A 72089-nucleotide genomic window follows, 5' to 3' on the forward strand; every position below is an offset into this window, starting at 1 on the left:
ATACAGTCACTGGATGTTGTCATCAGTGATGTCATCAGTGATGTCACTGACCATGTCATGAATGATGTAATATGTGACATCATCAGCAGTGGATTGCGGGTGCGCGATATATAGTTAGCGCAACTAACTATATATGGAATTTCAATGGTTTTATGCGAGTAAAATAAGGTTTTGTAAATGCAAATCCCTAACTATATATGGTCTATAACCTATGGTTTTTTTCTGTGAATTTCATTGGTTTTTTAAAAGCTAACATCTGTAGCTGTAAAATATATTCTTCTTTAAATCTTAAAATATATTTTAGATATTTATTAATAATTTTTTTTTAATATTTTTTTTCTTCGCTTCCAGTTCGCGAACCGGGAAGCTTTCCGTTAGCTCATCTTGATGCCGCGACCTAGTCCGCGAACCGGTAAACGTTACGTTAGCGCAACTGTGACGCGTCGCGGAAGCGCGACGTATCACGTTGTCGCGTAATGCGTCGAATGACGCGCCGCGTTAGCGCTCCCGGAAGTGCTCCGGACCGCGAACCGGAAGCGATCCGGGACGCGGCGCGCACCGCATAACGTAAGCGGAACAGGTCATGTGACTTGTTTATCAAACTTTTCATTGGTTCATTTCACTTTTGGTTTCCAAATGATGTATGACTAGGTCATGTGACCTAAAAATAACACTTTTCATTGGTTCAGAACTTTTGCTTTTCCCAAATCATGTAAACCCCTCCTTCTTTCCTCACTCTGACTTTCATCTTGGTGAGAGAAAGACCATTTTCCTGGAGTTCAGCAATGGCTTCTATACTTGCTGCAGCTGGTGCACCCCCACCACCACCTCCACCTCCTCATAAGAAGAGAGGACCACCAAGTCAATTCATCTCTAACAGAGAGGAGGAAGAGGAGGAACAAGAAGAAGAGGATAGAGATGAACAAGAATTTATACAGGAGTTGCCCCGTGTTTCTAAAAGGAAAACAAGTTTCATTTGGCAGTTTTTTTCCATCCCTCCAGGGGACAAGAAGGTCAATGCTAAATATGCCACCTGCCTCATCTGTAAATACAGATTGTCTAGAGGCACAGAGAAAAAATATAGTATGGGCAACTATACTATGCATCGCCATATGGCCAGGTGGCATCCCTTAAACTACAGCCGGGCCGAGTTAAGGGACCTACAAGATAATCCCCCGACAACTCCTGTGGCCAGATCTACGTCAACAATATCTTTGACAGGAAGAGAGGCACAGGAAACTGTGCCAAACATTCAGCCAAACTTTAAACATATCAAGTTTACCTGTATATATTGTGGGGCTATGCTCTCGTATGGGAACATGAGTGTGAACTTGATCAATATGGTGTACGAAAACCATAAGTGCCCTAACGCACCCAAGCAGTAATTTTTTTTTTGCTCCTGTTGAGCCCTTTTCTAAGCCTGTTTTTTTGTTGTTTCCCCTCCATAAAAAACACAAAAAAACATAAAACTGTTCTAAAAATACAAAAAAATCAAAAAATGTTCAGAAAAAAAAAATAAATAAATAAAACAACAAAAACAAAAAAAAAAAGTTCTTTTCAGAACTACCTCCCCTTTCAAATAAAATTGCTAGAATGTTTATCACTCTGTCAAGCTCTATTTCTTTTAGTTTGCTTTCCCGTTCGCTGCCCGGTTCGCGAACTTGAAGCGAACCAAAAAAATATTTTTTAAAAAAAAAGAAGAGTTAGTATAAGGGAAGTAAACAGAGAGTAATGTTAAAAGAAAGACAGCTATAGGGAGTAAACCAGAGATACTGTTTAATAGATCTATTTATTAATTCAGGATGACGATAAGGTGTGATCTGTCCTGAGGTTTGTTTAAGGTGAGACCTATTCAGGGTTACAGATCAATTTTACACTTGTTGAAGAATACAGAGCAGATAATGCATGTGAAGACCTACCAATGAAGTTAGTCATGTCCTCTTATTACATCATTCATGACATGGTCAGTGCCATCATCAGCAGTGCATTGCGGGTAAAAAGAGTAGAAAACATTTACCTTATAATTCTTCTTACCTTTTTAAAATATTTTTTCATACTTTCAATCTGTAAAAGAGAGAACAAACATTTCCAAAAATATTAAAACTTGTATTTAAAAATTAGAAAAGACAAGGGAAAAGGTTCAAGAACAAACAGTTTTTCAACAACTTTGACATTTACAGAAGCCTCTGCTTCTCTACGTCCCCTACACAATCCTAAACATATATATTTTAAACAAACTGTATCTTGATGTTGATGAACTGAGGCCTATTTTGGAACATGGTGCTTTTTTTGCACTGCTAATGTCTCACAATAGTGATGCAATAGCAGCGCAAAAAAGATGTAAAGCCATCATAAAATTGTGTCTAACATTTTAAATGATTGTTTCAGGATGCAAATAAAATGTGTGCTTTTAAGAGCTTTCTTTGAGGTGAGGCCTATTCATTTTTTTTAAAAAAAAAACAGTACCCAGAAGTACAGCACTGTAAGCATTAAAATTGACACTTACAGAAGACTCAGTTTCTCCATATCTACCTCACATTTCTAAATGTATATCATAAGTACAAAAAGCAGAACATTAATTATACATGTTAAATGGTTTATTTTTGCTGTTCTCAGAATGTATCAAATTTCACTTAAATCAGTGACTTGAAGGTATTCATCATGTAACAGCGGGGAAAAAAAACACAATCAAAATGATTGTGTTTAAAAAACCCATTCAACATAAGAAATCTGAATTCAAAACTCCTTAAAATTAACTTACTTTCAATGACGTCGAAGGATGTCCTATGAACAGCGTCCACTGTGTTGTGCTATAAATATTGTCAGCCCGCCACTTTCTGAAAGAAAACCTCCAACGATTCGAAAAATATGTTACATACAAGAAAAGACTTCTCACATTCTACCACATGTTTCCACTTGGCCAAATCATGTTGCAGCTATTCACAAGTCTTGTAATTCTTCCAATCAAATCCCGTCATTTTCTATTTTCGCAACTTTCAAAAAGAAAACATTTAAGATAATTTTCACAATCCTGGACTACTAATATCTTACCCTTCTTTGTCACTCATGTTCTCCTTTTCCTATGACACTGATACTGCTTACTATGAAGCCGACTTACTTGCATCAGGTTTATATAGTCGGATTTTACAAAATGACATTATAATTAAAAGTTTTGGACCAATAATCTAGACAGCATTGCAGACTTACATTCCCTCAACTTGATGAACCTTTTGCAATTCTTCACAGGAAATCCCGAGATTCTTTCTTTAAAATTTTGGTTTTAAAAACACCAGGTAAGAATTTTTAAGGTCAAACGGCAATTTTTTTTTCAAAGTTACAACGGAATCATTGCAGAATGACCAGCCGTTTCGAGACTTTAAATAAGCTGTATAATGTCCTGAAGTTGTTGAAGGACCATCGTGATAGATAATTGCTACAGTTACAAAAGTCCTTCCTGATATTGAAAGCTGAGAAGCCACAAATTTTTTTATTAAAGTTGACAATTTTGATCCATCAGGCCTACATCGTTGCATCATTAAAATGACATACTGTCCATATCTACGTATAAGTAATGTTGACATCATTTCAGATTTACATTGGCTACACTCCATGTTGTGATCCGCTGCATTTACTAGCTTATTAAAGGAGACTGATTTACTGTCTGGCAAAGTTAAATATATAAATCTTTCTGAGTCTACACTAGTAGTACTTGATACCCTACAATTCTCGCAGTCATGCTGCCATTGATAAGAAAGCCCAAACAGTTGATCTACATCTACACCCTCATCTTGCAATATATCAAGCATATACATTAAAAACTCCTGACAATCTTGCTGATTATTTTCAGAGAAGTCTGTTTGACCTGAACATTCATCTAACAGATAACGAACTTCAGACACACTTTCTACTTTTGTTCGATCAGTGCTACATTTCTCGAAAACAGAATTCAACAAACAGCATAAAATTTGTTCTGAATTCAACAGAATCTGTTCTTTTAAACTCTCTAGTGAAAAGAGAACATTAACCACTACATTTGCATAGCAGTTGACACCAGAACTGTTTTCAAATTGAAAACCGACAACATCTTCAACAGAATCCACTTTCTTTCTGCTAACAATTTTCGGTTCATTGACTTTTAGTCTTTTTGCAACAACCTCCCTACTATTACTGCTATTTCTACGTTTCCGGCCTACCACACGTTTCTCAAACAAAGGATATTGAGGCAAATGTGGCGCATACTCTCTTCTTAACCTATTGTATTCCTTAACACAATCTAGATCCGCACAAATGTTTGTGACATCACAGTCAATTAAGTACAATCCCGATAAAGTTCTAACTCGTGACAATGCCACATATGCCATACCCTCCTTGAACACAGAACTGCCAATATTCACCAATGCACAGTCTACACTTAAACCTTGCGATTTATGGATTGTCACCGCATATGCCAAGCAAACAGGAAACTGTTTACGGCGAACATATAAGTCTTTAACAAGCAAAAACCTAGCAGAACAACGACCAATTTGCTGTACTTCCTCAATGCCATCAAATTTAATTCTTAAAAATTCTATTCCATCTCTATTTCTGTATTTCTCAAAATCAACAACATTACCCATTGATCCATTTACCAGACCTCTTTCTACATGTAAATTCCTTCTCAAAATGATTCGGCAATTTAAACACACATTCAAAGTCTTTTCAAAACCCGCTGTTTTAGATATAGTCTTCTCTAATGAATCCAATTTTGATTTCAAATTGTCTGACAAAATAATTGTTGATCCCATATGCTCTAATTTGTCGATAGCTTCAAGTTTCACAATCTCTTGCTTTTCTAAATTCAACATTTTGTTGTTGAAGATGGCACATTCTGCAAGAGTTGGCATGAGACATATCCCGGATTTCTTCTCAGTAATTTTCTGAAAAATATTCTCAGGCACAATCTCTTGTTTGGGATATAAATTTGACAGTAATCGTGCATTTAAAGCTTCTTTCCCATGCTCGGTCACTTTTCCAATTCTAATATCTTGTAGAATATTCTTGTAATCTTCATCCTTTGCCTGACGCATATGTTGATGCAGTTCTGCATAATTGAAGTTTAACCATATATTGACGTTGCCAATGCTCCCTAGGCACTTCCTGGTATCTTCATGCGTGAGTATTTTGAACACAGGTTGACCTTTTACTGGTGTCAGCTGCAGAAGATCTCCGAAAACAATGATGTGTTTCCCACCAAAAATAACACATCATATTCAGTTTTAAGTACTTCTTGCATTCTCAAATGCACAAAGGCAAGCATGACATTGGAAACCATGCTTACTTCGTCAATGATAAGTAGTTTCATTTTCCTCAAGACTCTTGAAACTTCACAGCAAGCATCTCCAGATAACTTGTTGTATTGTAATTTGTTGTCATGCTCCACCGGCAGCATCAGTAGACGATGCAAAGTAATACCTTTAATGTTATGTGCTGCAAGTCTAGTAGGAGCGGTGACAACACAAGACAGCGATGACTCAGTCCTTTCCTGCAAATAACAAGAGATTGCTTTAATGAGGAAACTTTTTCCAGTTCCCGCTTCTCCACTCACGTACAGTCGGACAGGCTTCAACGATGTACATGAGCACTTGTTCTTCTCATGACTTAATCCGTGCTCAATTTCCTTGGTAACTTCATCATATATTTTCCTCTGCTCAACGTTGAGTTGTTTTTCCAAGTCTTCTAAGTTAACTGAATCCTCCTGAGCATGTGCCATGGCTCTTTCTACTTCATTCATAGCAGTGGCAGCTTCATTTTCGATAATAGGTCCTCCAAGTGGATCTTGACTCAATGAAACAGAACTCTGACTGTCCTGAGAACTGTCTCTGGCAATCTCGGCTGCAATCGTTGCTTCCTGCTCAATTTCCAAAGTTAGCATTTCTTGATATTTAGAAAAAGCAGGACATTCTATGGACTCCTTGGCTGCATTGAAAGAGTCTTCGTAACAGAGGAAATCTCCAAGCAGTTCCTCTTCTGCACGCCAAGGCTTGAAAAGTTGCAAAAGTGCTAAATAAAAAAACTCCTTTTTTTCTGGAGATTCACCACTCAATTTTCGATGGTTTACTAATTGGCATTTTCTTTGCTTGACCAGGCATCCCTCACTTCCAATTACAGCATACACTCCTTTCTCAATATCTTCTTTGATGTTCCTCTTGAATATATAATTTTGGAGAACCTCATATAAACAAACATTCTCAAGGTGACTGCTTCGATTTGGATAATATGTATCCAACATGTTGGTCTTCAAAATGTCGGTACTGTTTGGTTCCTTTTCTGCCAAATACTCAATTTCCCGGACAGGTTTTAGAACTCGATTTCGCGTTGCAGCAAGACCAAGACTCGCCCAAACGAGACTCCTGGATTTGGCATAGAGACTTGCTGAAGACAATCGATCAGAACATTCGTAAGCTCCGATTTCTCGATGCGACAACATCTTCAGACTGAAATTGTACAACTTCTTGCTGAGGCTCTTTTCATGGGAAATGTCCTCCCACATATCCTTCAGTTCGGTCTTTTCTTTTTTGGTGATGTAAGATGTCACATACCGAGCCACAGCCATACAGTTGTCAGCCACAAACTGTATATCCATGTTGGCATTCCACATGGACAAAATCACTGGGTTGTAGTCATTGATGTACTTGGACTCTTCATTCCTTTTCAAATTGTATGTATTCTTGGGTGATTTCCTCGTCACATTATGTCGCAGCGAAGACATCAAACTGTTCACTCTTCCTTTAGAAATCACCGGTCGTGGAAAGTTGAAACGACATTTGGTGTAGAACTTGTCCTTGTTTCTGAATTTACGACGACAGTACTTTCCACAACGATGGCTTTGGAAACGTAGAACTTGTTCTCTTAGACTTTTCTTCTCCGTTGCGTTTGGAACAGCACACGTAGAATACTGTTCGATGAAATTCATCACTAAGTCATCCGGATCTGTTCCAAATTTAGGTGCATCCATGATCCACAACAACATATGTATATGAGGGGCACCTCTTGCTTGGTACTCCTTTCTCCAGAAGAAATCCAACACCTCTCCAAGAGGTGGATTCTTTTTATTTGTGATGAAAGACATCATAGCTTCAAATCTATGATTGAAGTACCTGCATACATTCACTGGATCCAAAGAACACAGTTCTCCAGGTGTCTTGAATTCAATGTTTTCAATATTTCCATTTGCCTCTCGTAGAAATTCAAGTAAGTCTTCCCAGCCATACTCGGCACAGCTCAGAGTGAGGAACCATGTTGGAGTTCCTAAGTTCCTCAGCATACATTTTAAATCACCATGACGACGGTACCAGTACTCATTAGTACCACGCTGACACGCCATGAGATTAATTAAGTGAGAATCCAAAATACTGTCTTGGACATTGACTTTATGCATAAAGTCACTTGCCGAGATGTTTCGCATCTGTATACCACTTTTTAAGATGTGGTTCACTGCATATGACAGTCCAGACAGATCGCTTTCAAACAGGAGATGAAACAAATAGGGAATGCATTGCCGAAACCTAGGATCTTCTGCATACAATCGTAAAGTCCGGTATTCAGACGCAGGAATTTGATGAGGTCGCTCATCATATCTTCCTCCTTGACCTGTGGGAAATAGCTGTGGGAAACACCGAGCTTCCAAACTTTCCTCCCAAACACTAATGGGACTCCCTTTGGCTTGTTTCATTTGAAACAACTCAATAGCATTCCCCATGACTTCCTTGGAATGCAAAGGATGAACACTATAATGTTCATATATTTCTTCACTTTTAGAGGCCTCTACTTTCTCAATTTGGCCAGCACACAAATCGCTATCCTCTTCATCACTTACTTCCTCTTCTGCAACATATACATTCTTATAGTACTTATTATTTTTCTTCAAATACACTGTTGCCTTTTTGACTTTCCTAACATCCACTAAATCTTGCCATATTTTCTTATTCTTTGTCGGAACCCCATTAACCAAGATAACCAGAGGTTCCTCTTCCACTTTTTCTATTCCAATTGTGTTAATGTTTTTGTTCAAATCTAGAGGCAAATAAACAACTCTTCCCTTTAATCCTCTCTGTAAATCTGCTGGAGGCAACTTCCCTGTCTTTGGCTCCATTCTTACAATAGCCTGAAAGGGATGGATACTTTGAATCAAAATAGATTCATAAGTATTTAAATCCTTCAATTCAGAAGGAATCTCAACCAATTCCAGATTATTATGAACTGCCCTAGCAGGCATCTGGTTTTGGTTTAATTTATTACAACAATAAGTACACACACGTTGATCCGATCCCAAATCAAAATAATTTTCTACCATCAAGTATGTGGCAAAATCCTTCCATTCACTATTATTTTCCCTTTCACTTTTTGCATATAAATCCACTACCTTAGTCTGATTCTTATAATAAGTGCGTCGACAACATACACAAGTGAAATTAGGCCTCTCACTTGATTTCATCTGAAACGTGGCAATTTCCTTCTGAAAATAATCTGTACTGGAAACCTGTACATTATCTTCCACATTACCCTCTACTTCAGGGTCAATTTGAACATTCTCATCTTTACTACCAAAGTAACAAAACTCAATTTCTTCACAAATATTCTTCACATCTATTTCAGAACCATGCAAAAGAGCAGCACATAATTGTTTAAGCATAATTGCTGGACTCTTAGCATAATACAACATTCTCACTAATTTTCTCACTTTATTATGATGCACTGCTAGCATCCTGAAATGATGAAAAACACTCTGGCATACTCTCCTGGAAAGACAAGCCAGTGAATGACCACGCAAACCTGTCATTTGTCTCACTCTGCAAGGATCTAAATCTTGCAACAACTTCATTTTCTGCTTCAAACTTTTCTTATTAAATGTCCGTATAAAATCACAAAGCAAATTGATGGAAACCTGTCGCACACTGCAAATAGAACTACACTTCCAAATGTACACAGGACCCTTAGGACGTCTTCCTAAAACCTCATCACTTAGCGCATCTTCTGTCTCTGTTGTCACAAGTTGTTCTTTTTCAACTGGACAACCATCCTTCACTTCATAAGCTCGACCACTGGTGTCAACTGCAAACACCAAATCATTATCCTGAAAATAACTCTCCTCATTAAAAAATGCCTCACAACTTGAACTATGCATCCATTCTCCGGAAAAAACTTCACAAAAGTTAGTACGATTTACTACTCTCTTCCATCTACTTTTTGTTTTGAAATCAGAAATTACCTTGCTTAGTTTCCTAATTCTATTGATTACCAAAATAAACAACTTTCGCTTAATTTCAAAAGCATGATCAATAATTTTCTCTACATTTTTCTTCTTCTTATAAAATGCCGCTTTCTGTTGGCCTTTCTTTTTAATATTTTTCAATAAATTAACTAATATCCTATTACGGAACATTCGATTTCGAATGTCCCTAAACTGTTGTTTCCTTCTACTATCATGCACAGAGTTATCTCTTCCTCTACCAGTAACATTTGTGATTGGTCTCTCCTTTCCATTTAAATTACTTTTCTTTTTGTGGACTGAAACATTTTTTTGAGCAAAACTTTTTTTACTACAAATATTTCTTAAGAATGATTTCGTGCTCTTACCCGGACCTTTCTTGCTGTTTTGACAAGTATTTGGGGAAGAGGACTGCTGCAATAAAACATCATCCTGCTGTCTTTGACGTTTTCTAGCCTTTCTTATTCTACTTTTTGTAGGCATTTTCCAAACTATGAAAGAATCTGCAGTTGAATCTGTGGAAAAATATAATATAAAATGTTATTAACCACTATTACCAAACAGTAAATAAATAACAGTCATCTAAAACTTAATGCCGTACTAATTATTTAACATAGCAAATGTTTTCCACCAGCACTGCATCACAAAAATGACACTCAATGGTTCAAAACAGGCATACAACAATCATAAATCACTCCCTAATATTTTAAATGATTAATTCAGGATGACGATAAGATGTAGCCTATCTAAAGATTTGTTTAGGCCCAGATCTTTAGACTGGGGTGAATGTGTGTCATTGATCCACATTCAGTCCATCACCTGTTTTGTTTATTTGAGGTGAGGCCAACACATGGTTGCAGATAAGATTTTCACTGAAAAAAACCAAGGTAAAAAAACATGTGAAGGCCTACCAATGAAGTAAATCATTAAATGAAAACCAATACATTTCTGGAAATATGCACTACTAGTGCTTCATAAGATGTTTTGGGTCATATTTATAAGGCATTTGAGTGTCTATTATGCTATTTTACGTTCTTCATGGTGCAAATTTATTGTAAATACGCTCCCACCTGCGGTTGGCAAATTTAGATTTTGATTATGGGAGTTACATAGACATGTTAATAATTTCCCAAAAATGGTGTATGACCCCAAACAACCTTTGAAGCAAATGCTCTTAGCCATGTTATCCACCTCCCATTGGATAACATGGCTAAGAAGTGCTTGCAAATGGGAAAAAAAACGGCCGCAATGCATGAATATCGCAGAAAAGTCAGCGATATTCATGCATTTTCCAGCAAATGCTCTTAGCCATGTTATCCACTTCCTATTAAATAACATGGCTAAGAACTGCTCAGGGCCCCATGAGGAACGCTTTCCATTTAAAAAGGAAAAAATAACATCAAAGACACTAAAATGCCTTCTAAATATGACCCCAAACAACCTATGAAGCTCTAACAGTACATATCCTGAAATTTAATTGATTTCAAAATTCGTTTTTAAACACAGCATATAAATCAATTGTATACCTGCATTCATGAAGAAATGACTAAAAATGTCCTTGAGACACATGAAAGTGTTTTCTGGAATGCCCTAGCACCATTTTTGGGACACTATTAACATGGCTAGGTAACTCCCATAATCAAAATCTAAATTTGCCAAGCGCAAGTGGGAGCGTATTTACAAGACACTTGCCCCAAGAGGAACGCTTTCCATTTAAAAAGGTAAACATAACATCAAAGACACTAAAATGCCTTCTAAATATGACCACAAACAACCTATGAAGCTCTAAAAGTACATATCAAGAAATGTAATTGTTTATCACAAATGCGATTAAAAACGGCCGCAATGCATGAATATCGCTGAAAAGTCAACGATATTCATTCATTATCCAGCAAATGCTCTTAGCCATGTTATCCACCTCCCATTGGATAACATGGCTAAGAACTGCTCGCAAATGCGAAAAAAAACGGCCGCAATGCATGAATATCGCAGAAAAGTCAGCGATATTCATGCATTTTCCAGCAAATGCTCTTAGCCATGTTATCCACTTCCTATTAAATAACATGGCTAAGAACTGCTCAGGGCCCCATGAGGAACGCTTTCCATTTAAAAAGGGAAACATAACATCAAAGACACTAAAATGCCTTCTAAATATGACCCCAAACAACCTATGAAGCTCTAAAAGTACATATCAAGAAATGTAATTGATTTGAAAATTCGTTTTTAAACACAGCATATAAATCAAATGTATACCTGCATTCAAGAGGAAAGGACTGAAAATGTCCTAGAGACACAGAAAAACGTTTTCTTGAATGCCCTATCACCATTGTTTAGACATTATTAACATGGCTATGTAACTCCCATAATCAAAATCTAAATTTGCAAAGCACAAGTGGGAGCGTATTTACAAGACACTTGCCCCATGAGGAACACTTTACATTTTAAAAGGAAAACATAACATCTTAGACACTCAAATGCCTTATAAATATGGCTCAAAACAACCTATGAAGCTCTAGCAGTACATATCCAGAAATGTAATTGATTTCTTAAATCGTTTTTAAAAACAACATATCTGTTTCAGCTTACATAACAGACCATGGAATGGGCTCCATGTACCACAATAACTTGTGTTACTGCATGCCAGAATGCTACACCAAATATGCAATTACAATTTCTCTATGAAACTAATTCTATTAGTATATCACTAGAGACAAAACCACATTTTAAAAACACAGCTTTCTTCATCATTTTCTCCTTAAATCATACTATTCTCTATCTAAATTAAATAAATCTTTTCTCACCTTAGCAAATATTTTTTGAGTTTTGAAAACAGTCTCAGAAATACACCAAATTGTCTTCAGCAGAAGAAAAAGGATGCACTCCAAAGGCTGCAGCTATTGAAAGCACAGAAATACAGATATTCATTTCACATATCTCTCATATTAGCCAATCATACCTCTTCCCTCACTTTTTTCAAATCAAAACCCTTCCCCCCTCTGCCCTCTCTGCCTTGTTTCCATAGCAACCACCTCCTGGAAGACCTCTCATGTTTGCAAATTCACACAACAATGTTTCAATTGAACTCTGAACTCTCAGTGCACCTGCGTATCCAGTGCAATCTTTCATTAAATGTTTCTTCCTTGACCATTCAAATTACATGTTTCAAAGAACACATCCATGCACCCTAACTTTCTGTTTTCAGAAATGGAAATGCACCAATCACTGCTAATGAATCATTTGCATTGGAAATCCACAGTTTTTTTTCTTTAGAAACTCCTACTGTTTCAACTGCCCTTTCATTACCACACTTCATCTGACTGCAGAACAACCTTCTCCCACCATGTTTAAGGTCTGGATTGTTGGACATAGTTACATCCACTGGGCTCAAAGGTATGCTGAGAACAGAAATTTACCTAACCTCAATTTACAAGATGTGGAAATTAACTGGTTGGGCCAAAGAGGATTAAAATGTCACCAATTGATACCATTGGTGAAAACCTTTATGCATTTGCCAAAACCTGACCTGTTAATAGTGCACTGTGGAGGTAATGATTTGGGCACTTTGACAGGGGTAGGTCTGGAAATGCTTTTAAAGGACACCTTTGAGCAATTAATGGCACTTTTTCCTCAAACTGCCTTGGTATATTCCAATATATGCCAAAGACAGAAATGGAGGTGGTCCAACCAATTTTGTCCACAAATTGAGAAAGCGAGGAAGCATGTAAACAAATCTGTTTCAGCTTTCATGAGAGACCATGGAATGGGCTCTCTGTACAACAATAACTTGCGTTACTACATGCAAGATATCTACAGAGGAGATGGAGTTCACTTCTCAGATGAGGGCAACAGAATTTTCATTCTGAATTTAAGACTGTGCATTGGTACCTACTTATAAGTACCTAAATGTACCATAAACCCAAAAGCTCTTCTCAGAGCTACCTTTCATCTGATCACTCACAATTATTATTTTTTTCTAACTTTTTTCATTAATTTTCCACAAAATTCGCTCCCCGGGGCGCTACCCGGTTCGCGAACCGAAAGCTAACCTAGCGGAATGTTTTAAAAAAATGTTTTTTTCCGCACATATAAGCCTCCTCAGCCACCCTCAGAAAACCTAGAGGGTCAAGATAAGTCTTCCATGACCCCTTCTACCCATTCTAAACATTATTTGCCCTCCATCTTGTATCTTAATGCGACCGAAACACAAAATGGTGGACTCCCGTGACGCTTAAGGTTCGCGAACCGGGCCGCTTCCCGGAAAGCGGTCCTAAAAAAAAGGTGGGAAAGTAATTTACAGAAAAACGACTAGAGACACTCTCACCAAATATAGATTAGCTCATACTACATAACAATCCCTTTCATTTTCACAAATTTGATTGAAATTCCATTTAGCCATTAAGCCTGTAGACCTCTCTAAGTACCGTGAGGTAAATTACTTAACAAAACACATCTGAAGTGTTGGAATTGACAACCAATGAAAATGTTACTTTCATTTTCAATTTTTTTTTCCTGACATTTGATTGGTTATGTACCTGAATATATATAAAGGAAGAAAAGGAAACACAGCCATTTTGACTACTACTTCGTGAACTACATTTCAAGAGCCTTTTCACCTCCCTGTAAATTAAATTGATAATTTGTAAGTGGCACTTTAAATTAATTTGTAAAAACGTTTTTTGATAATTATTTACTGTCCCCCTGCTATAGTTAGAGATACAGATAGACTCCTCTGTTATATTTATTGATTGACTTACACTTCTCTGCTATAATTATGAATTTACTTACTTTAACTTCACTGTTAAAAAAACAGAACTACCTGTCTGAACTTAAACCCAACAGTGCCCTAACTCTTCTAATTTAATTATTTTTTTTATTCAATTTACAGCAAAAAAATGGAAGGGGAGCAAGAAAAAACTAATGTTTCCTTCGAGATTACATCCAAAGTCATTGTAACTGAAGAAAATGTGGATGAAGAATTTATGGATCAATCTTTTGACGAACAATTTATTCAAACCTTACAAGAGACAGAAACATCCATGTTTGACGAGATACCAGATGATATAATGCTGGAAGTTTTAATGAACTATGAAAATAATAAATAATTTTTTTTTAAATCAAAATAAATAAATAAATAAAAAAACGAACAAAAACAACAAATAAATAACATACAGTATTAGAAAAGTCTATCATTCTTTTATCCATAAAGTTCGCTGCCCAGAACGCTTTCCGGTTCGCGAACTTGGCGCTTACCACGCAAAAAAAAATTTTTTTTTTTTTTAGGACCCTCCTAGGCCCTTTTAAAACCTCCACATAAAACCTAGGGGGTCAACGAGGATCTACTATGCCCCCTTATGGTAATTTCCACCTTTGTTTTGGCCTCCTCTTGTCTCTCGATCCTACCGAGAGACAAGATGGCGGCCGCTCCGGACTGTTTAGAATGTTGACAGACACCAGAGGGCCAATCAGCTTCGCATCGCAAAGTTCCGATACGCGAAAAGTTCGCGAACCGGATCGCTGCCCGGAGCCGTGTTACAGATATATATCTTGATTTAAACGTTAATTTCTCAAAATCCACTGAAGCACATATATTGAGACCTAGCAAAGGCACATCAGGCTAACAGTCCCTACAATTTTGCCAAGTTTCGTGCAAATCCATTCAGCCGTTCGGGCTAAAAGTGAGTCCAACCGCCCTATGGAAATTAACATGGAAAAAACGCGTTTTGGGACCCCCCTTTTTTCTCGGCCCCCCCTCCACAAAACCCCCCCAAATTTTCAAGGGCTGCTCAGTAACAAAATGTGCCATTTTCCTGAAAATTTCAGCCAATTCCGTCCACAAACGCCAAAGTTATTAGGCATAGAATTTTCAGAAATCCCATAGGGAAAAAATCCTAACTATATATACCTACTGGCGACCGCCAGTAGGTAATATACATATACATATATTACCTACTGGCGGTCGCCAGTAGGTAGTTATAGTTAGGATTTTTTTCAATGTTAAATCTCAAAATTCTATTTTGAATAACTTTGGCACCGGTTGACGAATCTGCCTGAAAATTTCATGAAAATGGCCTCGTCGAGCTCCGGTCCTTCCCTGAAAGTTTGGGGGGGATACAATAAGCGGGGGCCGAGATAAAAGGGGGGTCCCAAAACGCATTTTTCCCATGTTAATTTCCATAGGGCGGTCGATTTCACTTTTAGCCCGAACGGCTGAATGGATTTACACCAAACTTGGCAAAATTGTAGGGACTGGTAGCCCGATGTGCCTTTGCTATGTCTCAAGATATGTGCTCCAGTGGATTTTGAGTAATTTAGGTTCCAAAAAATATATATATCTATAGCAGCGCACCGGTGCGCGCACCAGGGAGCGCTCCGGGCGCGTGACGCGAGGTGCGCATGGAAAGCTGATTGGCTCTCGGGTGTCTGTAAACATTCGAAACAGTCCAGAGCGGTCGCCATCTTGTGTCTCGGTAAAATCGAGACATAAGAGGTGGCTAAAACAAAGTGGGAACTGACCATAAGGCGTCAGGGATAGACCCCTTTGACCCCCTAGGTTTGATGTGGGGGCTATAAAAGGGCCCCGCGGGGCATTTAAATTATTTTTTTTTTTTTCGTTTTGCGCGGGGGAAGCGCACGGTGCGCGCACCGGGGAGCGGCCCTGGGAGCGCACTATGATGAAAAAAGGTGACAGAGTGTTTAAAAAATGAAGTTTTGATTTAGAAATTGGAGGTAGTTCTAAAAAGAACTTTTTTTTTTCTTCTTTTTGTTGTTTTATATTTTTTTTGTGTTTTTTGAACTTTTTGTACTTTTTTTGGCTTTTCAAAACAGTTTTATATATTTTTTTGTATTTTTTTGGGGGAGAAACAAAAAAACGGAATTGAAACTGGCTCAACTGGAGCAAAAAAACAAAAAACCCAAAAAATTACTTCTTTTTGGGGCACTTGTGATTATCACCTGCAAGGACGATGAGTTTCACACTTTTTTCCCCATAGGAGATAAGTTTGCCACAAGCAGTGCAAGTAATTTTAAAATCAGCAAATCTCGGCTGAATGCAAGGCATCACCTCTGATGTTTCTGGTTCCGAGGAAGTGGGTTGGTTTCTTTGGGAGGGGGTCCTTGATGAATGGGGGAGGTTACTGGCCAGTTCCCGGAACTCTGCACGAGAGTAGTTGTTTGGATGCTTTCTTGTCATGTGCCGAATCATGGTATAGTTACCAAAAGAATATTTCTTATTTGGGTTGCCCCGTGAAAGTTCATCATTGCAGATGAGGCAAGTGACTTTGGGCGCATTCACCTTTTTTTTCCCCTCTGGAATTGAAAAAAACTGCCAAATAAAGTGTGGTTTGGGTTTATAAGGTGTATTTTCTTCTGGCAGCCATCTTCTTCTCCCCTCCTCCTCTTCCTCTTCCTCTTCCTCCTCCTGTTCTTGACCACCAATATAATTTGGAGCTGGTCCTCTTGGTTGTTGTGGTGGTGGTGGTGGGGCAGATGCACCAGCTGATGCTACTAATGAAGCCATTTTATAGTACAAAATATTACTCAAAGAGCAAAAAAGTAGACAGAGCAACAAACAGGTCTTCCTCAGTCAAAGGACAAAGTCAGAATAAGGAAAAAAGGTGGGGTCTTTCATCATTTAGAAAAAAAAACTGTCCTGAACCAATGAGAAGTGTTATTTTCAGGTCACAAGACCAGGGGCTTCATCATTATGAAACCAAAACTGTTATGAACCAATGAAAAGTGTTATTTTCTGCTCACATGACCCGACGCGCTTACGCTACGCGCCCGGGGCGCGCCCGGGGGCGCGCCCCGGGTCGCGCAGCGTAAGCGCGTCGGAAGTTTACGTTGTGCGATCGTATTCGCTCGAGTACTTCCGGGTGCGCTTACGCCGTGCGTATCACGCGGTCGCGGCTACGCGATACGTCACGATTATGTTTTCGTTTGCGATATTGGCGCTCACGGGACGCTCCCCGGAGCGCGCCCCGGGGCGCTTTGTAAAAATACGCTTTTCGGGGCGCTCCCCGGGGCGCGCTCCGGGAGCGCTCCCCAAAATAATTTTTAAAAAAAAAATTGGGAAAATTGTAGGGACAGGTAGCTCTATTCTGAAGTGGTTTGTAAAAAACATTAACTTTAGAAAAATATGTATTGTGCTACATTGGGCTTAATATATGTTAGAGCCAAAATGTAGCCCAAATGTAGCCCAAAGTAGCCCAATGTAGCCCAAAGATGGCCACCAGAGATCAAAAATTGAAAATGTAGCCCAAAATTCAACTAGATGTAGCCCAACTGTAGCCCAATGAGAAAATGTACCAGAGTGTTAAAAAGAACAACTAGAGTGCTAACAGTCTTATTTATAAAGTGAAACTTATAGTTAGGAATTAGCATTAAAAAAACCTTTGAAATTCACTGAAAAAACCATAGGTTTCACACCAGTTATAGTTAGGAATTAGCATTTAAAAAACCTATTAAATTCACTGAAAAAACCATAGGTTTCACACCAGTTATAGTTAGCTGGAAATTTTACTGATATAAAACCATTGAAATTCCCACGTTATAGTTAGTCGGACTCACTATAACTTGCGCGTGCAATGCACTGCTGATGACATCACATATTACATCACTCATGACATGGTCAGTGACATCACTCATGACACCATCCTTGTGACATAGTGACAGACCTCCTTTCACTATAATGTAACCCTTGAGACACATATTCAAAAATAGAAACTGAAATTTTTAAAAAAATGGAGATACCTATATCAGTTACAACAAGCAATTCAGTAATTCCACTATCTATATACACATCCACTCTTTCACCAACAGTTCTATATAGTCACTCATACATATACTCACTCATCATATGAAGTGATACACCTATACATCCTGTTACACACCGACATTCATCCAAAAGTTACTCACACACATATTCACACGTGCAAATAAACTATTGAACATCCATTTATTTGAATATAGAGTTATACACACACTTCCACCTTACTTCTATTTAAAATTACACATATTTATTCTCTTAAACAATCACTTATAGAAACACATACTTATTTAAACAGGAACTCTTACAATCTCTTACTCTCACATATACTCACTTATATACATCAATATTCATATATACTAGATTAAAACATATGTAGGTACTGATAAAGACACTAGTGAGACAGTCATTCACTCACTAACAAACACATATAGACACTCATCCACCCATACAGTCCTGTACATATGCTGTCTTCAAAACACATACAAACAAAGAGTCAGTCACTCATGCATCTATGTGCTAAGTAATACCCCCACTAAACCATATAGACAGTCATACTGATACTAATAAAAATATCTAATAACCCATATACATACGCATGTAGCTACTTACCAACACATGTAGCCACTTATACACAAAGTGAAACACTAATATATATATTTAAATATTTAAACATAACTCACTAATATTTATTTTTCAGAAAGACACATATTCACTGGATGGTGTCATCAGTGATGTCATGAGTGATGTCACTGACCATGTCATGAGTGATGTAATATGTGATGTCATCAGCAGTGCATTGCACGCGCAAGTTATAGTGAGTCCGACTAACTATAACGTGGGAATTTCAATGGTTTTATATCAGTAAAATTTCCAGCTAACTATAACTGGTGTGAAACCTATGGTTTTTTCAGTGAATTTAATAGGTTTTTTAAATGCTAATTCCTAACTATAACTGGTGTGAAACCTATGGTTTTTTCAGTGAATATATATATATATATATATATATATATATATATATATATATATATATATATATATTACCTACTGGCGGTCGCCAGTAGGTATATATAGTTAGGATTTTTTCCCTATGGGATTTTTGAAAATTCTATGTCTAATAACTTTGGCGTTTGTGGACGGAATTGGCTGAAATCTTCAGGAAAATGGCACATTCTGTTTCTGAGCAGCCCCTGGAAATTTGGGGGGGGTTCGTCAAGGGGGGGCCGAGAAAAAAGGGGGGTCCCAAAACGCTTTTTTCCCATGTTAATTTCCATAGGGCGGTTGGCCTCACTTTTAGCCCGAACGGCTGAATGGATTTGCACGAAACTTGGCAAAATTGTAGGGTCTGTTAGCCCGATGTGCCTTTGCTAGGTCTCAATATATGTGCTCCAGTGGTTTTTGAGAAATTAACATTCAAAAAAAGATATATATCTGTAAGCGCGCTCCGGGCAGCGCTCCGGTTCGCGTACTTTTCGCGTATCGGAACTTGGCGAAGCGAAGCTGATTGGCTCTCCGGTGACTGTCAACATTCTAAACAGTCCGGAGCGGCCGCCATCTTGTCTCTCGGTAGGATCGAGAGACAAGAGGAGGCCAAAACAAAGGGGGAAATGAGCATAAGGAGGGATAGTAGATCCTCCCTGACCCCCTAGGTTTTATGTGGAGGTTTTTAAAGGGCCCCGCAGGGCAAAAAAAAAATAATTTTTTTTTTTTGCGTGGGGAGCATACGGTTCGCGAACCGGGAAGCGGCCCGGGGAGCGCACTATAAGGAAAAAAGAAGGATAGAGTTTTTAAATACTGTATGTTAATTGATTGTTGGTTTTGTTGATTATTTTTTTAAAATTTTTTTAAAAAATTTTTATTGTGATTGTGCTTCAAAATTTATTAAACTTTCTAACATTTCAGTGTCTGAAATGTCATTATTTTCTTGGAATATTGTTTGCAATCTGTGAGGTTGTAAAATGTCCTCATTTTCAAGGAGGTCATCTACTGCTTGGACACATTGCAGTAGTTCTTGGTCCCAAGTTTCATCTATAAATTCAATGTCAATTTGATCAATTGTATCAATCAATTCTTGGCTGCTCTCTTGCAGGTCCATTTCAAAAGAAACTTGGTTTCCGCCTTCCATTTTGCCTGAAATTTGGATAAAAAAAATATATATTAGTAGAGATAGGGCACTGTTGGGATTAATTTTAGATAGGCATTTTTTATCAGTGAATTTATCTTTGGGCAGTGTATAGTATCAGAGTGGAAGTAGGAATATAAAAAAGTGTATGTGATTTAACGTAAGTAAATTTATAATTATACAAGAGAAGCCTAAGTCCATCCATAACTATAACAGAGAAGTCTATCTAAATCTATAACTACTACAGAGGGATAGTATATAACTATCAGAACAAGTTTACCATATTTACTTATAGTGCACAATATACTTCAGTTTTAAAAATAACAACTTACCTTTACAAACAAGTTGAAGTGATTAGTGATATTCCAAATGATATATACAAGAAGTAGTAGTCAAAATGGCTGTGTTTCCTTCTCTTCCTTTATATATATTCAGGTATATAACCAATCAAATGTCAGGTAATAAAAGTAGAAAATGAAAGTAACATTTTCATTGGTTGTCAATTCCAACACTTCAGATGTGTTTTGTGAAGTAATTTACCTCACGGTATTTAGAGAGGTTTACAGGCTAAATGGCTAAATGGAATTTCAATCAAATTTGTGAAAATGAAAGGGATTGGTATGTAGTATGAGCTAATCTATATTTGGTGAGAGTGTCTCCAGTCATTTTTCTGTAAATTACTTTCCCACCTTTTTTTATGGTGCGCTTCCCGGGGAGCGACCCGGTACGCGAACCTTAAGCGTTACGGGAGTCCACCATTTTGTGTTTCGGTCGCATTAAGATACAAGATGGAGGGCAAATAATGTTCAGAATGGGTAGAAGGGGGCATGGTAGACTTATCTTGACCCCCTAGGTTTTCTGAGGGTGGCTGAGGAGGCTTATATGTGCGAAAAAAAACATTTCTTTTTTTAAATTCCGCGAGGTTAGCTTCCGGTACGCGTACCGGGTAGCGCCCCGGGGAGCGTACTTTGTTGAAAATTTGTGAAAAAAGTTAGAAAAAAATTATAATTGTGAGTGATCAGATGTAGGGTAGCTCTGAGAAGTGCTTTTGGGTTTATGGTACATTTAGGTACTTATAAGTAGGTACCAATGCACAGTCTTAAATTCAGAATGAAAATTCTGTTGCCCTCATCTGAGAAGTGAACTCCATCTCCTCTGTAGATATCTTGCATGTAGTAACGCAAGTTATTGTTGTACATGGAGCCCATTCCATGGTCTCTCATGTAAGCTGAAACAGATTTGTTTACATGCTTCCTCGACTTCTCAATTTGTGGACAAAATTGGTTGGACCACCTCCATTTCTGTCTTTGGCATATATTGGAATATACCAAGGCAGTTTGAGTAAAAAGTGCCATTAATTGCTCAAAGGTGTCCTTTAAAAGCATTTCCAGACCTACTCCAGTCAAAGTGCCCAAATCATTACCTCCACAGTGCACAATTAACAGGTCAGGTTTTGGCAAATGCATAAAGGTTTTCACCAATGGTATCAATTGGTGACATTTTAATCCTCTGTGGCCAAACCACTTAATTTCCACATCTTGTAAATTGAGGTTAGGTAAATTTCTGTTCTCAGCATACCTTTGAGCCCAGTAGATGTAACTATGTCCAACAATCCAGACAGTGAACATGGTGAGAGAAGTTTCTGGTGCAGTCAGATGAAGTGTGGTAATGAAATGGCAGATGAAACAGTAGGAGTTTGTAAAGAAAAAAAAACTGTGGAGTTTCAGTGCTAATGATTCATTAGCAGTGATTGGTGGATTTCCATTTCTGAAAACAGAAAGTTAGGGTGCATGGATGTGTTCTTTGAAAGATGTAATTTGAGTGGTCAAGGAAAAAACATTTAATGAAAGATTGCACTGGATACGCAGGTGCACTGAGAGTTCAGAGTTCAATTGAAACATTGTTGTGTGAACTTGCAAACATCAGAGGTCTTTCAGGAGATGGTTGCTATGCAAAAAAGGCAGAGAGGGCAGAGGGGGGAAGGGTTTTGATTTGAAAAAAGTGAGGGAAGAGTTTTGATTGGCTAACATGAGAGATATTTGTAATGAATATCAGCATTTCTTTGCTTTCTATAGCTGCAGCCTCTTGAGTACATACTCTTTGTTCTGCTGAAGACAATTTGGTGTATTTCTGAGACTGTTTTGAAACTCAAAAAGTATTTGCTAAGGTGAGCAAAGATTTATTTAATTTAGATAGAGAATAGTATGATTTAAGGAGAAAATTATGAAGAAAGCTGTGTTTTTAAAATGTTGCTTTGTCTCAAGTGATATACAAATAGATTTTGTTTCTTTGAGAAATTGTACTTGCACATTCTGTGTAGATATCTTGCATGCAGTAACGCAAGTTATTGTTGTACATGGTGCCCATTCCATGGTCTCTCATGTAAGCTGAAACAGATATGTTGTGTTTAAAAACGTTTTTTGAAATCAATTACATTTCTGGATATGTACTGCTAGAGCTTCATAGGTTGTTTGGGGCATATTTATAAGGCATTTGAGTGTCTATGATGTTATTTTTTCTGATTTAAATTGAAGAGCTTTCTCCATGGGCCAAATTTCTTGTAAATATGCTCCCACCTGTGCTTGGCAAATTTAGATTTCGATTCTTGGAGTTACATAGCCATGTTAAAAATGCCCCAAAAATGGTGCAAGGGCATTCAAAAAACGCTTTCATGTGTCTAAAGGACATTTTAAGTCATTTCCTCTTCAATGTAGGTATTCAATTGATTTATATGTTGTGTTTAAAAACGTTTTTTGAAATCAATTACATTTCTGGATATGTACTGCTAGAGCTTCATAGGTTGTTTGGGGCATATTTATAAGGCATTTGAGTGTCTATGATGTTATTTTTTCCAATTTAAATTGAAGAGCTTTCTCCGTGGGGCAAGTTTCTTGTAAATATTCTCCCACCTGTGCTTGGCAAATTTAGATTTCGATTCTTGGAGTTACATGGCCATGTAAAAAATGACCCAAAAATGGTGCAAGGGCAATCAAAAAACGCTTTTATGTGTCTTAAGGACATTTAAAGTCATTTCCTCTTCAATGTAGGTATACAGTTGATTTATATGTTGTGTTTAAAAACGTTTTTGGAAATCAATTACATTTCTGGATATGTACTGCTAGAGCTTCATAGGTTGTTTGGGGCATATTTATAAGACATTTGAGTGTCTATGATGTTATTTTTTCCGATTTAAATTGAAGAGCTTTCTCCGTGGGGCAAGTTTCTTGTAAATATGCTCCCACCTGTGCTTGGCAAATTTAGATTTCGATTCTTGGAGTTACGTAACCATGTAAAAAATGCCCCAAAAATGGTGCAAGGGCAATCAAAAAACGCTTTTATGTGTCTTAAGGACATTTAAAGTCATTTCCTCTTCAATGTAGGTATACAGTTGATTTATATGTTGTGTTTAAAAACGTTTTTGGAAATCAATTACATTTCTGGATATGTACTGCTAGAGCTTCATAGGTTGTTTGGGGCATATTTATAAGGCATTTGAGTGTCTATGATGTTATTTTTCCCATTTAAATTGAAGAGCTTTCTACGTGGGGCAAGTTTCTTGTAAATATGCTCCCACCTGTGCTTGGCAAATTTAGATTTTGATTCTTGGAGTTACATAGCCATGTTAAAAATGCCCCAAAAATGGTGCAAGGGCAATCAAAAAACGTTTACATGTGTCTAAAGGACATTTTAAGTCACTGAGGAAACACAGGTGATGTAATTGTGAATTGAGGAAAAGAAACTCCACATTTTTCAATTACATCACCTGTGTTTCCTAACTTTATAAATAACATTGTGCAGATGAAGTTTAGGTCTCTCCACGGACACAGAAGAGGTCTGGCCTTTGTTCAAGAGTGAGGTGGACATGTTTTACTTCATTGGTAGGCCTTCACATGTATTATCTCCTCTGTATTCTTCAACAAGCATAAATTTGATATGCAACCCTGAGTAGGCCTCACCTCAAACAAACCTCTGGATAGGCCACACCTTATCGTCATCCTGAATCAATCATTTAAAATGTTATGGACAGATTTATGATAGGTGTATGCCTGTTTTGTACCACTGTGCGTCACTTTTGTGACGCAGTGGTGGTGCAAAAGATTTGGTATGTGGTGACATATTTACAACTTGATGCATCTAGGCAGATGTGTCATGCTGTAAAATAACAAGCAGGGTGTTAAGTTTTTGATGACTGTTATTGATTCACTGTTTGGTAATAGTGGTTAATAACATTTTTTATTATATTTTACCACAGATTCAACTGAAGATCATTTCAAAATTTGAAAATGCCAACTAAGAATCGAATTAGAAAGGCTACAAAACGTCAAAGACAGCAGGTTCATCTATTACTGCAGCAGTCCTCTACAAAAAAAAATTGCCAAGTCACCAAGAAAGCTCCGGGTAAGACCACAAAATCATTCATAAGAAATATTTGTAGTAAAAAAAGTATTTCAACTGAAAATCTTTCAGTCCAGAAAAAGAGAAGCAATTTAAACGGAAAGGAAAGACCAATTAAAAATGTTACTGCTAGAGCAAGAGACAACTCTGTGCATGATAGTAGAAGGAAACAACAGTTTAGGGACATTCGAAAACGAATGATCCGCAACAGGATAATAGTCAATTTGTTAAAAAATATAAAGAAAGGCCAACAGAAAGTGGCATTTTATAAGAAAAAGAAAAATGTAGAGAAAATTATTGATCAGGCTTTTGAAATTAAGCGAAAGTTATTTATTTTGGTAATCAATAGAATTAGGAAACTAAACAAGGTAATATCTGATTTCAAATCAAATAGTAGATGGAAGAGAGTAGTTAATCGTAGTAATTTTTGTGAAGTTTTTTCCGGAGAATGGATGCATAGTTCAAGTTCTGAGGCATTTTTTAATGAGGAGAGTTATTTCCAGGATAATGATTTGGTGCTTGCAGTTGACACCAGTGGTCGAGCTTATGAAGTGAAAGATGGTTGACCAGTTGAAAAAGAAAAACTTGTGACAACAGACACAGAAGAGGTGTTAGGTAATCAGGTTTTAGGGAGACGTCCTAAGGGTCCTGTATACACCTGGAAGTGTAGTTCTATTTGCAGTGTGCGACAGGATTCCATTAATTTTCTTTGTGATTTTGTACGGACATTTAATAAGAAAAGCTTGAAGCAGAAAATGAAGTTGTTGCAAGAATTAGATCCTTGCAGAGTGAGAAAAGTGACAGGTTTGCATGGTCATTCACTGGCTTGTCTTTCCAGGAGAGTATGCCAGAGTGTTTTTCATCATTTCAGGATGCTAGCAGTGCATCATAATAAAGTGAGGAAATTAGTGAGAATGTTGTATTATGCTAAGAGTCCCGCAATTATGCTTAAACAATTATGCGCTGCTCTTTTGCATGGTTCTGAAATAGATGTGAAGAATATTTGTGAAGAAATTGAGTTTTGTTACTTTGGAAGTAAAGATGAGAATGTGCAAATTGACCCAGAAGTAGAGGGTAATGTTGAAGATAATGTACAGGTTTCCAGTACAGAAAATTTCCAGAAGGAAATTGCCACGTTTCATGTGAAATCAAGTGAGAGGCCTAATTTCACTTGTGTGTGTTGTCGACGCACTTATTATAAGAATCAGATTAAGTTAGTGGATTTATATGCAAAAAGTGAAAGGGAAAATAATAGTGCATGGAAGGATGTCGCAACATACTTGATGGTAGAAAATTGTTTTGATTTGGGATCGGATCAACGTGTGTGTACTTATTGTTGTAACAAATTAAACCATAACCAGATGCCTGCTAGGGCGGTTCATAATAATCTGGAATTGGTTGAGATTCCTTTTGAATTGAAGGATTTAAATACTTATGAATCTATTTTGATTCAAAGTATCCATCCCTTTCAGGCTATTGTAAGAATGGAGCCAAAGACAGGGAAGTTGCCTCCATCAGATTTACAGAGAGGATTAAAGGGAAGAGGTGTTTATTTGCCTCTAGATTTGAACAAAAACATTAACACAATTGGAGTAGAAAAAGTGGAAGAGGAACCTCTGGTTATCTTAGTTAATGGGGTTCCGACAAAGAATAAGAAAATATGGCAAGATTTAGTGGATGTTAGGAAAGTCAAAAAGGCAACATTGTATTTGAAAAAAAATAATAAGTACTATAAGAATGTATATGTTGCAGAAGAGGAAGTAAGTGATGAAGAGGATATCGATTTGTGTGCTGGCCAAATTGAGAAAGTAGAAGCCTCTAAAAGTGAAGAAATATATGAACATTATAGTGTTCATCCTTTGCATTCCAAGGAAGTCATTGGGAATGCTATTGAGTTGTTTCAAATGAAACAAGCCAAAGGGAGTCCCATTAGTGTTTGGGAGGAAAGTTTGGAAGCTCGGTGTTTCCCACAGCTATTTCCAACAGGTCAAGGAGGAAGATATGATGAGCGACCTCATCAAATTCCTGCTTCTGAATACCGGACTTTACGATTGTATGCAGAAGATGCTAGGTTTCGTCAATGCATTCCCTATTTGTTTCATCTCCTGTTTGAAAGCGATCTGTCTGGACTATCATATGCAGTGAACCACATCTTGAAAAGTGGTATACAGATGCGAAACATCTCAGCAAGGGACTTTATGCATAAAGTCAATGTACAAGACAGTATTTTGGATTCGCACCTAAGTAATCTCATGGCGTGTCAGCGTGGTACTAATGAGTACTGGTACTGTCGTCATGGTGATTTAAAATGTATGCTGAGGAACTTAGGAACTCCGACATGGTTCCTTACTCTCAGCTGTGCCGAGTATGGCTGGGAAGACTTACTTGAATTTCTACGAGAGGCAAATGGAAACATTGAAAACATTGAATTCAAGACACCCGGAGAACTGTGCTCTTTGGATCCAGTGAATGTATGCAGGTACTTCAATCATAGATTTGAAGCTATGATGTCTTCCATCATGAATAAGAAGAATCCATTTCTTCTGGAGAAAGGAGTACCAAGCAAGAGGTGCTCCTCATATACATATGCTGCTATGGATCAAGGATGCACCTAAATTTGGAACAGATTCGGATGACTTAGTGATGAGATTCATAAAACAATATTCTACGTGTGCTGTTCCAAACGCAACGGAGCAGAAAAGCCTAAGAGAACAAGTTCTACGTTTCCAAAGCCATCGTTGTGGAAAGTACTGCCGTCGTAAATTTAGAAACAAGGATAAGTTCTACACCAAATGTCGTTTCAACTTTCCACGACCGGTGATTTCTAAAGGAAGAGTGAACAGTTTGATGTCTTCTCTGCGACATAATGTGATGAGGAAATCACCCAAAAATACATACAGTTTGAAAAGGAACGAAGAGTCCAAGTACATCAACGACTACAACCCAGTGATTTTGTCCATGTGGAATGCTAACATGGATATACAGTTTGTGGCTGACAACTGTATGGCTGTGGCTCGGTATGTGACATCTTACATCACCAAAAAAGAAAAGACCGAATTGAAGGATATGTGGGAGGACATTTCCCATGAAAAGAGCCTCAGCAAGAAGTTGTACAGTTTCAGTCTGAAGATGTTGTCGCATCGAGAAATCGGAGCTTACGAATGTTCTGACCGGTTGTCTTCAGCAAGTCTTTATGCCAAATCCAGGAGTATCGTTTGGGCGAGTCTTGGTCTTGCTGCAACGCGTAATCGAGTTCTGAAACCTGTGCGGGAAATTGAGTATTTGGCGGAAAAGGAGCCAAACAGTACCGACATTTTGAAAACCAACATGTTGGATACATATTATCCAAATCGAAGCAGTCACCTGGAGAATGTTTGTTTGTATGAGGTTCTACAAAATTACATATTCAAGAGGAACATCAAAGAAGATATTGAGAAAGGAGTGTATGCTGTAATTGGAAGTGAGGGATGTCTGGTCAAGCAAAGAAAATGCCACTTGGTAAACCATCGAAAATTGAGTGGCGAATCTCCAGAAAAAAAGGAGTTTTTCTATTTAGCCCTTTTGCAACATTTCAAGCCTTGGCGTGCAGAAGAGGAACTGCTTGGAGATTTCCTCTGTTATGAAGACTCTTTCACTGCTGCCAAGGAGACCATAGAATGTCCTGCTTTTCCCAAATATCAAGAAATGTTGTCTTTGGAAATTGAGCAGGAAGCAACGATTGCAGCCGAGATTGCCAGAGACAGTTCTCAGGACAGTCAGAGTTCTGTTTCATTGAGTCAGGATCCACTAGGAGAACCTGTTATCGAAAATGACGCTGCCACTGCTATGAATGAAGTGGAAAGAGCCATGGCACATGCTCAGGAGGATATGGTTAACTTAGAAGTCTTGGAAAAACAACTCAACGTTGAGCAGAGGAAAATATATGACGAAGTTACCAAGCAAATTGATCATGGATTAAGTCATGAGAAGAAGGAGTGCTCATGTACGTCGTTGAAGCCTGTCCGACTGTACGTGAGTGGAGAAGCGGGAACTGGAAAAAGTTCCCTCATAAAAGCAATTTCATGTTATCTGCAGAAAAGGACTGAGTCATCGCTGTCTTGTGTTGTCACCGCTCCAACTGGACTGGCAGCACATAACATTAAAGGTATTACTTTGCATCGTCTACTGATGCTGCCAGTGGAGCATGACAACAAATTACAATACCACAAGTTATCTGGAGATGCTTGTTGTGAAGTTTCAAGAGTCTTAAGGAAAATGAAACTTCTTATCATTGACGAAGTAAGCATGGTATCCAATGTCATGCTTGCCTTTGTGCATTTGAGAATGCAAGAAGTTCTTAAAACTGAGTATGATGTGTTATTCGGTGGCAAACACATCATTGTTTTCGGAGATCTTCTGCAGCTTACACCAGTGAAAGGACAACCTGTGTTCAAAATGCTCACGCATGAAGATACCAGGAAGTGCCTAGGGAGCATTGGCAACGTCAATATATGGTTAAATTTCAATTATGCTGAACTGCATGAAAATATGCGTCAGGCGAAGGATGAAGATTACAAGAATATTCTACAAGATGTTAGAATTGGAAAAGTGACTGAGCGTGGGAAAGAAGCTTTACATGCACGTTTACTGTCAAATTTATATCCAGAACAAGACGTTGTGCCTGAGAATATTTTTCAGAAAATTACTGAGAAGAAATCCGGAATATGTTTGATGCCAACTCTTGCAGAATGTGCCATCTTCAACAACAAAATGTTGCATTTAGAAAAGCAAGAGATTGTGAAACTGGAAGCTATTGACAGAATAGAGCATATGGGAGCAACAATTGTTTGGTCTGAGAATTTGAAATCCAAATTGGATTCATTAGAGAAGTCTATATCTAAAACTGCGGGTTTTGAAAAGACTTTGAATGTGTGTTTAAATTGCTGAATCATTTTGAGAAGGAATTTACATGTTGAAAGAGGTCTGGTAAATGGATCAATGGGTAATGTTGTTGATTTTGAGAAATACAGAAGTAGAGATGGAATTGAATTTTTAAAAATTAAATTTGATGGCATTGAGGAAGTACAGCTAATTGGTCATTGCTCTGCTAGGTTTCTGCTTGTTAAAGACTTATATGTTCGCCGTAAGCAGTTTCCTGTTTGCTTGGCATATGCGGTGACAATCCATAAATCGCAAGGTTTAAGTATAGACAGTGCATTGGTGAATATTGGCAGTTCTGTATTCAAGGAGGGTATGGCATATGTGGCATTGTCACGAGTTAGAACTTTATCAGGATTGTACTTGATTGACTGTGATGTCACAAACATTTGTGCGGATCTAGATTGTGTTAAGGAATACAATAGGTTAAGAAGAGAGTATGCGCCACATTTGCCTCAATATCCTTTGTTTGAGAAACGTGTGGTAGGCCGGAAACGAAGAAATATCAGTAATAGTAGGGAGGTTGTAGGAAAAAGACTAAAAGTCGATGAACCGAAAATTGTAAGCAGAAAGAAAACGGATTCTGTTGAAGATGTTGTTGGTTTTCAATTTGAAAACAGTTCTGGTGTCAACTGCTATGCTAATGTAGTTGTTAATGTTGTCTTTTCACTAGAGACTTTAAAAGAACAGATTGTGATCAATTCGGAACAAATTTTATGTTGTTTGTTGAATTCTGTGTTAGAGAAATGTAGCACTGATAGAACAAAAGTAGAAAGTGTGTCTGAAGTTCGTTATCTGTTAGACGAATGTTCAGGTCAAACAGACTTCTCTGAAAATATTCAGCAGGATTGTCAGGAGTTTTTAATGTATATGCTTGATGTATTGCAAGATGAGGGTGTAGATGTAGATCACCTATTTGGGCTTTCTTATCAATGGCAGCATGACTGCGAGAACTGTAGGGTATCAAGTACTACTAGTGTAGACTCAGAAAGATTTATATATTTAACTTTGCCAGACAGTAAATCAGTCTCCTTTAATAAGCTAGTAAAAGCAGCTGATCACAACATGGAGTGTAGCCAATGTAAATCTGAAATGATGTCTACATTATTTATACGAAGATATGGCCAGTATGTCATTTTAATGTTCCAACGATGTAGGCCTGATGGAACAAAATTGACAACTTTAATAACAAATTTTGTTGCTTCGCAGTTGTCAATATCAGGAAGGACTTTTGTAACTGTAGCAATTATCTATCATGACGGTCCTTCAACAACATCAGGACATTACACAGCTTATTTAAAGTCTAGAAACGGCTGGACATTCTGCAACGATTCTGTTGTAACTTTAAAAAAAAAATTGCCGTATGACCTTAAAAATTCTTCCCTGGTGTTTTTAAAACCGAAATTTTAAGGAAAGAATCTTGGGATGTGCTCTGAGGAATTTCAAGAGGTTCATGGAGTAGAGGGAATGTAAGTCTGCAATGCTGTCTAGATTATTGGTCAAAACTTTTGATTTTAATGTCATTTTAAAAATCCTACTATATAAACCTGATGCAAGTAAGTCTGCTTCATAATAAGCAGTATCAGTGTCATTGGAAAAGTAGAACATGAGTGAGCAAGAAGGGTAAGATATTAGTAGTCCAGGATTGTGAAAGTAATCTTAAACGTTTCTTTCTGAAAGTTGCGAAAATAGAAAATGACGGGTTTTGCTTTCAAGAATTACAAGAGTTGTAAATCGCTGTAACATGATTTGGCCATGTGGAAACATGTGGTAGAATGTGAGAAGTCTTTTATCGTATGTAACAAATTTTTCAAAACGATGGAGGTTTTCTTTCAGAAAGTGGCGGGCTGAAAATATTATTAGCACAACAGAGTGTAAGCTGTTCATAGGACATCCATCGACGTCATGGAAAGTAAGTTAATTTTAAGGAGTTTTGAATTCTGTTTTCTTATGTTGTATGGGTTTTTTAAACACAATCATTTTGATTGTGTTTTTTTTTCCCCGCTGTTACATGATGAATACCTTCAAGACACTGATTTTAGTGAAATTTGATAGATTCTGAGAACAGCAAAAATAAACCATTTAACATGTATAATTAATTCTCTACTTTTTGTACTTATGATATACATTTAGAAATGTGAGGTAGACATGGAGAAACTGAGACTTCTGTAAGTGTCAAAGTTAATGCATACACTGCTGCACTTCTGGGTACTGTTTCATATGCTGGACTACATCTGCACTATGAGATACCTAAGCAAAGGCATCACAGGTGATGTGATTGTGAATTGAGCAAAAGAAACTCCACGTTTTTCAATTGCATCACCTGTGTTTCCTAAGTTTACGAATGACATTGTGCAGATGAAGTTTAGGTCTGTCCACGGACACAGAAGAGGTCTGGCCTTTGTTCAAGAGTGAAGTGGACATGTTTTACTTCATTGGTAGGCCTTCACATGTATTATCTCTTCTGTATTCTTCAACAAGCGTAAAATTGATATGCAACCCTGAGTAGGCCTCACCTTAAACAAACCTTTGGAGAGGCCACACCTTATCGTGATCCTGAATCAATCATTTAATCTATCACATTTAACTTCTATTAGTTCTACTGCTTCATTTCTTTAACCTTTACTTTCCTGCCTTTGCTACTTCCCTCATTCCTTTCTCTATTATTTAATTACTCTACTCCTTCCACTATTTTTATCAGTCCCTCTCTTCTCATACTTCTTCACTCTTGTTCACTCTCTCTGTCTCTATTAATGTCACTGTTTCTGACTGATCAAAATTTTATTTTTTTTCAAAAAAGAACAGTAAGTATAAGGGAAGGAAACAGACAGTTATGTTAAAAGAAAGACAGCTATAGGGAGTAAACTGAGGATACTGTTACCCGCAATCCACTGCTGATAATGTCACTGACCATGTCATGAATGATGTGATATGTGACATCATCAGCAGTGGATTGCGGGTAACAGTATCCTTAGTTTACTCCCTATAGCTGTCTTTCTTTTAACATAACTGTCTGTTTCCTTCCCTTATACTTACTCTTCTTTTTTTTTCAAAAAAAAATTTTGGTTCGCTCCCGGTTCGCGAACCGGGCAGCGAACGGGGAAGCGAACCAAAAGAAATAGAGCTTGCCAGAGTGCTAAACATTCTAGCAATTTTATTTGAAAGGGGAGGTAGTTCTGAAAATAACTTTTTTTTTATGTTTTTGTTGTTTTATATATTTTTTTTATTTTGCAGAACATTTTTTGGTTTTTTTGTATTTTTTGAACAGTTTTTTTTTTTTTTTTTTTTTGATGGAGGGGAAACAACAAAAAACAGGCATTGAAAAGGGCTCAACAGGAGCAAGAAAAAATTTACTGTCTGGGGCGGTTAGGGCAATTATGATTTTCATAAGCAACGTTAATTAACGATATGCTCATGTTACCACATGAAAGCAATGCACCGCAATACAAACAGGTACATTTGATATGTACAAAGTTCTCCTGAATGTTTGGCACGGTTTCCCGTGCCTCTGCTCCTGTCAACGATATTTGTGAAGTTGACCTGGCCACAGGAGTTGTTGTTGGATTATCCTGCAGGTCACGCATCTCTGCCCGGCTGTAGTTCAATGGATGCCACCTGCTCACGTGCCGATGCATGGTAAAGTTTCCGAAGCTATATTTTTTATCAGTGCCTCTTGATAACTTGTCTTTACAAATGAGGCAGCTGACATACTTTGCATTTACTTTCTTCTGCCCTCGAGGGAGTGAAAAAAACTGCCAAATGAAACTGGCTTTCCGATGGGAAACCCGGGGCACTTCTTGTAAGAACTCTGGTCCTTCTGTCTCCTCTTCCTCTAGTTCATCCTCTTCCTCCTCTGTGTTGGTGATGATCTGGGGAGGTGGTCCTCTCTTCCCATGAGGAGGTGAAGGTGGTGGTGGGGGTGCACCAGCTGAAGCAAGTACTGAAGCCATTGCTCAACTATGAAAAAGGGTCTTCTTCTCACCAAGATGAAAGTCAGAGTGAGGAAAGAAGGAGGGGTTTTCATCATTTGGGAAAAACTATAGTTCTAAACCAATGAAAAGTGTTAATTTTAGATCACATGACCTAGTCTTACATCATTAGGAAACCAAAAGTGAAACGAACCAATGAAAAGTTTTATTAACAAGTCACATGACCTGTTCCGCTTACGTTACGCGCTGCGCGCCGTGCCCCGGATCGCTTCCGGGTCGCTGCGTTTCGCGCCTCGGTTCGCGCTCCGGAGCACTTCCGGGTGCGCTAACGCGGCCCGTCATAAGACGCATTACGCGACAACGTGATACGTCGCGCTTCCGCGACGCGTCACGATGTTGATTTCTAACGCGGCAGTTGCGCAAACGGAACGTTTACCGGTTCGCGGACTGGGTCGCGGCATCAAGATGAGCTAACGGGAAGCTTCCCGGTTCGCGAACCGGGAGCGAAGAAAAAAAAATATTTAAAAAAAAACAAATTATTAATAAACATATAAAATATATTTTTGGATTTAAAGAAGAATACATTTTACAGCTACAGATATTAGCTTTTAAAAAACCAATGAAATTCACTGAAAAAACCATAGGTTATAGACCATATATAGTTAGGAATTAGCATTTACAAAACCTTGAAAATTCACTGAAAAAACCATAGGTTATAGACCATATATAGTTAGGAATTAGCATTTACAAAACCATATTTTACTCACACAAAACCATTGAAATTTCATATATAGTTAGTTGCCCTAACTATATATCGCGCACCCGCAATCCACTGCTGATGATGTCACATATTACATCATTCATGACATGGTCAGTGATATCACTGATGACATCACTGATGACATCTCAAATGACAGAACTGATGACATCACTGATGACATCTCAAATGACATCACTGATGACATCTCATTTGACATTACTCATCACATCACTGATGATATCATTCATGTGATAATACGATGAAACTCTTCAGATTCTAATATAACCTTAGATACAATCAGTGTAAACAGACATTCACAGACTGTCACTCATCCATGGAGTTACTCACACTCCTAGTCATTCATGCAAAAAATCAATCACACCTTCATTTTCTCAACTAGGAGAGCCCGTTCAGGTGGCAGGAGCTTTTCTATCCATACTGCACACGCCTGGAACTCGCTCCCACTCTCACTACGCTCTGAACCAAACCTGCTCAGGTTCAGGAAACATTTGAAAACTTATCTATTTCCAGAATAATTCTAAATCTGTTCTGCTTCACATAGGCAGCTTGCTCTGATTCTCTATAAGCGCTGGGATGCCTCTGGGTAACCGTGCGCGGTACAAAATTCGTTAATAATAATAATAATAATAATAATAACTATACAGTTATACACACTTTACTTATTCAAACATATACTAACACATATTTACTCTCTTATACAATCCCTGATACAAGTTCCCAATGATATATATATTATGCACAGTTATTTATATATGTCAACTCTCACATGTACTGTGTTTTACATATGTACTTACTTTGACATGTAGCACTGAGATATCCATTCACTCACCAATACAGTCATGCACACAGTCAACCGCCCATACAGCTGTTTCCACATGCACTTTTGAACCCATACATCTAGTGAATCAACTGCTCACATATCTATGCACAGAGTCATACACCTCCCAGCCACCCACACACACATCCAGTCTCCCATACAAATACTTGGGCAACCAACCAATAACCCATATAGTTACTCAAATAGCTCCTGATCAACACATGCAGCAGTTTACTGAACAACAGACATAATGATGTACAAATTAAGACAGTTTAGTCACTAAATCATGCCCTCAGTGAGACACATTTAAACACTCACTCATACAGTCAGTCATGCAACAACTAAATCCTTCATCCAGACACTTATACATCCACTCATTCTTCAATATGTAAGACATATTTTAACTTTACTGAAACATATAGTCACTGGGTGTTGTCATCAGTGATGTCATCAGTGATGTCATTTGAGATGTCATCAGTGATGTCATCAGTGATATCACTGACCATGTCATGAATGATGTAATATGTGACATCATCAGCAGTGGATTGCGGGTGCGCGATATATAGTTAGGGCAACTAACTATATATGAAATTTCAATGGTTTTGTGTGAGTAAAATATGGTTTTGTAAATGCTAATTCCTAACTATATATGGTCTATAACCTATGGTTTTTTCAGTGAATTTTCAAGGTTTTGTAAATGCTAATTCCTAACTATATATGGTCTATAACCTATGGTTTTTTTCAGTGATATATATATATATATATATATATATATATATATATATATATTCACTGAAAAAACCATAGGTTTCACACCAGTTATAGTTAGCTGGAAATTTTACTGATATAAAACCATTGAAATTCCCACATTATAGTTAGTCGGACTCACTATAACTTGCGCGTGCAATGCACTGCTGATGACATCACATATTACATCACTCATGACATGGTCAGTGACATCACTCATGACATCACTGATGACACCATCCTTGTGACAGAGTGACAGACCTCCTTTCAGTGTAATGTAACCCTTGAAACACATATTCAAAAATAGAAACTAACATTTTCAAAAAAATAGAGATACCCATACCAGTTTCAACAACCAATTCAGTAATACCACCATCTATATACACACCCACTCATTCACCAACAGTTCTATATAGTCACTCATACATATACTCACTCATCATATGAAGAGATACACCTATACATCCTGTTACACACCGACATTCATCCAAAAGTTACTCACACACATATTCACACGTGCAAATAAACTATTGAACAACCATTTATTTGAATATAGAGTTATACACACACTTCCACCTTACTTCTATTGAAAATTACACATATTTATTCTCTTAAACAATCACTTATAGAAACACATACTTATTTAAACAGGAAATCTTACAATCTCTTACTCTCACATATACTCACTTATATACATCAATATTCATATATACTAGATTAAAACATATGTAGTTACTGATAAAGACACTAGTGAGACAGTCATTCACTCATTAACAAACACATATAGACACTCATCCACCCATACAGTCCTGTACATATGCTGTCTTCAAAACACATACAAACAAAGAGTCAGTCACTCATGCATCTATGTGCTAAGTAATACCTCCACCAAACCATATAGACACTCTTACTGATACTAATAAAAATATCAAATAACCCATATACATACGCATGTAGCTACTTATCAGCACATGTAGCCACTTATACACAAAGTGAAACACTAATATATGTATTTAAATATTTAAACATAACTCACTAATATTTATTTTTCAGAAAGACACATATTCACTGGATGGTGTCATCAGTGATGTCATGAGTGATGTCACTGACCATGTCATGAGTGATGTAATATGTGATGTCATCAGCAGTGCATTGCACGCGCAAGTTATAGTGAGTCCGACTAACTATAACGTGGGAATTTCAATGGTTTTATATCAGTAACATTTCCAGCTAACCATAACTGGTGTGAAACCTATGGTTTTTTCAGTGAATTTAATAGGTTTTTTAAATGCTAATTCCTAACTATAACCGGTGTGAAACCTATGGTTTTTTCACTGAATTTCAAAGGTTTTTTAAATGCTAATTCCTAACTATAACTGGTGTGAAACCTATGGTTTTTTCAGTGAATTTCATAGGTTTTTTTAATGCTAATTCCTAACTATAAGTTTCACTTTATAAATAAGACTGTTAGCACTCTAGTTGTTCTTTTTAACACTCTGGTACATTCTGTCATTGGGCTACAGTTGGGCTACATCTAGTTGAAATTTGGGCTACATTTACAATTTTTAGTCTCTGGTGGCCATCTTTGGGCTACATTGGGCTACTTTAGGCTACATTTGGGCTTCATTTTGGCTCTAACATATATTAAGCCCAATGTAGCACAATACATATTTTTCTAAAGTTAATTTTTTTACAAACCACTTTAGAATAGGGCTACCTGTCCCTACAATTATCCCATTTTTATTTTTTTATTTTTGGGGGGAGCGCTCCCGGAGCGCGCCCCGGGGAGCGCCCCGAAAAGCATATTTCTGAAAAGCGCTCCGGGGAGCGTCCCGTGAGCGCCAATATCGCAAACGTAAACATGATCGTGACGTATCGCGTAGCCGCGACCGCGTGATACGCACGGCGTAAGCGCACCCGGAAGTACTCGAGCGAATACGATCGCACAACGTAAACTTCCGACGCGCTTACGCTGCGCGACCCGGGGCGCGCCCCCGGGCGCGCCCCGGGCGCGTAGCGTAAGCGCGTCGGGTCATGTGAGCAGAAAATAACACTTTTGATTGGTTCATAACAGTTTTGGTTTCATAATGATGAAGCCCCTGGTCTTGTGACCTGAAAATAACACTTCTCATTGGTTCAGGACAGTTTTTTTTTCTAAATGATGAAAGACCCCACCTTTTTTCCTTATTCTGACTTTGTCCTTTGACTGAGGAAGACCTGTTTGTTGCTCTCTCTACTTTTTTGCTCCAAATAATGGCTTCAGTAGTAGCATCAGCTGGTGCATCTGCCCCACCACCACCACCACAACCACCAAGAGGACCAGCTCCAAATTATATTGGTGGTCAAGAACAGGAGGAGGAGGAAGAGGAAGAGGAGGAGGGGAGAAGAAGATGGCTGCCAGAAGAAAATACACCTTACAAACCCAAACCACACATTGTTTGGCAGTTTTTTTCAATCCCAGAGGGGAAAAAAAAGGTGAATGCGCCCAAGGTGACTTGCCTCATCTGCAATGATGAACTTTCACGGGGCAACCCAAACAAGAAATACTCATTTGGTAACTATACCATGATTCGGCACATGACAAGAAAGCATCCAAACAACTACTCTCGGGCAGAGTTCCGGGAACTGGCCAGTAACCTCCCCCAGTCATCAAGGACCCCCTCCCAAAGAAACCAACCCACTTCCTCGGAACCAGAAACATCCGAGGTGATGCCTTGCATTCAGCCGAGATTTGCTGATTTTAAAATTACTTGCACTGCTTGTGGCAAGCTTATCTCCTATGGGGAACAAAGTGTTAAGCTCATCGTCCTTGCAGGTGATAATCACAAGTGCCCCAAAAAGAAGTAATTTTTTGGGTTTTTTGTTTTTTTGCTCCAGTTGACCCAGTTTCAATTCCCTTTTTTTGTTTCTCCCCCTAAAAAAATACAAAAAAAATATAAAACTGTTTTGAAAAGCCAAAAAAAGTTCAAAAAGTTCAAAAAACACAAAAAAAATATAAAACAACAAAAAGAAGAAAAAAAAAAGTTCTTTTTAGAACTACCTCCAATTTCTAAATCAAACTTCATTTTTTAAACACTCTGTCACCTTTTTTCATCATAGTACGCTCCCCGGGCCGCTCCCCGGTGCGCGCACCGGGCGCTTCCCTCGCGCAAAACAAAAAAAAAAAAATATTCTAAATGCCCCGCGGGGCCCTTTTATAGCCCCCACATCAAACCTAGGAGGTCAAAGGGGTCTATCCCTGACGCCTTATAGTCAGTTCCCCCTTTGTTTTAGCCACCTCTTATGTCTCGATTTTACCGAGACACAAGATGGCGGCCGCTCTGGACTGTTTCGAATGTTTACAGACACCCGAGAGCCAATCAGCTTTCCATGCGCACCTCGCGTCACGCGCCCGGAGCGCTCCCCGGTGCGCGCACCGGTGCGCTGCTATAGATATATATATTTTTTTGCACCTAAATTACTCAAAATCCACTGGAGCACATATCTTGAGACATAGCAAAGGCACATCGGGCTAACAGTCCCTACAATTTTGCCAAGTTTCGTACAAATCCATTCAGCCGTTCGGGCTAAAAGTGAAATCGACCGCCCTATGGAAATTAACATGGGGAAAACACGTTTTGTGACCCCCCTTTTATCTCGGCCCCCGCTTGACGTATCCCCCCCAAACTTTCAGGGAAGGACCGGAGCTCGACGAGGCCATTTTCATGAAATTTTCAGGCAGATTCGTCAACCGGTGCCAAAGTTATACCAAATAGAATTTTGAGATTTAACATTGAAAAAAATCCTAACTATAACTACCTACTGGCGACCGCCAGTAGGTAATATATATATATATATATATATATACATATTCTGATGTGTGTTTCCCCTACCCCTGTTTTTTCATTTCATGTAAATATGAAATATCACATCACTGATGCATTTGTCGATAGACAGACCACTAATGAAATTGTAGGAATGTATTCAAAATTATGAAAGTATTAATTTGCATTCTGTCTGTATGTCTTTGAACTGACTGCATGGTAGTATAGAGTGTTTGGATATTCTACCACACTACAAAATGGCCGACATGTTTACTGTCACTCACAAGTTTTCTATGAAATAGTCCTATGTTTATTTTTATACTTATGGAATTAAATTTCACTGTGTATGTGGAGATTTACAAGCGTGATCAAGGCTTAATCGCCGAAACGCGTTGTTATTGCCTAATAAGTCTATATTTTTACTTGCATAGGGAAGGTGTCCGAGCAATCTTTTTGGAGGAGAGGAGATTGTGGAGAGTATATTTGGGACTTTCGGTGTCCCTGCTCGGACCACCCCGACGACAGCAAACCCGAATATACCGGAGATCGGTGGGAGAAAGTGTTGCTTTGTCGGAAGCTGACCCCCTCAGTTGCGAGCTTGGAGCCGCGAACAAAGAACTGTTCAGTTGAGCAGGATTGCCGGCTGCGCAAAACTTGAAGGGAGAAGACGCCCAGCGCGAATTTGCCAAAGTAACGTGGAGGTGAGCAGATTGCAGCCGTTTGAAACAACTAAGCCCGCAAGGTGGTGGTTTGTATCACTATCGGCTTACGGCTGCGTTAAGGGCTCGCACACCTCACGGGCTTGGGCGGAAAACGCGCAAACGTAGGGGCAGGGAGCTGGTGGTTACATAGAGCGGGCGCGCTCGTGAACCAGCATTCCTTTTGCAAAGAAGTTATAATTACAATCATGTTGGCAAGTGCTTTAGAGTTTCGTAGAAAGCAGACTGCTGATAAACTGTTCTTTGCCCAGGACATTTCGGGCAAAACGACTGCTAATAACACCACGTGCATAACTGAACAAATTAAAACCCAAGCCCTATTCAACACCTTGGAGAAATTGCATAAAAAAGAATTAAACAAATGGTGGGAAGCAGAGTCCCTCCAAAGGTATATCGAAGTGAAGAGGGTTCCAAGAGGCCTACGGATATTTACGATCCCGACCTATGAGGATCTTGATTATGAGATGCTTGAAGAATGGTCAAAGAACTCATCAACATGCTCACTAACCATGATGCGTATCTTGGTGAAATATGCCATCAAGGATAGAGACAAACTACTGATGGAAATAGAGAAAATTATGGAAGAACTCAGCCAATTAGTGACCAAGGAAACACTTGAAGAATTTATGAAGAACCTAACCTCACGGATGGAGAAATTAGAAACGGAAATAACCGCTAAAAAGCAAAGGAAATTTTTGCGAGATTTTAAAGATTATCAATCCGGACGCACAATGACATTCCATAAAAAATATGACCATTTGTTCGAAAAGAGCCAAGGGGGAGTAAAAACCAAAACACAGTCTCCTCTACTTATGGTTGAAGTCAGCGAGAGCGACGTTTCTGATGATAATTTATCTCATGCATCATCAACTACAATTAATCAGGAACTTACACAAGACCCACAGAAAGTCAAGAAGAATTTTTTGTTACAATTTCCGATGATAAATCAAACAAGGACAGAAGGCCAAGACCAGGGAGCCCAAAGGGCCAGAGGGCGAGGAGGCAGGTTAAAAACAAGAGGAACAGGAAAGCCAAAGCCAGGAGGAAGAAACGAGGCAACAGCACCAATTGGAGTGGAGACACGGGGCAGCAAACAACAGAAAACAATATGACTGTATTCAACCTCTCAGAGCACAACCTGTCTGGAGATAAGATTGATGTTCTCTCTCTAGGCCTGTCCTTTTGCCCTACCAGCAATATGAACTTTGCACGCACAAGAATTGATTTGTTTTTCTTTTCAAGAAAATTGAAACTAAAGAAATGGTACAACACCAAACCAGGAAGACACACTACGGATGAAGCATTGAACACTGTAAGTAACCTCAATGCTGAGGATATAGCCCCATGCAATCTAATGCTTAATGACACACAAGATACTGTGAACAATCCTGATCTGAATAATTGGGGTGTTGTGACTGATGTGAATCCTGGGAGTAAATTTAAACCCAAATCAACTTTTCTTCCCAATGTACAGTGTGAAGCAATAGATCTTTTTGAGAAGGGTGTTCTGACAGATCTGAGAAAATTAAGATCAGCCAAGACTCCTTTTCATCAAAAAAACCTTACCATCTCCCAGATTGATGCGATTGAAAATCTAAAGGCGGATGACAGTATTGTCATCCTTCACTCAGATAAAGGGGGAAATGTGGTAGTTTTAGAGAAAAATAAATATTTGGAGGAAGGTATCCGGCAATTGCAGGACATTTCCTGCTATCAGAAGTCGGACATGGCAGAGATATTGAAGTCCAATACTACATACAGGGAATTATTAGCGGAATGGCGAGAAAAAGGTCAGTTGGAGTGGGAGGAGTATTATTATCTCCATTGCTCACACCCCCGCATCCCAGTTCTATATCTTTTACCTAAGCTACATAAGAACTGTCGAGATCCCCCGCGGAGACCAATAGTCTCCTCAATGGGATGCCTTCTAGAGAACACATCTAGATTTATTGATTACTTTTTAAGGCCATATGTATTGGCACTTCCATCTTATCTAAGAGACACCACTCCTTTTCTCACAAGTATACATGGCATACGTTGGGAAGATAATTTTGTATTAATTACTCTTGATGTTGGTAGCCTGTATACCAGCATCAGGCACCAACTAGGACTACAGGCCATCAGACACTTTTTCAAAACCTGATCAATCTCCCTGTTGGACCACTCAAATATGATCATTAGTATGATCGAATTTTGTTTGACAAATAATTTGTTTGTCTTTGATGGTACCATCTATAGGCAGTCACAGGGCACCGCGATGGGCATCTGCTTCGCCCCCAGCTACGCAAATCTTTTCATGGGCTGGTGGGAGGAGCAGGTGGCCACATCTATGGAAGAGTTTGACACCAATGTTGCACTGTGGCTGCGCTATATCGACGACATTTTCGTCACTTGGAGTGGGTCTGAAGAATCAGCTAGGGAGTTTGTTAAGAAACTCAACAGTAACGATTTGAATTTGGTCTTCACTGCAGACATTAGCAAGACCAAAATCGAGTTTCTAGACATCTCCATCACAATTAAAGGCCACAACATTGAAACCAAATTGCATCGCAAGGAAACTGCAAGGAACAGTATCCTAAGGGCAAACAGCTCACACCCCCGAAATTTGGTACGCAGTATCCCCTATTGGGAATTACTACGTGCCAAAAGAAACTGCAGTACAGCAGAGACATTTGAATTAGAGAAATCCACAATGTGCAAAAGATTCAAAGAACGTGGGTACAGCACACAAACCATTTCTGGGGCATGTAAGAGGGTTGAAGAGACCACTAGAAGTGATCTGTTATATCCAGCAAGGGATAATACTAATACTGAGACTGTGAGATTTATCACAACGTATTCCGGACATGCCAATAAAATCCGTGAGATTTTTTAACAAACATTGGTATGTCCTACTCACTGATGAACACCTGAAATCTGATTTAGGGAGTAATCCCCAGATCACCTTTCTGAAAGATGAATTGAGCCACAATCATGTGACACAGGAGAAACGAGGGCACCCTGGTAATCAACCAGCATACAAGTGCTGTAACAAATGCAAAGCGTGTAGAGGAAGTTTTAACTGTGACAGATTGGTGGTTCCTAGTACAGGAAGGAAATTTGTGATAAAAAAACATCTAACCTGCAATACTACATATTGTGTATACATTTTGATCTGCCCATGTAACAAATGGTATGTGGGAAGTACCAAACATCAAGCCAAAAAAAGAGTCTTGGAGCACCTTCGAGCTATAAGGAACAATAACAGAATGTACCCCATAGCTCGGCACTTTCAGTCACACCACTACCAAGATGAGACGGGAGTACGAATGTTTGTGATTGACAATGTGGACCTTGGGGTGAGGGGTGGTAATCAAGAACTGTTCTTACGTAAACTTGAATCGACTTATATTATTGATTTTGAGAGCATTGTGCCTAATAGACTGAACATCACTGAAGAATTAGCAGTACATCTACATGAAACATGAATATGAATTGGATGTATATGAATTACAGAATCGCAGCTGCTGTTTTAGTAATTTAAAATATCTATTTTTTAGGTGCTTCTACTTGTTTAGGACTATGTGGCCAAACGAATGCTAATTTGCATGAAGGTTCTATTTGGGAGACGAAATACGAGATATGTGTCTTGTGTTGGAATACCTTGCCTCCCTTTGCCCACTTGGGCTAGAGGACAGATGAAATACTATTTATGATCTGTAAAACTCAGTGATGTGTCAATGATGATAAGTCCACTTGGGCAAGACCCTTTGATCTGATGTTTGTTTCCCCTACCCCTGTTTTTTTATTTCATTTAAATATGAAATATCACATCACTGATGCATTTGTCGATAGACAGACCACTAATGAAATTGTTGGAATGTATTCAAAATTATGAAAGTATTAATTTGCATTCTGTCTGTATGTCTTTGAACTGACTGCATGGTAGTATAGAGTGTTTGGGTATTCAACCACACTACAAAATGGCCGACATGTTTACTGTCACTTACAAGTTACCTATGAAATAGTCCTATGTTTATTTTTATACTTATGGATTTAAATTTCACTGTGTATGTGGAGATTTACAAGCATGATCAAGGCTTAATCGCCGAAACGCGTTGTTATTGCCTAATAAATCTATATTTTTACTTGCATAAGGAAGGTGTCCGCGCAATCTTTTTGGAGGAGAGGAGATTGTGGAGAGTATATTTGGGACTTCCGGTGTCCCTGCTCGGACCACCCCGACGACAGCAAACCCGACTATACCGGAGATCGGTGGGAGAAAGTGTTGCTTTGTTGGAAGCTGACCCCCTCAGTTGCGAGCTTGGAGCCGCGAACAAGGAACTGTTCAGTTGAGCAGGATTGCCGCTACGCCGCTGACTACGGTGTTTATACGAAGATTGCCGGCTCCGCAAAACTTGAAGGGAGAAGACGCCCAGCGCGAATTTGCCGAAGTAACGTGGAGGTGAGCAGATTGCAGCCGTTTGAAACAACTAAGCCCGCAAGGTGGTGGTTTGTATCACTATCGGCTTACGGCTGCGTTAAGGGCTCGCACACCTCACGGGCTTGGGCGGAAAACGCGCAAACGTAGGGGCAGGGAGCTGGTGGTTACATAGAGCGGGCGCGCTCGTGAACCAGCATTCCTTTTGCAAAGAAGTTATAATTACAATCATGTTGGCAAGTGCTTTAGAGTTTCGTAGAAAGCAGACTGCTGATAAACTGTTCTTTGCCCAGGACATTTCGGGCAAAACGACTGCTAATAACACCACATGCATAACTGAAGAAATTAAAACCCAAGCCCTATTCAACACCTTGGAGAAATTGCACAAAAAAGAATTAAACAAATGGTGGGAAGCAGAGTCCCTCCAAAGGTATATCGAAGTGAAGAGAGTTCCAAGAGGCCTACGGATATTTACGATCCCGACCTATGAGGATCTTGATTATGAGATGCTTGAAGAATGGTCAAATAACTCATCAACATGCTCACTAACCATGATGCGTATCTTGGTGAAATATGCCATCAAGGACAGAGACAAACTACTGATGGAAATAGAGAAAATTATGGAAGAACTCAGCCAATTAGTGACCAAGGAAACACTTGAAGAATTCATGAAGAACCTAACCTCACGGATGGAGAAATTAGAAACGGAAATAACCGCTAAAAAGCAAAGGAAATTTTTGCGAGATTTTAAAGATTATCAATCCGGACGCACAATGACATTCCATAAAAAATATGACCATTTGTTCGAAAAGAGCCAAGGGGGAGTAAAAACCAGAACACAGTCTCCTCTACTTATGGTTGAAGTCAGCGAGAGCGATGTTTCTGGTAATAATTTATCTCATGCATCATCAACTACAATTAATCAGGAACTTACACAAGACCCACAGAAAGTCAAGAATTTTATGTTACAATTTCCAATGATAAATCAAACAAGGACAGAAGGCCAAGACCAGGGAGCCCAAAGGGCCAGAGGGCGAGGAGGCAGAGGAAAAACAAGAGGAACAGGAAAGCCAAAGCCAGGAGGAAGAAACGAGGCAACAGCCCCAATGGGAGTGGAGACACAGGGCAGCAAACAACAGGAAACAATATGACTGTAGTCAACCTCTCGGAGCGCAACCTGTCTGGAGATGAGATTGATGTTCTCTCTCTAGGCCTGTCCTTTTGCCCTACCAGCAATATGAGCTTTGCACGCACAAGAATTGATTTGTTTTTCTTTTCAAGAAAATTGAAACTAAAGAAATGGTACAACACCAAACCAGGAAGACACACTACGGATGAAGCATTGAACACTGTAAGTAACCTTAATGCTGAGGATATAGCCCCATGCAATCTAATGCTTAATGACACACAAGATACTGTGAACAATCCAGATCTGAATAATTGGGGTGTGAGACTAATGTGAATCCTGGGAGTAAATTTAAACCCAAATCAACTTTTCTTCCCAATGTACAGTGTGAAGCAATAGATCTTTTCGAGAAGGGTGTTCTGACAGATCTGAGAAAATAAGATCAGCCAAGACTCCTTTTCATCAAAAAAACCTTACCATCTCCCAGATTGATGCGATTGAAAATCTAAAGGCGGATGACAGTATTGTCATCCGTCACTCAGATAAAGGGGGAAATGTGGTAGTTTTAGAGAAAAAGAAATATTTGGAGGAAGGCATCCGGCAATTGCAGGACATTTCCTGCTATCAGAAGTCGGACATGGCAGAGATATTGAAGTCCAATACTACATACAGGGACTTATTAGCGGAATGGCGAGAAAAAGGTCAGTTGGAGTGGGAGGCGTATTATTATCTCCATTGCTCACACCCCCGCATCCCAGTTCTATATCTTTTACCTAAGCTACATAAGAACTGTCGAGATCCCCGGGGAGACCAATAGTCTCCTCAATGGGATCCCTTCTAGAGAACACATCTAGATTTATTGATTACTTTTTAAGACCATATGTATTGGCACTTCCATCTTATCTAAGAGACACCACTCATTTTCTCACAAGTATACATGGCATACATTGGGAAGATCATTTTGTATTAATTACTCTTGATGTTGGTAGCCTGTATACCAGCATCAGGCACCAACTAGGACTACAAGCCATCAGACACTTTTTCAAAACCTGATCAATCTCCCTGTTGGACCATTCAAATATGATCATTAGTATGATCGAATTTTGTTTGACAAATGATTTTTTGTCTTTGATGGTACCATCTATAGGCAGTCACAGGGCACCGCGATGGGCACCTGCTTCACCCCCAGCTACGCAAATCTTTTCATGGGCTGGTGGGAGGAGCAGGTGGCCACACCTATGGAAGAGTTTGACACCAACGTTGCACTGTGGCTGAGCTATATCGACGACATTTTCGTCACTTGGAGTGGGTCTGAAGAATCAGCTAGGGAGTTTGTTAAGAAACTCAACAGTAACGATTTGAATTTGGTCTTCACTGCAGACATTAGCAAGACCAAAATCGAGTTTCTAGACATCTCCATCACAATTAAAGGCCACAACATTGAAACCAAATTGCATCGCAAGGAAACTGCAAGGAACAGTATCCTAAGGGCAAACAGCTCACACCCCCGAAATTTGGTACGCAGTATCCCCTATGGGGAATTACTACGTGCCAAAAGAAACTGCAGTACATTTGAATTAGAGAAATCCACAATGTGCAAAAGATTCAAAGAACATGGGTACAGCACACAAACCATTTCTGGGGCATGTAAGAGGGTTGAAGAGACCACTAGAAGTGATCTGTTATATCCAGCAAGGGATAATACTAATACTGAGACTGTGAGATTTATCACAACGTATTCCGGACATGCCAATAAAATCTGTGTGATTTTTTAACAAACATTGGCATGTCCTACTCACTGATGAACACCTGAAATCTGATTCAGGGAGTAATCCCCAGATCACCTTTCTGAAAGATCAATTGAGCCACAATCATGTGACACATGAGAAACGAGGGCACCCTGGTATGCAAGCAAGGATACAAGTGCTGTAACAAATGCAAAGCGTGTAGAGGAAGTTTTAACTGTGACAGATTGGTGGTTCCTAGTATAGGAAGGGAATTTGTGATAAAAAAAATCTAACCTGCAATACTACATATTGTGTATACATTTTGATCTGCCCATGTAACAAATGGTATGTGGGAAGTACCAAACATCAAGCCAAAAAAAGAGTCTTGGAGCACCTTCGAGCTATAAGGAACAATAACAGAATGTACCCCATAGCTCGGCACTTTCAGTCACACCACTACCAAGATGAGACGGGAGTACGAATGTTTGTGATTTACAATGTGGACCTTGGGGTGAGGGGTGGTAATCAAGAACTTTTCTTACGTAAACTTGAATCGACTTACATTATGGATTTTGAGAGCATTGTGCCTAATGGACTGAACATCACTGAAGAATTAGCAGTACATCTACATGAAACATGAATATGAATTTGGTGTATATGAATTACAGAATCGCAGCTGCTGTTTTAGTAATTTAAAATTTTGATCTGATGTGTGTTTCCCCTACTCCTGTTTTTTCATTTCATTTAAATATGAAATATCACATCACTGATGCATTTGTCGATAGACAGACCACTAATGAAATTGTTGGAATGTATTCAAAATTATGAAAGTATTAATTTGCATTCTGTCTGTATGTCTTTGAACTGACTGCATGGTAGTATAGAGTGTTTGGGTATTCAACCACACTACAAAATGGCCGACATGTTTACTGTCACTTACAAGTTACATATGAAATAGTTATTTTTATACTTATGGATTTAAATTTCACTGTGTATGTGGAGATTTACAATCGTGATAAAGGCTTAATCGCCTAAACGCGTTGTTATTGCCTAATAAATCTATCTTTTTACTTGCATAAGGAAGGCGTCCGAGCAATCTTTTTGGAGGAGAGGAGATTGTGGAGAGTATATATAAATATAAATAAATATAAATTTCATATACTTCAATGTATAAATAGCTGCATAAATGCTTTTAAGTTGTAATATACTTTCTACAAACTAAATACACGCTTTTAGCAAAAACATTGTACATGATTAACACAATTTCTCTGCTTAAATGCATATTGTAGACCCGATTTCCAATGACTCTCATCAGTGATGTCATGAGTGATGTCACTGACCATGTCATGAATGATGTAATATGTGGCGTCATCAGTAGTGCATTGCGGGCACGCTAGTTATAGTTAGCTGAACTAACTATAATGGAGGAATTTCAATGGTTTTGTATGAGAGAAATGTCCAGCTAACTTACTTAACTTACCTGACATCGTCCATATCCTGCATTTTACAACCCCCCACCCTGCCCCTCCTCTGCCTGACGTCACCGCCCAGCGTAATGCCCTGCATGAGCCGTGGCTGCTTAAATGCAATCGCAATTTAAGGAATCTCAATTTAGAGATTCCTTAATTGAGATTTTTGCATTTGGGATGATGCATCCCAAATGCAAAAATACTGGTCACAAATGGAATGATTCTGAGAATCTGCCCGTTTGCGACTGTTTTTTTGCTTGATGCAACTTCTTTAAAATACTCGTAAATACCAAAGAGGGTTTTCAGGGATAACATTCATGAATATCTACCAAACGAATCTATAGTGCCCGTCGGAACGATATTGCTATTTGCATATCATTTTGTCTCACCACTACTATGGTTCTAACACGGTTGCTCTGAAACCTATGATTGTTTTTAACCCCAATCCTAATACGAACAATTACTATTCTTTTGAATAGTTGTGACAGCCCCACTACTTTCATTTTAAAACACTTGCAACATGTACAATAATTTGCAAACTACCTTTTCAATGGTTAGCATTGCTATTATGATTCCCTAATATACATCTTTTTTACATTTACAGTCTATTGAAAAGTATTGTGGTGTCTGCAACCAAGAAGCTTCAGCTACTTATAAAGAAAACTTTATGGTAAGATTATTTTCTGAGTTGTGTTCACTATATTGGAAAGCTGACTATGCACCGTCAGGGATGTGTAATTCCTATAGCCCGACGCACAGCACATATTGTTTGAGGTCAAGGGCAACAAGTTTTCATGTGTATTGTTTCCTTGGCACAAGTAGGCCCAACTCCCAGCAGCACAAACCCTATGGCTGCCAGTCAGCAGTACCAAATAATGGGTCAGAGAAGGGCAATGTCTGCAGTTAACGTAATATGTTTGCCCATATGTTAATGCTGTTCAAACCTGTATTTATGGTTTATTACTTAAATGCATTTATTACGCACTCTAAGTAAATGTTGTAACCTCTGAGTGCACAACTGTCAGTGGCTCCAGTATACAAAAGCGTGCAGCTCTGAAACACGCCTGACCCACGTATGATTATCAGAAACTCTTACACCTCTCAATGTTCACCATCATATTTTTATTGGGGCCAGTGCCATCAAGATTTCACATTTATTTTGTCCATGGAACAATTAGTCCCAGGCCCTGCAACACAAATACTTCAGTTGCCAATTTACAGTAAAACGTTATAAAGCAGGAATGGGAAGTGTCTGCTGCTGAGGTAATATTTGTGTCCATATGTTAATGACCTTCAAACTTGTACAACATTGATGCTGTCAATATTATTAGTTAGAGTGACTGTTCCAAATAAATGTTGTAAGCTCAGACTGCACTACTGACAGTTTCTGTAGTAAAAAAAGTGTACACACACTTCCAAAGTTTAGCACTATGTATACTTCTCCCAGAATGCTCTACGATTTGATGCAAATAATTGCAGAAGCTTAAAAGCAAGTTTGTTAATCCTTTGCTTTCAAAATAAAATGTTCATAAAAAAGAGAAAGCAGGAAAAATAAATTTTGCTAAACTACTGTAAAATTTCTGTTACCATTTTTTTGCAGCATCATTTAATAACGTGTTAATCCATGCTAGTATTTCCCAAAAATATTCATTATGGAAAATCTCTGTAACTACTTTCAATAAGATTATGGGAAACAAAATTCAACAAGCATTGACAAACACAGTAGGTCTGAAATTGATGGTCACCTTTTTACTTTTGTCATTGTGTGACTCGTTTTGGCATCGTGTTTGTAAAACGTTATTGGCATGTAAGCTGCTGCGCCCTCACTAATATAACAAACTTTGGCAAAAGCAAAAAATATTTTTGGTTTTAAAAAGCACAAACTTCCACAGTAGTTACTGGCACTGAACAAAACTACTTTGTGTGCTGATATGCTCCTTGCGAAACAGCATAATGTTGTGACTCACAGTGAAGCCATCCAATACAAAGACAGAGAGAGAGAGAGGGACAGGAGAGAGAGCAGAGTGGATGAGAGTGAAGGGAACAGAGAGAGAGATGTAAAAAATGCAAAAGGTCACGGTTAATTCCAGACCAAATTAGGGTCCCAATTATTCAAGAAAGTCTCAAAAGTGCACCCATGGAATATGTCCTAGCATTAAGTGCAGCTATACAGCTTTTGTGAATTCCCAAAAATGTACACAAGTAGGACAAGAAATAGTACTCGTACAAAAATATTTGTGAACTACATTTTAACATGAGCAAATTTGCATGTGTATATTTGCTCATGCAAAAATCTGAATGTTTACAAATTCACTTTTCCTCCAACACCTTTTTTCCCAACTCAGGAAGAAGGTTGATGTCTGCCATTGTTGGGAAGACATTTCCAACATACTTCACTATGACAAAAGATTAGAGAACAGTTGTTAAAAATGCATAAAACATGGAAGTTAGTGGGTTTGCACAGACTCAAAAGGCCATTCTGACCCTGGAACTATGTTTACCATTTAAATACATATAACGTTTTTATTTCAAAAAGCTATTCACCTTTAAACAATGCAATATTAATTACAACATACTTTTCACTTTCTTCTCAACAGGCCCAATGTTTCGAATGCAGCAGATGACTCCACCTTCAATTCATAAAAGCAAATGTAAATCATACTTGCCTTTTACTGCCGGTATATGTGAAAAATGTGTTAATTTTTTTGAGTCTAAACACACCTTTTGGATTAGGACTATGGAATAGTGGTATATAAATATAATGCATTCTATTGTCAGATCTCCACCTTGGTGATAGTGGAATTACGACTACTTTTTAAACAACCATTCAACAATAATGTGTAGAGGAACGGTGTTGCTTTTTCACCTCAAAGAGGAAGATTTAAATTTATATTTCAACAGATAAACAAAATAATTACTCAATTTCAAAAAGAAAATTAAGAAGGAATGTTAGACGAAGTCTGCTCCAACTCTAAAAGCAGTGTGCAAATCGTAACAGGTGAAAAAAAGTGTGTCTCAACATTACTTTTTAAGACAATTTTGAAACAAGACTAGACTGCAGGAGTGTCCAAATATCTAATTAGATATCTTGCATGTGATCATATGTTACTTAAAAACACACTTATGCACTTTTTATGCTGGACAGTATTGCTTCTAAACACCCTCTCACTGCTTTCTTCCAAACCTTCAAAAAAGATTTCATGAATTTACATGCATAGTCAATTGTACTTAGTTTCTCTTTTGTAAACTGACATATGTACACTCATCAGTCACTCCTATGGTAAGCCTTTACAATCCTGAATGCGGAGTGCTGAGTTTTGTGTGAGAGGATGCCCATACATAACCAAGCTAACTTTTCTTTAGCTACATAGAAACATGTAGTGTAACCTGTCAAACACTTTGAAATCCTACCCTCCCACTAGTCCTAGAGGTGGATGTAGAATTCAACCGTTCTTCATAAAATAGAATTGGATGTCACGAAGCACAAAGTATTTCTGTATTATGCAATCCCTAATGCGTCCCTTAAAGATACAAGCGAAGTCCAAACACATACTAACTGAAACACACCAACCATTAGTAACCTGTAAAATTTGCTAAACAACTCTTTCAAGGTGTGATCAAGCCAAAAAATACTCCTTTGGCACATCAAATATAGTACAAAACACATAAACTACTTGCACCCCAACAACTTTGCTTGAGCTGCAACACAGAGATTGCAGGACAACCACTTGCTGCTGCACCAACCACATCAACATTTGGGAAAAATAACTTATTTTCCCCACTCACCTGTTGGCCACCCGATGCGGAAGCTCCCCCAGATACCATCAATGCCACTCGAAATCTGGGCATAAAATTTGACAACTTACTTTCTTTCAAGCAACAATCCAAAGAAATAGCAGCTGCCTGCTTTAACATCATGAAAGGGCTACGCAAATTCTTTGACTATCTACCATTGCCCGCCCGCCGAACAGTAGCAGTTGCCTTAATAACATCTAAAATTGACTACTGCAATAGTCTGTATGCTGGAGTAACAAAATCTACCTTATATAAACTACAGACTATCCAGAATGCGGCAGCTAGATTGGTCTTGAGGTTGCCCAGAAGATCATCAGCATCAGCTGCCCTGAACAAGCTGCATTGGCTTCCTATTCAGAAGCGGATCTTATTTAAAATCATTGTGATCACATTTAGGTGTTTTCATAAACGGGGCCCAAAATACCTAAATGACAGATTCCACAGGTATCATCCCTTGAGAGAACTTAGATCAGCCACAGCCAATTTGATTACTGTCCCCAAGTTTAAACTCACCACCAAGGGAGGAAAATCATTGGCAGTTCTTGGGGCCAAGGCCTAGAACACACTCCCCACAGACCTTCGTCTAATATCTTCAGAACAGACTTTCAAGAAATCTTTAAAAACTTGGATATACGGACTCCCAGAATCCAAATGCAAAACTTTGGTCTGATTATACTCAAACGTTCCAAACACAGCTGAAACATCATACTACTGGTCAGCAATGAAGATAAAAGCGCCAGGATGCTCCCTGGAGTGACAGAGCGCTATATAAAAAACCACAAAACATCAAAACACCACAAAACATCAACAGCTGCAACACCATCTTTAGCAAACAGTCCATACTCGCATATTGATCTTGAGTTTCGTAAACTTACATTTCTATGCATTTATTGTGATGAACTTTTGTGTTATGCAAACACTATATCAACTTCATCAAAAACGAGAAACAGGAGCAGCACTGTCCTCAACATTAGTTATTAGACATTTATCAAGCTTTTTTGTTGTAAAAACGACCCCGTCCGAAGGCCGTTGAAAATGTGCACACTTGCTGCCTTTCTTGGCTGGGGTTATCAATTACTCTTGAATTTCATATTCTGATTCAAACTCGTGGTCCTTAATTGAGCCTTTTTGTTGTACCTACTACCCCGGCGGAAGGCAGTGGTAAATTTGGACACTTACTGGCTTTCTTGTCTGGGGTTATCAATTATTCTTGAATTTGATATTCTGATTCAAACTTGTGACCCTTTATCAAGCCTTTTTGTTGTACCTACTACCCCGGCCGAAAGCAGTGGGAAATTTGCACACTTGCTGCCTTTCTTGGCTGGGGTTGTCAATTGTCCTTCTTGTAATACAAATTCAAAGTACAGGCCCTTTATTGAGCCTTCTTGGTAACTACTACCCGTGAATGGCAGTGGGTAATTTGCGCACTTCCTGCCGTTCATGTATACACAAAAGCTTAAAAGTCTAACAATATTAAAAAAGAGCCAGTATAGTCTATGGTTATCAAATCTTCTGTTTGTTATTGTAATTCAAAGTACAGACCCTTTATTGAGCCTTCTTGCTAACAACTACCCATGAATGGCAGTGGGTAATTTGGACACTTTCAGCCTTTCATATTTTGTACATTATTCATCTAGCACTCAATCAACACATCATCTACACGTACACACACCTACGTGCTGCCTTTATTGGCTGTGGTTATCAACTATTCTTCAATTTCATATCTGTATTCAAAGTGCGGGCCCTTTATCGAGCCTTTTTCATGTAGATACTGCACTGCCAGAAGGAAGTGGGAAATGTGCGCACTTACTGCATTTCTTCACAGAGGTTATGAACTATTGTTCAATTTCATATTCCTATTCAAAGTGCAGGCCCCTTATCAAGCCCTATTTCTTCAATCAACTACCACGGCCGAAGGCAGTGGGAAATTTGAACACTTGCTGCCTTCCTTCGCCGGGGTTATCAATTATCCTTCTTCTATTACAAATTCAAAGTGCAGGCCCTTGATTGAGCCTTCTTGGTAACTATTACTCGTGAATGGCAGTGGTTACTTTGCGCACTTCCTGCAGTTCATGTCTAAAAAAAAGCTTAACAAAAGTCGACCAATATTAAAAAAGTTTATCAAATCTTCTGTTTGTTATTGTAATTCAAAGTACAGGCCCTTTATTGAGCCTTCTTGGTAACTACTACCCGTGAATGGCAGTAGGTAATTTGCACACTTATTTTTCACATTATTCATCTAACACTCAATCAACACATCATCTACACGTACACACACCTACTTGCTGCCTTACTTGGCTGTGGTTATCAATTATCCTTCTTCCAATACAAATTCAAAGTGCATGCCCTTTATTCAGCCTTCTTGGTAACTTTTACTCGAGAATGGCAGTGGGTAATTTACACACTTGCATCTTTTTTTGCATCCTTTCTACCGCACAGTGTGTGTACTTTGTGTACTTGCTTAACTCCTTAGATGAGATACCCTTTTCTCAGGCTCCCACTGCGGAACCCGACTCACAGTCTGTTATGGACTGGAACACCAAAAACCCATTTCCTTTACAAGGCAGTGGTTTGTTTTCGCATCTGCTACCTTTCTTCCTTTTCACCTTATTCTGCATCCACTACCTCAAACAAACCTACCTCCTAACTTTCTTGCAGCCTTTGCCAAGTATTATTCTAATTCAAAGTAGAGTCCCTGAAATGGGCCTGGTGTTGTCATTTTTCAGCCCTACTCCACCAAATGGTAACTTAATGCACTTACATTGCTTCCTTCGATGTTGTAGCCATTTCTTATGCTCCCACTGCAAAAGCCGATGCCCTATCCGTATAATGACTTGGAAATCCAAAGATCCACTTCCCTGACAACGCAGTGGATAGTTTGCGCGTCTGCATCCTTTCTAATTGTTCACCTTTTTTATCTTCCACTCTATCAACACATCATCTACACATAACAAACACTGATTTGCTACCTTTTTTAGCTGCAGTTATCAATTCTTTTTCAATTTCATATTCTGATTCAAACTCGTGGCAATTTATTGAGCCTTTTTGTTGTAGCTACTACCCCAGTCGAAGGCAGTGGCAAATTTGGACACTTACTGCCTTTCTTGACTGGGATTATCAATTATTGTTCAATTTAATATTCTGATTCAAAGTCGTGGCCCTTTATCAAGCCTTTTTCATATAGATATTGAACTGGCAGAAGGCAGTGGGAAATTTGTACACTTGCTGCACTTCTTCGCACGGGTTGTTCAATTTCAATTTTCAATTTTCAATTGTTCAATTTCATATTCCTATTCAAACTGCAGTCCCTTTATCAAGCCCTTTTTATTCTATCAACTACCCTGGCCGAAGGCAGTAGGAAATTTAAACTCCTGCTGCCTTTCTTGGCTGGGGTTATCAATTATCCTTCTTGTACTACAAATTCAAGGTGCAGGTCCTTTATTGAGCCTTCTTGGTAACTATTACTCGTGAATGGCAGTGGGTAATTTGCGCACGTCCTGCCGTTCATGTATGAAAAAAAGCTTAACAAAAGTCTACCAATAATAAAAAAGAGCCAGTAGAGTCTATGGTTATCAAATCGTCTCTTTGTTATTCTTTACGGAGCCTTCTTGCAAACTACTACCCGTGAATAGCAGTGGCTAATTTGCACACTACAGCCTTTCTTAGTTTTTACATTCTTCATGTTCCACTCAATCAACACATTATCTACATGTACACACACCTACTTGCTGCCTTTCTTGCCTATGGTTATCAGCTGTTCTATTTCATATTCGTATTCAAACTACAGGCCCTTTATCGAGCCTTTTTGTTGTAACAGGTACCCCAGCCGAAGGCAGTAAAAAATTGAACACTTGCTGCCTTTCTTGGTTGGGGTTATCAATTGTTCCTGAATTTCATATTCTGATACAAACTCGTGGCCCTTTATTGAGGCTTTTTGTTGTACCTACGACTCCGGCCGAAGGCAGTGAAAATTTGCACACTAACGGCTTTTCTTGGCTAGGGGTTATCAATTATTGTTCAATTTAATTTTCTGATTCAAAGTCAAGGACCTTTATCGAACCTTTTTATTGTAGCTAATACCCCGGCCGAACAAAGTAGGATATTTTCACACTTGCTGCTTTTCTTCACTGGGGTTGTCAATTATTTTAAAAGTACCTACACGCTTAGCAATAACATTTTCTTTTGGAAACAAATTCCAAACTAATCGTCTCTGTAAAACGTCTTTGACATGTTCAGTCATTTGTCCAATTCTTATTTCTTGCTGAATAGTTCCATATTCAGCATCATTTCCTTATTGCATATTTGTAATAACTTCCTTATATTAAAAATATAACCAAATGTTAACAATACCAATGCTACATTACATCATTTACTTATACTACCTATGGAGCATAACAACAAATTACAATACCACAAAATATCTGGAGAAGCTTGTTGTGAAGACTCTTGAAGAAAATGAAACTTCTCATTATTGATGACATAAGCATGGTATCAAAATTATTGCTTGCCTTGGAGCATTTTAGAATGCTGCAAACTCTTAAAACAGGGTATGACATATAAGTCTCAATTTAATTAAGGCACATACAATTGTACTATGTCCTCAGATTCTGTTAATTGTACAAAATAGCGTTAATCAATGTTTGTGTCGAGTAGCACCTTCAATATATATTGCAGACATCAGGGTTCACAACTTCACTTCAGTTTTCCTTCTACATTAATGACAGCATTGAATACAGCCTTGCTTTACTTTAAGGCAGAGACAATTGTAGTGTATCCTCACATTCTGTTAACTATGACAAAATAGCATTCATCGATCTTTCTGTCAACAACTGCCTTCGATCTACACTGTGGACAGCCGAGTTCACAACTTGAATTGACTGATCTTTCTGTCAACAACTACCTTCAATCTACACTGCGGACAGCTGGGTTCACTACTTGCATTGAGTGATCTTTCTGTCAACAACTACCTTCAATCAACACTGCGGACAGCTGCGTTCACAACTTCAATTCACCTTTCCTTCTAGAATAAGGACAGCATTGTATTCAGCCTTCCTTTCCTTAAGGCAGAGACAATTATACTGTGTCCTCAGATTCTGTTATCTGTGACTAAATAGCATTCATCGATATTTGTGTCAACAACTGCCGTCAATCTATACTGCGGACAGCTGCGTTCACAACTTCAATTCAGCTTTCCTTCTACATTAAGGACAGTATTGTATACTTCCTTGCTTTCCTTAGGATAGATAGAATTATACAGTGTCCTCAGATTCTGTTATCTGTGACTAAATAGCATTCTTCGATCTTTGTCTCAACAACTGCCTTCAATCTACACTGAGGACAGCTGGGTTAACAACTTGAATTCAGATTTCCTCTTACATTAAGGACAGCATTGTATTCAGCCTTGCTTTCCTTAAGTCAGAGACAATTGTACTGTATCCTCACATTCTGTTAACTGTGACAAAATAGCATTCATCAATATTTCTGTCAACAACTACCTTCAATCTACACTGCGGACAGCTGGGTTCACAACTTGCATTGACTGATCTTTCTGTTAACAACTACCTTCAATCTACACTGCGGACAGCTGGGTTCACAACTTCAATTTAGCTTTCCTTCTACATTGAGGACAGCATTGTATTCATGCTTGCTTTCCTTAAGGCAGAGACAATTATACTGTGTCCTCAGATTCTGTTATCTGTGACTAAATATCATTCTTCGATCTTTGTCTCAACAACTGCCTTCAATCTACACTGCTGACAGCCGTGTTCACAACTTGAATTCAGCTTTCCTTCTATATTAAGGACAGCATTGCATTTAGCCCTGCTTTCCTTAAGGCACAAACAATTATACTATATCCTGAGATTCCATTATCTGTGATTAAATGGTATTCATCGACCTTTGTGTCAACAACTGCCTTCAATCTACACTGCGGACAGAAGGGTTTACAACTTCAACTCAGCTTTAGAACTAAAATTATCTTCAATATCTGTCCTTACAACAACATTCAATATATTCTGCGGTCAGTAAAAAGTAAAACTTCATAGCAAGAGCTCCACTACTACAGAAAACATTGAATTCAGCCTTGCTTTATTTAAGGTACAGACTAATGGATTTTATGTGTTCTGATTTTGTAAAAGAATGTCACAAATAGTATTCATCTATAACTGCTCACTAGACCTCTCCATCTACACTACAGACAGCTCAGTTCACAACTTCAATTCAGCTTTCCTTCTGTATTAAGGACACCATTGTATTGAGCTTTACTGTCCTTAAGACAGACACAATTATACTGCGTCCTCAGATACTGTTAACTTTCACAAAATAGCATTCATCAATCTTTGTGTCAACAACTGCCTTCAATCTACATTGCAGACAGCTCAGTTGACAACTTTAAATCAGCTTTCCTTCTAGATTAAGGACAGCATTATATTCAGCCTTGATTTCCTTAACGCAGAGACAAATATACTGTGTCCTCACTACAGACTCTGTTAACTAAGATAAATAGCATTCATCAATCTTTGTGTCAACAACTGCCTTCAATCTACACTGGGGACAGCTGTATTCACAACTTCAATTCAGCTTTCCTTCTACATTAAGGACCGCATTGCATTCAGCCTTTTTTTCCCTTAAGGCAGAGACAATTATACTGTGTCCTCAGATTCTGTTATCTGTAACTAAATAGCATTCTTCAATCTTTGTGTGAACAACTGCCTTCAATCTACACTACGGACAGCTGGGTTCACAACTTGAATTCAGCTTTCTTTCTACATTAAGGACAGCACTGCATTCAGCCTTGCTTTCCTTAAGGCAGAGACAATTATACTGTGTCCTCACATTCTGTTAACTGTATAAAATAGCATTCAGCGATCTTTGTGTCAACAACTGCCTTCAATTTACATTGCGGACATCTGCGTTCACACCTTCAATTTAGCTGTCCTTCTACATTAAGGACAGCATTACATTCAACATTGTTTTCCTTAACGCAGATACAATTCTACTCTGTCCTAAGATTCTGTTAACTGTACAAAATACCATTCATCAATGTTTCTATCGATTAGTACCTTCGATCTACATTACAGACAGCAGGGTTCACAACTTCAATTCAGTTTTCCATGTAAATTTCTCTTCACTATGTGTGCTGAGAGCTGCCTTCAATCAATTCTGCGCTCAGTAGAGTTCAGAACTAGATACCAAGAGCACCAGCACTACAGAAAACATTGAATACAATCTTGATTTACTTAAAACACAGACAATTGCACAATATCCTCACCTTTTCTTAAACTTTGAACACTAGGAAATTCAGCCTTCATTGATTTAATGCAGACAAAATTCTACTATATGTGTTTCACATTTTGTTGAAATAAGTGACAAAAAACATTCATCTATGTCTGTTAACAACTGCCTTCAATCCACACTGCACAGGGAACATGCAAGCTCACCGCCAAAGATACTACTTACTCAGCGCACCATAAATAATCACAAACAAGAGTGAACACTTTTATGTCACAGTGAGACATACTGTCCCTTTTAAATGGAATTTATGCAGAATTCAATCAACAAACGATATTACTTCAATTACTGTACCCCACCCCGACCACACATCATCACAGGGTACATTCAAGCTCAGCGTCAAAGGTATTACTAACTCAGTGCCCCACAAATCATCACCATGTCACCGTATTGAATGAGATGACTTATTTAGAAAAAAATACATCATACTTTTTTCAAATATACTTCAACTTACTTCTGTGAATGGACAACCAATATTTATTAAAATACTTGATTTTAAAGATTTTGCTACCAATCCGTGCTGCTTGCACCACACATCACACACTCCACAGAACTTTGTTGCTTTAGATGCACACTTGCTTCCTTTCTTGGCTGGGATGATCAATTATTCCACAATTTCATATTCTGATTGAACGTCAAGGCCCTTTATCAAACCTTTTTCTCATTTCTACTACCCCAGAAGACGGTTAATACTCCAAAACTAAACTGTAAAATTTAGCAAACAACTCTTTCAAGGGATGATCCATCCAAAAAATACTCCTTTGGCACACCAACTATGGTGCGACATGTAAAAACTTGCACCCCAACAACTTCACTTGAGCTGCAACACAGAGATTGTAGGACAACCACTTGCTGCTGCACCAACCACATCAACTGCTGCAACAGAATCTTCGGCAAGCAGTCCATACTCACATATTGATCTTGATTTTGGTAAACTTAAATTTATTGACATGAACTTTTTTGTTACGTCAAATAGTCTATCAACCATATGAAAAATAAAAAAAGGAGCATCACTCTCCTCAACATCACTCACTACACACTTCAATCGTCTGGCATGCTTTTGCTTGATTGAATCCAGTCCCTGTTTTGCTTATTGCTGCCTTCCGAGAAGCATTTGTACCTGAGTCCGAGCAGGCGTGCAACGCAGCTACTGGAGGCGTTATCCCGGCTGCCAGTCTCCCAGTCACCCGGTATCACAGCCGTAACAGCGCAGCAACCATACGGCAATTTGGAACAGCGGTTTCCGACGCCGACGACAGCACCAGCACCAGCGCCGGTGTCCTAGCGTTGATCTCTGGCGACGGACCAGAGCAGAGTCTTCAGAGCGGTTCAGCAGTAGTCCTTCCATGCTGTGAGTCTGGCGTTCGGCGTCTGGGTGACCTGAGCTGCAGCTGCCACTGCATTCTGCAAGTTGGGTGAGTCGGGAGAGCCGGGAGCGCCCGGGCAGCACGGGGCGTCGCCGAGCTGTGGTAGCCATGGGAGCTCCGCCCCCCACCCATGCCCGAGGTCAGCATCGCCCGCTGCAGTCATCGTCTGAGCCGCGGAGGTCCCAGCAGGTTTCTCCAGTCACCAGGCTGCCAGAATCACAGCCCAAACCCCCAACCCCCCACAGGTGAGAGCGCTCTTTGCACCTCTGCCTCCCGCTCAAGAAGAGGACTGGTCAGTGTCCGAGTCTTCTGGGGGTGTAGGGTGAAGGGAGCACTGGGAGCAGTGGACACTCTCTCCCCCACCCCGACCCCAACTATCAACAACTAATAACCAACAACGCTGCCCATATTCTCTGCTCTGTATCCTGGTTTTGGCCTGCACATCCGGGATGCAATTTTCTCAGGTTGAAGCGGTCCTTGGAGCCGGTCCATAACCATAAAAGCTACAATAGCTGGACAGTTCAAATACACTTTTAGGTAGTGATACTACTCGGTATCACTAACTACTTCGCAAAAAAACAAAACAAAAACAAAATTTACAATCCGACCAAAAAAAGAATCAAATTAATTCAGACGGCCGCACAGACTTAACTTACACTAAACATAAAAAATCATAAACATAAGATAATCAATAACCATGAGATCCGGCAAAGAAAGGTGTTCTGTCACAAAAGTGATTACCAGCAGGAAAAGGAAAAGCGCGATCTTAAAAGAACCAACTAAAACTCAAGCCACCACAACAACAACACTCGGCACCGAAATGACTCAAACCCACAAGGATTCTGACATATTGGTGGACATCGGGGAAGTACTAAGTACATCATCATCAAACCAAAAACATCAAGAAAAGAACTGCTCTCAACCCAAAATATATTCTAAATGTTCCTTTGTTAAAGATACCGTAGCAGTGCTAAATCTCAGCATCAGCAATCGGTTGGGCCTCCCCTCCCCTCTGCATCTGGCAATAGATGTAGTGACAGCCCCACAAATGAACACCTTAACTTCAGCAATTACAATCCCTGCGGAAACAAGGGGTGGTATAAATCCTGGATTCAATGCTTATCTTGGAAATAAAATCAATGATAATAAAGGTAGAGATCAAGGGACAGAATGTGCCAGCTGGAAAAATGGAAAAAGCCCTTGAAGCAACTGTGGGAAACATATCAAAGAAATTACCAATCTCTCTCCTTTTCGATAGGACCGTCCACAAAACTTCTACATCAATTCCATTAGGGCCGGAAATCAAAATACGGTCCCACCTATGTCCAGGTTTTTTCCCATCCACAGCTTCCATTTGACCCACTGGATCACAAACTGACCAAGTTAACCTTGAGACCATTTCTTTAAGAACTATTGTTCTAGACCTTTGTTCAACTAATTCAGCTGAGGTCTCCCATCCACAATCAAACCTGGGAGCCTGTCATGATCCCCAAGGAAACATAAACATAAGTCCCATTAGAGTCTTCAAGGACAAAGGGACCCTGGGCTCACCTCCAGGATCCATCAGCTCCAACGGTTCCGCCGATAAGAACACTAATCTCAAGCCGGAATTGTCAACACCACCTATCAGCAGCCCACTCCCAGTCCCGGGGGCTCCAGCAGCCGTCGGTAGCCCAGGGGAGGCGTGGGGAATTGAAGCAGAGGACCTAGCTCTCGCATTAGACAATGCACCTGTTCTTTCTAGCAATGAATGGAAAAATCTCGTCACCACATACACTTCCGCGATCAAAGGCGAAATAGGGGATCAAGAACCAACCCAATCTATAGGGAAGTCGAAAGAGGAACCCCCAACAGCCGAGAATGCACTTTGGGCTCCCCTGCTCAACACAATGCAACTCGCAATAAAAGCTATGGAGTACCACTCCGATAAGATTGATATACAGCTAACTCTACTCCATTGTCTAGCCCTTCATGTTACAAGCATTGACAGGAAGTTATCTGACTTGAACAATTTCATCTCAAAAGCTCAAGCCGAAACATCGATAATTCCACCAAGCTGTCCGTGTTACCTAATCATTGATAAACTTGCATCACTACCCATGGTGATGGGCGACCTTCTAATGGATTTTAAAAAAATATCAAGACAACAGAGCCAACTGTTCCAGGTAAACCAAATCTTAAACAAACAGGAATTCCTAAAAGTACTAGGGACCTAATCTCCGAGGGAAATAATAAGCTACCTCCATCAGATATGAATAGATCAATCCAGGCTTCTTTTTCAGCTGAGGCCAGAACCGACCCTCATGCGAGAGAGGTAGTTACAATCAATCAGGCTCTTCAAGACGACCTAGGAAGCCATTGCAGGGGTAGAGCGAGCATCCACTCAAGTTCCATCCGCATCAGCAAAACGCACTTTCCAGAACTATCTTGAGCGGTACAGGGATGTAATATCTACAAAAAACTTTCAAGCCAATCAATTGAAGGAGACGACTCGCCAATCAAACCCCAAAACTCTAAACATCAGCAAAAACAGAGGAGGAAAGGGAGGAATAACACTCCTCCAATCAACACATTTTTCCAAGCTGCAAATGAAGTTCAGAGTGAACCGAAACTAGATCAAAGAGCATGGAGCGACCAACCAACTTGTCAGCCCAATGCTACCACCATCTCATCATCGGATTCAACAGCTCAAGATAACGCAGGAGCTACACATTTAATGGGACTGAAACAATCCGCAATCTCTAACACTGCAGATCTGGCAGCAAAAACACCTGTCTCCACCAACTAAAGGTGAATTTTCCACTGCCTCAGACGCAGGCTCAATGACTGCCGACAAGTTATTAGGTCCGGTAAAGCCTAAATTAATAATGGAAACAGCAACAAGGGGAGCCTCAGTTGGCCCAACCACAAACAATACTGAGTGGTGGAACAAAGGGCTAAGTGTTTAAGTGTTGATTCAGGAAACAGAGACGGCCCTGTAATACAGTCATTCTGCTCCCCAGAGGAGACAAAAGCACTCTCGCACCTCGTCACCTCCACAGATAGCCTACGACGGGCACCTACCCAGTCAATACTCTTCATCCCTGAATATAAATCTAAAGGTCGGGGTGACACCCTCAACAGAGGGAACATTCTTCGAATACTAACCGCCATTAGTAATCTGACAGGGATTCCATCGCAAGACTTAGTATCTGTTCAATTTGAAACCCTCAAAAACCTCTCGGATCAGGAAGTAACCAAAACTATCTGGGTCAACCAGTAAATAACAGCGAAAATTCTTAAGGAGAAGCCCCAAATGCAAGCCTGGGGGATTCGATTATACGCTCATTATGAAGTGGGATATCCAGAACCCCTTCTTGGACAGGTTCATGAATCTAAAGTCGACAAGACAAAAAACAAAGTCAATCCCGGTCCCTGTAATTCCGTGCTCAAAGGAGCACGAAGTTCCTCCGTTGAGGTTACACAAAACAGCAGACCAACCGCTCCGATGGGTCTGGATGAAAGAGGAATGGAACTTTCAATCGACTGGTCTTGGATCTCGAGAACAATAAACAGCAGACCTGAGACTCATTGACAGATGGAAAAAAATACAATAAACTCCTCGATGTTAAAATTTTGCTCCTGGAACATAAACAGCTTTGGTGCAAAAACTTCCAATAAAGGATTATTATTGTATCTTCAGCAATTTGATATAATCCTATTACAGGAAACATGGCTGGAAGAGCCTTTTCACTTACAAGGCTTCAAAACATACCATCTCTCAGGGACTTGAAACTCAAAATGTGCACATTTGAAAGGCGGGCTTACAACCTATGCTTCAATGAAGGAGCTACCAAGCACAAATACCGCAACAAATGGAATAAAAACAATACAGTTTCAAATTTTAAGCCGCAGAAATAAAGAAGTCTTAACAATTGTTAATTCCTACATTCATCCTCATAATAAAAGAACCGGTGTAAATACCTTAGTAACTGAATTTACAAATCTCATCACTGCGGAACCATCTTCAAATTATATTGTCTTTGGGGACTTTAACATGTTCCTTACAGGAGGGATTGACCCGGACAGTCCTGCAGCATAATGCCATGCAGCATGGGGCATCCCAAACCAGGACGCCTGCAGATGGGGCAAGTCATCCAAAATCACGAGGGGCCTTCTAACCGAGCTGACAAATTTGTCTTTGGTTGCATTAAATGGGCGTTTCACCGGCTGCCACCTTCCACACTGCCCAATGTAATACCGCAATCGACTACACTTTCACGTCTTTATCGACTTTCGGCCTAATGAAAGGGTTTACAATCAGAAATCAGGACCACAGTGACCACCAGCCCCAAGAGTTTACCCTTGATGCTCATGGAACAGCTACCACTTACCCAATGGAGGTCACAAATTTAATGATAACAACAAATCACTGGAGAATCAAATGTAACACCCGCGATCCAGAACAACCCCAGGCCCTCACGAAAAAAAAGATGGGAGGAAAGTAAGCAGTTAAGCACAGCCACTTAAAAGCATGGGAGAACTTCTTGGACAGCTTCAATCCAACCATGTAAAAAAACAAGTCAAGAGAAAATGACTAGTAAGACCAAAAAATCCCGGGGTCGCCTCACGCAACCAGGCACAAAGCGAAATACTCCACCTCTCACAACATCAGGATGCCGAATTAAGGGAGTTAAAAACCAACATCAACAGGGCAATGCGCAGTCTTCGTATACACAACCCAGGTGAGAACATCCAGTCCGAATTAAGGAGTCTTATAGCACGCAAGAAGAAAACAATTTGGCTCGCCAAAAAAGAAAGGGACGAATCAACATGGGCTAAACTGACATATGATGCAAAAAACAACAACAGTGCCAGGTTTTGGCAGACCATCCGAATCCTAGAGAATCCATCCACTCTAGGAATTAGCTCAAATATAACTGAGGACATCTGGGCAAAGTTCCTACTGAATCACTTCAACTCAGAAGCTGGCAAATCCGCGGAAGCCCTACTGGAGCTCCAAAGTGACCAACAACAATCCAGATTTCAAGGACTGGTCCTTCCCATCGTCTTCACAACTAAGCAGCTTGGGGGCAGAATCAAGAAAGGAGTGGACGCAAAGACGGAGCTCCAGGCCCCAACGGTCTTCTACTAATCATATTTAAACAGGATTTGATCTACTGGGTTGAAGTACTCTTCCCCCTTTATAATAACATCCTAGAAAGTGAGAGAATTCCTGACTCCTGGAAAGGATCAATCATTTCTCCTATCCACAAAAAGGGCGCCATGAAAAACCCAAAAAACTATAGGCTCATCGCTTTAATCGACATTGAAGCCAAATTCTATGCAGGGCTCTTACTAAATGAACTTACAGTTTGGGCTCAGGAAAAAAACCTAATTCCCATCAATCAAACTGGTTTTTAGGAAGGTCTGGGGACTTCAACAAATATTCTCGCCCTTTCTCTTCTGTCTGACGCCTCCCAAAAAAATCAATAAACCACTATTCATCCGCTTTATCGATTACAAGGCAGCTTTTGATAGCATCAACAGGGGGATACTTTGGGCAATATTAGCGAGGTGGGGAATTCCTACAAATCTTCTAAACCAGCTAATATTGCTTCACTCTGAAACTTGGGTCCAGATTAAAATTGGATCGGGAGATACCCTGTCTAGAAATATTCCTACTACCAAAGGGTTGAAGCAGGGTTGTGTCTTGGCCCCAACCTTGTTCAACCTCTTTGTCTCTGACCTTTCCACCGAGCTGGACAACTGCAACCATCATGCCCCGAACCTGGGGGGCTTAACTCTATCGAACCTCTTGTACGCAGATGACCTCCTACTAATCAGCCATACTCCAATCGGTCTCCAGCATCTGATAAACATCACAAGTACCTTTGCTGAAAAAAATGGGCTGACCATAAATCTGGAAAAATCTAAAGTAATGGTACTAAACCAAGGTCCCAACAAACCCTATCCACGATGGTCAATGAACAATCGGCTGCTGGTTCCTACAGACGAGTACAAGTATTTGGGAATCATATTTGAGAGAAATGGCTCATTTTCCAAACAGAAAGCATCCATCAAAGGCAGAGGCACTGTATTGGCAGTTGCTTTAAAAAACATCAAGCAAAAAATAACTGGCCCTAGCCTTCTCCCTTTGCTAGAAGTGCTTCGAGCGCGGCTCCTACCCTCCATCACTTACGGAAGTGAAGCAATGAGAGGAAGAAATGAGGTCACCCTGGACATAGTGGTTGCTAAGGCCCTAAGAATAATATTCAATCTTCCGCAATTTACCTCACCAGCACAAATAAGATTAGAATTTGGACTGCTAAAGCAGGAAATCTCACGAAAAGGGGCCTACGCCAAATGCTGGTTCAAAATAAAGGGGGCCGAGCCGGGCACATTGAATTCATACCTGTGGTTGGAAATCTCAAAGAGAAATGATAGCCCAGCGATGAGTTACCTTCATTCAGCAATCAAGCTGCTAGCTTTACAGGACCTATGGGACTCTTGCTTATCCCAGAAAAGCTTTAAGGTCCTGGTAAACAAATCATTAAAGATTGTATCTCTCGCAGAAGATAAAGCTGCCCTTAGCAGGAGGGCACACAGCTGGTTCGTAATCCAGAGCTACATGTCAACAAAGCCCCAACTATACTTAGGAACAGGTTTTGCAAAAACAACAAAAGAACAGTTCCTTCATCTGAGGCTGAATATCTTACCAGCAAAGTCCCACCTTCCTCCATGGAAACGTACAATCTCCTCTAATTGCTGCAGACTGTGTGGAGATTTAAACGAAGACATAATACATCTACTATGCATCTGCAATGGCTTGAGAGAGGAAAGGAGACAGTTTCTAAAACAGCTCCTGATTGCAAGTCATGTTCGATCTTGTAGGGAGGCGGTAAAGGCCTGTTTCAAAGGCAGTAACATCCGCCTGTCTTGCAGCCTTGTTCGGTTTATGATGGAAGCAAACGCAAAGTTAAGTCTGGAAGACCCACAAGTTATCGGTCTTTATGCTATGCCAGTGGGCTTATGAGTCAAGTACAACAACCATCTCTATTAGAGCTCTGATTAAGACCTATGAATACATCCTTGGTTGCCAAGCTGCCAGCAGTCAGCACTGGCTGGCTTCGAGCTCATCGACTTTGAATTCTCCACAAACATCATTTCATGGGGTGCATCCATCCACGAGTACAAGCCTTATGCTGATCTATCTTTTTAACCATGAAAAACTATCTTACCTACAAGTTTTTATTGCTTTGTAATTTTATTGAATTACAACATATTTGTAATCTTTTAGCATCTTTTAAAGGTGAAGCTGTATCTTTTGAATTAATGTTTTTCTTGTTTGCGAAGGTTTTAATTTATCATGCAATAAAATCATTATCTTACACATTTATCAAGCTTTTTTGTTGGGAGAACTACCCCATCCAAAGGCAGTAGGAAATGTGCACAGTTGCTGCCTTTCTTGGCTAGGGTTATCAATTATTCTTTAATTTATTATTCTGATTCAAAGTCAAGGCCCATTATTAAGCCTTATTGTTGTAGAAGTTTCCACATTTGCAGCCTTTCTTCACAAGGGTTATCAATTATTCTTCTTGAAATTGAAATTCAAACTGCAGGCCCTTCATTGACCCTTCTTGGTAACTACTACCCATGAATAGCAGTGGGTAATTTGCACACTTGTGTCCTTTCTTGCGTCCTTTCTACCGCACAGTGTGTGTACTTTGTGCACTAGCTTGCCTCCTTATATGTGGTACCCATTTCTCAGGCTCCCACTGCAGAATCCGACAACCTGTCGGTGTAATGGACTGAAAACCAAACACCCACTTCCCTTACAAGGAAATGGGTAGCTTGCACATCTTCAGAATTTCTTATTTTTCACCTAATTCATCTTCCACTCAATCAACATATCATCCACACATACACAAACCTACTTGCTGCCTTTCTTAGCAGTGGTTATCAACTATTCTTCAATTTCATATTCTGATTAAAATTTGAGGCCCTTTATCAAGCCTTTTTAATGTAGCTACTACCCCGCCCAAACGCAGTTAAAAATGTGCACACTTGCTACCTTACTTGGCTAGGGTTATCAATTATTCTTGAATTTCATGAACTTGTTTTATATCAGTTATAGGTTTAGTACAATAACAAAATTTGTCTTACAAGTCCAAAAGACACTGAATGACAGTCTACAATACAGACAACACAGGCCACAATTTGAACTATTATGTCCCTGAAATATACATATTTTGACAATGCATTCCATACATGTTCTATCTTTCATTTCAATCGTTATTACAGATGATACAGTCCACCATTAAATGTACACTGCGGACAGCCAGATTCACAACTTCAATTCACCTTTCCTTCTACATTAAAGACACCATTGGATCTACCGTTGCTTTCCTTAACGTAGAGACAATTGTACATTGTCCTCAGATTTTGTTAACTTTACAAAATAGCATTCATCAATATTTGTATCAATTAGTCCCTTCGACCTACATTACAGACAGCGGGGTTCACAACTTCAATTTAGCTTTCAATGTAAATTTCTCTTCACTATGTGTCCTGGGAAGTGCTTTCAATCAATTCTCCGCTCACTCAAGGCCCTTTATCGAGCCTTTTTGATGTAGCTACTACTCCACCCAAACGCAGTTAAAAATTTGCACACTTGATACCTTACTTGGCTAGGGTTATCAATTATTCTTGAATGTCATAAACTTCTTTTATATCAGTTATAGGTTTAGTACAATAACAAAATTTGTCTTGCAAGCCCAAAAGAACACTGAATGACAGTCTACACTACAGACAACACAGGTCACAATTTGAACTATTATTTCCCTGAAACATACATATTTTGACAATGCATTTCATACATGTTCTATCTTTCATTTCAATTGTGATTACAGATGATACAGTCCACCATTAAATGTACACTGCGGACACCCTGATTCACAACTTCAATTCAGCTTTCCTTCTACATTAAGGACACCATTCGATCTACCCTTGCTTTCCTTAACGTAGAGACAATTGTACTCTGTCCTCAGATTCTGTTAATTGTACAAAATAGCATTCATCAACATTTGTATCAATTAGTACCTTCGATCTACATTACAGAGAGCGGGGTTCACAACTTTAATTCAGCTTTCAATGTAAATTTCTCTTCACTATGCGTCCTGAGAAGTGCTTTCAATCAATTCTCCGCTCAGTACAGTTCACAACTAGATACCAAGAGAGCTAGCACTACAGAAAACATTCAATACCATCTTGATTTACTTAAAACACAGACAATTGGTGTAGAAAATGTACAGGATGAACATTTAGTTATTCTTGTCAATGGCGTTCCTACTAAGAGTAAGAAAATCTGGCAAGAATTAGTCGATATTAGGAAAGTGAAAAAGGCAGCGTTCTATCTACTATAAAAAAAATTATATTACAAAAATGTGTATGTGGGAAAAGAATAAATAACTCTAGAAGATAGTGACTTCCCATCTGGACAAATTGAAAAACTGGATGTTTCCATAACTGAAGAAATATACGAACATTACAGTATTCATCCACTTCATTCTAAAGAAGTGATGGGGAATACTATAGAGTTATTCCAAATGAAAAAAAGCAAAGGGAAGTCCCATTGCTTTATGGGAAAAAAGCTTGGAAGATCGTTGTTTCCCTCAGTTCCTTCCCACACGAAAAAGAGGACGATATGATGACCGACCTGTGCAGATACCTGCATCTGAATACTGGACATCAATATTATAAGCAGAAAATCCAAGATTTCAACAATGTATTCCATATTTGTTCCATCTTTTGTTTGAGAGTGAATTGTCTGGACTTCTTATGCAGAAAACCATATATTGAAAACAGGTGTACATCTGCAAAATGTTTCAGCAAACACATTTATGCATAAAGTACAGCAGAAAGATAATATTTTGGATTCCCACCTCATCAATCTCATGGCATGTCAGCGTTGTAGTAATGAGTACTTGTACCGTCGTCATGGAGAACTAAAATGTATGCTAAGGAACTTAGAAACTCATATATAGTTCCTTACTCTAAGCTCTGCTGACTATGCTTGGGATGATTTACTTCAATTACTTGATTACACAAATTCATATGATCATACTCGATGTCATCTAATGCTTCCACAAAATCAGCATCTAAAGTTTAGTTTAGAAAATCACAGCTGATATCTACAGCATTTATATCTTCCTCTTCATTCTCCCTACTTATGAAAATTATGTTTAGCTCTTCTATGACACTGTTACTAATGTCAAAACCGTCTTTCAAATTTTGTTGATTTTCCATACTGAATTTTTTATATTGTAGGTCCTTGTACAAAAACATAAACACTTAATTTTATCTTCACTGTAATATCAGCATATGTGGTGATTCATATGAAATATCTGAAAAATATATCTTACAATTAAAGCAACAATATTTTCTACATGAGTGTATAATATTTTCAAAATATTCTACAATTAAATACAATAAATACAGTGAAACTCAGCATTGTGTCAAGTGCTTTATTTATTTATTTGTTTATACTACCTACTGTTTTGCAAACTTAGAACAATGATGACAGCACTGCGTTAGTTTGACCCACCCCATTACGTTCTCAATTAGGGTTGAGGGAGGCAAAGGAAAGGAGTAAACTAAATGTCTACAGATGTAC

Source organism: Lissotriton vulgaris, chromosome 4_1 (genome assembly GCF_964263255.1).
Source record: "Lissotriton vulgaris chromosome 4_1, aLisVul1.2, whole genome shotgun sequence".
In the NCBI taxonomy this organism is placed as follows: Eukaryota; Metazoa; Chordata; class Amphibia; order Caudata; family Salamandridae; genus Lissotriton; species Lissotriton vulgaris.